The sequence below is a fragment of the Myxine glutinosa genome, chromosome 5 (genome assembly GCF_964187855.1).
Source record: "Myxine glutinosa chromosome 5, kmMyxGlut1.1, whole genome shotgun sequence".
NCBI lineage: Eukaryota > Metazoa > Chordata > Myxini > Myxiniformes > Myxinidae > Myxine > Myxine glutinosa.
Genome location: NC_136265.1, coordinates 45,762,433 through 45,834,521, shown reverse-complemented (window position 1 = coordinate 45,834,521; position 72,089 = coordinate 45,762,433). Strand labels below are relative to the sequence as shown.

General features: G+C 46.3%; 2 protein-coding genes across 3 annotated transcripts in view; both read left to right on the top strand.

Annotated features, from left to right (window-relative positions):
- Positions 1 to 37,512, top strand: part of LOC144892260 (protein sidekick-2-like) — a 71,506-nt gene extending 33,994 nt beyond the window's left edge. Inside the window, exons 5-6 of the mRNA XM_078778007.1 lie at positions 7,582 to 7,720; positions 33,278 to 37,512. Of these exons, the coding sequence (XP_078634133.1) occupies positions 7,582 to 7,720; positions 33,278 to 33,577 (439 nt within the window). The 3' untranslated portion in view covers positions 33,578 to 37,512. The remainder of the gene's footprint in view (positions 1 to 7,581; positions 7,721 to 33,277) is intronic.
- Positions 37,513 to 46,483: 8,971 nt separating this feature from the next.
- On the top strand, positions 46,484 to 71,463 carry LOC137427566 (cdc42 effector protein 4). 2 transcript variants are annotated; one of them, XM_078778008.1, is made up of 3 exons: positions 46,484 to 46,674; positions 58,105 to 58,219; positions 69,548 to 71,463. In XM_078778008.1, exon 3 carries the CDS (start codon positions 69,761 to 69,763, stop codon positions 70,715 to 70,717), a length of 957 nt encoding a protein of 318 aa, XP_078634134.1. In that variant the 5' UTR covers positions 46,484 to 46,674; positions 58,105 to 58,219; positions 69,548 to 69,760; the 3' UTR covers positions 70,718 to 71,463. The 2 variants fall into 2 exon arrangements, with proteins under 2 accessions (XP_078634134.1, XP_067973257.2); XM_068117156.2 differs by lacking the exon at positions 58,105 to 58,219.
- Positions 71,464 to 72,089: the final 626 nt, after the last annotated feature.

Here is a 72,089-nt window from a genome sequence, read left to right as displayed (position 1 = left end):
TGCAGGTATTTACAAATGCAAGCCTGTCCTTTGTACTCAAAACTAAACTTGATGAAAACAACAGCTCAAAAAAATGTAAGATGCATTAATTATTGTTATCCATATTCGCATAACAAAGGCTTGTTGAAAATTTGATGACAAGAGCTGAAATGGTACAAATAAAAAATAGGGGCAATACCCCTGGGGGCTCACCTGGTACAATAAAGCAGTGTACTACACCAACTAAAGGTATTTTAAACAGTATCACGGTATTTTAAACCAATTTTAATGGCTGCTAGATAGACAGGACAGTATGTACAATCATACTAAATCATACAATTTCAATGCACCCCCCTTCTCCCAGTAGACTGGTCCCCCGGGTAGATTTTCTTAATGCAATGGACAAACTTTGGTACATCACGGGTGATTAAGGTTGTGATCAAATTTCATCGAAATCGTTTGTGTAGTTTCAGAGCAGAAAGCAAATACCCATTTTGCGGGGTCAAACCTGGATCCACTTTGACCCACGGTAGATGCCCATAGTCCCCGATTTTTTTTTCATGCCGTAAACAAACTTGAGTTGCAACATCCCACATATCATTTGAGCCAAGTGTGGTCACAATCCCATCAGCGGTTTCGGAGAAGAAGTTGCAAGTGTTTACGGACTGACGGCGCACCATCCCACCATCCTATAAGCTCTCCGGAACTACGTAGTGTGTTCAAAAAGTATCCGACCTTTATTTTTCGTGCGTAAAAAAAAAGAAGCTAGGGAGGCGTTGATTGGTGCACGTATGTAGGCGATCCAAATGCACACGCGTGAATTTTTTCCCACCTGCAGAAGCTGTCATTCGACGGCAGACCGCCGATGAGTGAGGACATGTAAGTGAGCGCCGTCGGATTTTCGTTCTTGACAAAATGACGGAAAAATTTGAACAACGCTACTGCATCAAATTTTGTGTTTTTTGGCCTCGGGGATGTTGGATGCTTCCATTGTGATGACTGCAACTTGGTTTCTGGGTCGTACTCATAAACCCAGGACTCATCGCCAGTGATCACTGTGTTGAGGAAGCTGGGATCGCTGTTCACAGTCTCCAGCATGTCCTGTGCGATCTCCAAACGGAGTTGCTTCTGCTCAATCGTTAGCAGCTTTGGTACGAACTTCGCTGAGATTCTCCTGAAGCCCAAATCCTCCTTCATAATGGAATGAATGGTGTTGAATCTTGCGGATCGTTTCCACTTGGGAATCGCCAAGCTTTACACAAAATTTGATGCAGTAGCGTTGTTCAAGTTTTTCCGTCATTTTATCAAAAACGAAAATCCGACGGCGCTCACTTACATGTCCTCACTCATCGGCGGTCTGCCGTCGAATGACAGCTTCTGCAGGTGGGAAAAAATTCACGCGTGTGCATTAGGATCGCCTACATACATGCACCAATCAACGCCTCCCTAGCTTCTTTTTTTTTACGCACGAAAAATAAAGGTCGGATACTTTTTGAACACAGTAGTATGTTCCAGTTCAGCTAAAAAGAAGGTTATAACACACACACACACACACATGGAGATAACATATGGAGATACCCAAACACACACGCACACACGCACATGACGGGTGGCGAGAGGAAGGAGGCGTGCTCTGCCTTCTCCCTCTCGCCTGGGATGGAAAAGGCAGAGCGTCGAATACAACTGTTTCGAAGACAGTGAAGGCCGAACTGCAAAGGGCAGCCTCAACGGGAACGAGGAGCGCACAGGGGGCACACCGTATCACGCCGTTCGACATGCATTTGCAACACAGCCCCTGCAGCTTGGCGTTTTTTGTCAACCCCAGGCTGCCGGGAGCAAAGGCCCAAGCTTTGATGATTCCCTCTTGCTGAGTTCTGTCCACTGAGGACGAGAGAGGCAGAGATTCGTGGGATTGAGGACCGTGCCAAATTCAACATCTTCAATGAGCCGAAAAGCTTCATTCAACAGCTTCAGCTTCAAGGAGCAAAGACCCGAGGTTTGATGATTCCCTCTTGCTGAGTTCTGTCCACTGAAGACGAGAGAGGCAGAGATTCGTGGGATTGAGGACCGCGCCAAATTCAACATCTTCAATGAGCCGAAAAGCTTCATTCAACAGCTTCAGCTTCAAGGAGCAAAGACCCGAGCTTTGATGATTCCCTCTTGCCGAGTTCTGTCCACTGAGGATGAGAGAGGCAGAGATTTGTGGGATTGAGGACCACGCCAAATTCAACATCTTCAATGAGCCGAAAAGCTTCAAGCTTCGAAAAGCTTCATTCAACAGCTTCAGCTTCAAGGAGCAAAGACCGAGCTGAAAACGGCAGCTTCGGTGGGACCACATGTGAAGATGGCAACCGGTGAAGGGGGTTGATGTTGGACCATGTGTGCCCTGCAGAAACCTGGGGAGAACAAAGCACAGAAATAACAGAGGGTGTAAGACCACAAAGGAGGCGGTAGAACAGAGAGAGTCCGCCGATCTGTCTGCAATAGCAAAGAGACAGGCCCATAGACTCAGCTTCATCACGGGAGATTCTGATGATCTTGAAGGCCTTGGTTTCCACAGCATCAACCAGACGATGGTATGAGGCAGGGGAGCCAGTCCAGAGGGGAGAGCAGTACTCCATCAAGCTGCTGATGAAGGCTTTGTCGGTGGATCAGAGCTCACATGTGCCAAAGAAGGACTTTGTTGTACGAAGGGGAATGACCAGTCGGGGCTGGCTTTGGAGGCCAACTGAAATGTGGTTTTCCCAAGAGAAATCATGGTTGATAGTGAGACCCAGGAGTTTGAGTGATTGAACTTCCGAAAGAGGATTGTTAAGAAAGTGGATCTGAGGGTTTGCCATACAGTCTTGTCGGAGAGAGAGAGAGAGTGAGAATGTGGGATTTGTCAGGATTGAAAGACGTATTCCAAATTTTTTACCAGCTTGTGATTTTGTCAAGGTGTGAAGAGAGGGAAGAGCCTGCAGCATTTCTTTCTAAAGGATGAGGAATGTCATGGCACAGTGTGGAGTCATCAGCAAGTAGATAAAGAGGATTTTCCAGAGAGTCAGAGAGATCGTTTATGAAGATCAGGAATAGGACTAGGACCAGAATACTGCATTGGTGCACTCTAGCCTTGACAGGGAGGAGATATGAAAGGATTCTGTTGAGAGCCACACGTTAGCTACGAGAGTAGAGGAAGACAGTAAGCCATGTGGCCGAGTTAACATCAGGGGCGGTAGATATGGGAGACCGGTCCCGAAGTCCCAATCTTGAGTGAAATGCCAGACTCACCGGCTTTGAGGCAGCTCTCTGAAAATAGTCAGAGAGGTATTGACTCTCACACACATACAGTTCGATCGGAGTACCTTTTTTATACACTGCTCCTTTCCTATTCCATCTCCAGGTGCTGCATGATGTCATCGCTGGGCACCGAAGGGGGCTTGGCGATGACGTGTGCCAAAAGGGAGTACTCAGTTTTCATTCCATTTATTTGTCTGTTTGTTTCCTTTCTTGTTTTCTTGTTTGTCTGGGTGATATCTAAGCCATCCTTTGAGCTAGGAAGCTGATGTTTGTACATTATAGTGACCAAGTGATTTGGCTGTAAGGGATATTTTTGATTTATTGATATATTGATTAATCGATTAATTATTTAATTATTCGATTAATTACTTAATTCATTCATTTTCAAAAAGTTACAGATTTGGATGAAACACTGGTGGTTTACGTATGATATTAGCCAATTGATTAATAAATTAATTATTTTACAATCATTATTTATTTATTTTACTTCTTAATAATTTATTTATTTTCTTGCTCATCTGGGCAATATCTCAGGCACCTTTTGAGCTAGGAAGCTGATATTTGGACACGACAATGACCAAGTGATTTGGCTGTCAAGGCTATTTTTGATTTATTAATTAATTGATTGAGCCATTAATTATTCGATTTATTACTTAATTAATTAATTTTTTATGGTTACAGATTCGGATGAAACCGTGGTGGTTTAGGTATTCTATTAGCAAATTGATTAATTATTTTATGATTATTATTATTATTTTTCATTATTAATCACTTGTTTATTTTCTTGCTCATCTGGCCAATATCTCAGGCACCTCTTGAGCGAGGAAGCTGATATTTGGACACGACAATGACCAAGTGATTTGGCTGTCAAGGCTATTTTTGATTTATTAATTAATTGATTAAGCCATTAATTATTCGATTTATTACTTAATTAATTAATTTTTATGGTTACAGATTCGGATGAAACCGTGGTGGTTTAGGTATTCTATTAGCAAATTGATTAATTATTTTATGATAATTATTATTATTATTTTTCATTATTAATCACTTATTTATTTTCTTGCTCATCTGGGCAATATCTCAGGCACCTTTTGAGCTAGGAAGCTGATATTTGGACACAATAGTGACCAAGTGATGTGGCTATAAAGGATATTTTTGATTTATTGATTAATCGGTTGATCCATAAAATAATTTATTGATTAATCAATTAATCGATTAATTATTTAATTTTGCCAATTGATTAATTCTTTAATTAATTCTCAGAAAGTTACAGCTTCTGATGAAACACTGGTGGTTTAGGTATGCTATTAGTCAATTGATTAATAAATTTATTATTTTATGATTATTATTTATTTATTTTAATTATGAAATTAATCAATCAATTATTGTACATTTCTCCCTCCCAATACCGTCTCCATGTGCTGCACGGTGGCATCGCCGGGCACCGAAGGCGCCCCGGCGATGCCGCGTACTGGAGGATATGTTAATTATTTATTTATTTGGCATTGGGCTGGTGTACTTTGAATGTATCTGTACTTGTTTTTTTTTGTCTTTTTTTTAAGGGTTGTTGGCCACCACATTGTTTCTAGTACGAATTGTTAAACATAGCTTCAACTTCAACAAGGTTAAATCTGGAAATTCATCGCTGTCTTGCAGCAGTATTTGGTAATGATGAGCTATCATGGCAAGATGTCTACCCCTGATGAGCATCTCAAAGCAATTTGTGAAAGTGTAGACCTTGATGGAAATCTTCGTGCCACGACAGCAAAGGAATATCCACGAACATGGAGGAGGTGAATGCCCATCTCCTTCACATTGTCACATTACCGATGGCACATTTTACTGAAGAATTGTCCATTAGAATTGGGAGCACGTGAGCAATATTCCACCAGCACCTCAGTTGCCATCAATTGTGTAAAAGTAAGTTTCACTCGAGCCGTCCTAATCATTATGCATCGTTCTTCATTAATATATAATGCCGTCCGGAAACTTTCCATCCAAATCCGAGGTGAGCGAGCAAAGCCAAAAGCCATCTTTCCAGTGGAATTGTATCGACGTAAAGTAATAAACTGAGACTGCAGCACCCAGTCATTCCTCCCTCACTGATGCTTTCCAGCTCTCATTGGCTATCCCTTGGGGCCCGTTTCCCGGCCAGCCAATGAACACAAAGCAAGTGAAGGTCCAGTAATCTGAGAAGAGTGATGACAAGTCTGAGGTCTGATTATGCTTACTTCTTGTAACTTATACGAATGCAAACAGAGTGTCATTGTAGAAGGGTGTATGTGTGTGTGTTTTATTGGTAATGCAAGTTTTTTTTATGTACTGTCAGTTCATGAAATGTGCGATACGCATCATGAATCTTAATAACTAGTAAAAAGCCCGTCAAAAAATGACGGGTTGGAACAGTTTATTCGACGGTGCAGTCACGTGAGTGTGCCAAAGTCTGAAGCCTCGGCCTAGTGTCAGGTGTGCTTGTATATCTTCTTTATTTATTTGACATCCTGCGGACATAAATGAACACTCGTTTTACTCACATGTTCAGCTAATTTCACCTCCCTGCGCCTTGTATTTATTGGTATTTAAAAAAACGCTTCTGTACACCGCCCTTGAGGCTCGGTTTGCAAGCCACCGTCTACAGTTCCAATAGAAGAGACATAATTACTCTTTTATGGAAAATGTTTTTCGAGTTTGTTTTATCCTCAAAAATAGACCATGGTGAACGCACATTCGTGTTAAAAGATTGGCCTTCAAAACCTAACCTGATGAATGGGGACAGACATCTGTACAACACACACACAAACTGACATTGTGTTTTATATGGTAGATAATAGGCTTGTTTGTGTGTCTGTCCATCTGTAACATTCCGTTCCACCCATTGGTTGGACAGTTTGCCTGACTCCACCCACAATTTCCACTTTAAAAAAAATCATACAGTTGCCATGTTTAGGCTTGCTGCTATGCAAAGTCAGACATCTTTGGATCTGTCATATTCACAATCGTCATGCCCTCCCTATAACTTTTCCCTTCATTGTAAAATGACCAATGCGATAGTTAAACGGACGTCGATAGGCATCATGAGCCTTGTGACGATAGGCCTCAATGATGATAGAGGCAGCGGTCTGTTACCTTACGCACCGCTCAAATAACTATGTGGTATTCTTTCAAGCAGGGCTTAAACCCGTCATTATATATTTTCCGCATATCTTGCGGGATTGGGCACTTGATAGGCAACCATGGTGGGCCATATCCTGGTCACGATCACATATCCTATCCTCATATCTCGCAGGATTATGAGTTGGACAAGCAACCATGACGGGCCATAACCTCCTCATGGTGACACATCTTTTCCGCATATCTTGTGGGATTGTGAGTTGGACAGGTGACCGTGACAGGAGGGGAGGGGGTTTGAAGGCTTGAAGTGGGGAGGTGATTGATGCCTGAGGGTTGGGAGGGAGAGTCATGGGGTATTGAGGTTAGGGGAGAGAGCAAAGATGGGACAGAGTTGGGGGGGGGGGAGAGGTTGAGGCTTTGAGGGTGCAGGGAGGGAGAGGGGTCAGGTCAACGACTTCCAGAAGGGGGTGGATTGAGGAATCGTGGTGGGGGATGGGTGAAAGCTTGGAGTAGATAAGGGATTGAGGCCTTGGGGCTGGGAGGGGGGTTGTGGAGTTGTGGTGTTTTTGAATATTTGGAGAAGGAAGGGGATCAATGTCTTAGGGTTGGGAGGGGGAGGGTGAGGACTTGGGGTTTGTGAATGGCTGTGGGGGAGCGCAAAATGAATCCGTCAAAATGACTTGCGTTAGGGGAACGAGCGGAGTAGTGGGCATGAGAAAAGTGTGGCAAGTTCAGGGATACCACAAGGGGGCTAAATTTAAAATGGGAAAATTTGTTTGTTTCACAAAACCCTCTCACACACACAGCACACTCAGCAAAGATGTACACAGTCATCCATCTGTACTCAAGCTACCTAGATGTCCTGCCAAAATCTCTGGACCCCTCGATCTCCCGAGCTGCTATAGGTACCAATCTAATTACAATTTAAACCTATCTACTGTTTCTGCTGCCACTACCTTACCAAGGAGACCATTCCATGCATTAACTACTCTTCCGTACTACTGTCTTAACTCTCGTCTTCTTTATTATATATGTCTAGCTAGGCCCAGAATCAATCTAGTAGCCCAATGCTGAACCCTGTCCATGACAACTCTCTTTCCTGGGATTTAGCAATCACCGTTAAGGTTCAATGAATGATTCTAATTGTTGCATGGAACAGTTTTATGAAAACCATGGTTTGTGTGCTGTGCGCGTATTTTACCTCCTTTACAGATCTCCTCCCAGGCCAAGTCCAGGAAGCTTGCATTACTCAGATGAGGACATCCCATCCAAGTACTCGAGCCTGGAAAAGACTGAGACAAACGGAAGCATCAGCCACAAAGACAAGCTGTCAGACATCCCTGAGGGTCCGGTGTGTATTGCTTTATCCATCACTCCGAAAGACAATGCATCATATTATGTACACAGACAAGCAAGAGGCAAATTTAAATAAATAAAAAACAAGGACAGCCCCCCCATCCTAAACCCTAACGGCACATTAAAAATACGTGTAGATTTTGCATTAAAAATACGTGTAGATTTTGCATTAAAAATACGTGTAGATTTTGCATTAAAAATACGTGTAGATTTTGCATTAAAAATACGTGTAGATTTTGCATTAAAAATACGTGTAGATTTTGCATTAAAAATACGTGTAGATTTTGCATTAAAAATACGTGTAGATTTTGCATTAAAAATACGTGTAGATTTTGCATTAAAAATACGTAAATATAAGTGATGTGCTGGGAGTGGGGATGGTGACGTGAATCATGATACTAAAATACGCAATCGTTGTCTGTCTGTCTGTGTGTATTTTTGACCACGATGGATTCAGTCGTTACTTATCCAATCTCAACCAAACTAGACAGGAGGACGAAGAGTCACACGGCACAGGTTGGGGTGACTAAATCCCCCTCCCCCCCCCCCCCCCCACCGTCCCCACCGTCCCCACCCCACCCGCACCCTTCCCAACGGAGTATTCCGCCTTCGGTGAAATCCGTGTTAATGTGTATATCCGTGTTAATATAGCTGATCATGCAATTTAATAGCAAAAGTAAAAACTAGAAAGCATCTGAAAATTCAAAGCCCATCCGTGTCTGTTTGTATTCAGACGTTTTCTTCTTCCTCTTCTTCTTCCATATGCTAAAAGTATTGAAAACAGTTTTTAAAAAATACAAAATGAAAATTGATGATTTATGGAGCCTTGACCTTTAGATCTAAAAAAAAAAAAAATCAGCTTCGAGCTTTTGATTGGTGAACCTATTCTGTGACCCAATATGCAAATTCTTTTTTTTTTTACTTCAGGTGAATTGGACAAAAATTGATGATTTTATGCAACCTTGACCTTTGACCTTTTGATCTAAAAAAAAACAATTGACTCCTACCTTTTGATTAGTGAACCAATTAAGTGACCCAATATGCAAATTCTTAAAATTTCAGGTCAATCAGATGAAAATTGATTTTATGTGATGCTGACCTTTTGACCTTTTGAGAAAATTATTAATATGACTTCTCTATATTATCATAATAAAGCTTTGGTGAAAATTTGATGACAAAACTCAAACGGTAAAAAAGGTTACAGCCCAGACAGCTACATACACACACACACACACACACACACACACACACACACACACACACACACACACACACACAAACCCAGAAAAACAGACACACACAAACACAGAAAAAGAGACACACACACACACACACACACACACACACACACACACACACACACACACACAAACACAGAAAAACAGACACACACACACACACACACAAACACAGAAAAACAGACACACACAAACACAGAAAAACATACACGCATGCACGCACGCACACACACACACACAAACACACAGACACACACCCAGACAGACACAGACAGACACCCAGAAGTGATTGCAAAACCCCATCTCCTGCTGTGCACGAGACGGGCTAACAACACTTGTGATAATATCATAATATTAATGTTATTACAAAACAATATTTATACTAATAATATCCCTCTTAGTGTAGGCTGCTATGTCTTAAAAATGGCTGTCGTGTTTTTTTTTTGTTAAAAGCAAAATCCACTTGATTCCTTGTCTTTGGGGTGTCACATGTTCGAAAAAATAGGTTGTTAATTTTTTTAAACGGATTAAGGGTGTCAAATCCAAGATGGCCGCCAAAATATATAAATTCCATTAAAACTGGTATTCTGAACACAGTATGAGGTCCAAATTAATGATAATACCCATAATTTCAATACCAAGGAGTTCAAAAACAATTAATTTCAATATGGCAGTCAAATTCAAATTCAATTTCAATATGGCAGAAGGAAGCGGCATTGACCAGGCTTGGGTCGAAGCTGGACTATATTCTCCAACAACCGTAACGCAAATCCTAAATGGAAAACATCTCTACAGGTCCCTAGAAGCACATACTGTAACATTGCTTGCTCTATACCATCTCTTCTTTGACAGGTTCCTAACAAAAGCACCAGAAGAGAAAGTGTTCCTAAGTGAAGCGTCCATTGATTTGGAAAAAGCATATCAGAAAGATATCAGCATGAACACAGGCAACCGTCAAAACCTCAGAGATGCCGTCAGAGAAACCATGACCATGTTCGAATCTAGAGATATCCTCACAAAGTTGGGACAGTTTGAAAGCAATCCAGCACCAATTCAACACTACATCCGTAACTACTTGAGGCAGTTTGAAACTATCCTTCAGTATATTAGAGCTACCAGACAACGGGACCTGCTGCTGCATATGGAAAGCACTGAAGCTCTTATCAAGTACTTCTTTGCTCACGACCACCTGAACTACGCACGTTTGCTCCCTTTGTACCTGTCAACAATGCAGCAAACAGAACAAGTTTTTCCAGATGTCTGGGCAGAACTCCTGAAAGGAAATTTCTGTGTGACGAAGGGGATTGCTGCATTCACTTCAATAGGTCCAGATCACGGAATTGAGCAGAAGAACCGCAAACTCAAGGTCATTGGAGGCATTACTGGAATAACCCAAATTGAGAGAGCTCTAGACCGTTTCTTCCTGATTGCACCTGACTTGTCTAATCTAGTAGAGGAGTTTCAAAGAGAATATGGCATGGAAGGTGCTGATACCAGAGACCAACACCACGAGATCACAGGGGGAAAGTCCACCCGAGTAATGAGAAATTCCGCTAGATTGACAGAGGTATTTGTTGTTCATGGAGACCCATTCGTAACCGATGAGAGTGACCTGTGTAACCTTGTTACCAAGAAAGTAATTGATGAAAAGGTAACAAAGGACATAGTAGACCGCGATGCCATCGGACAACAGTTGTTCCAGACATTTGTCAAAGAACGCCTTACAGAAGGAAAACTTTCAGTGTGGGATCCAATGAAGAGAAAGAACATAGGCACTTTCAAAAGTGCCAACACAGTGAAGAAAGTGAAAGCAGGTGACAAACTCATTAAAGTCAAAGAAGAACGAGGACTCCTACAGAGGTTTATAGTAGCATCAAGAAGCCGTCCAGACCTTGATCTAAAGGACTGTATTGGGAAGTATGAATTTGGAATTGTTCCACGTGCCCTTTTCGCTTCGGATGGGTCACTTCTCCTAGCATATGACAAGGCTAAGGTCCTTCATCATCTTGAAGCGCTAGTTACCAAGGAGCAACCTAGCCCAACAGAAGCCACAAGCGATCCAGCTAATGCCATACCGAGTGTTTCTGGCGACCAAGTATTGAGTGAAAACTCCCAAACTGAAGTACCACCCCAAGCCGAGGCGCCTGAAGTACAAGAAGCGCAGCCTGAGCAAGAAGCTTCAACTGACATGTCCGACATGTCTGAGAAATTTAAAGTTGTAGTCATAGATGGCATGGCCCTCGTTAACTCCATCTCCAAGACAGACAAAATGAAAACATGCAGTGGTTTTGCCATGTCATTTCTTGAAAAGCTTATCAGGATTGCAGCTAACTACGACGAAGTAAGACTGGTATTTGACAGATACGTCGAAAGTTCTCTGAAAGAGCAAATGAGAAAAAAGAGAACAAAGGGAAACTCGACCTACTATCACATCCAAGATAGTACACTGATCCAGAATATTTCCTTGAAGGACTTCCTTTCAAGTGTCAAAACCAAGGCAGAACTTGTAGAGTATTTAGCTGCAAAGACTCTGGATCACAGCAACAGCTCTGCCAACAAATTGAAGAAGTTCATGGTAACCTTCGGCACTGAGACAAAAGGCAATGTAAGTGTGCCTGATGAATTGGTAAAACACGGTCATGAAGAAGCGGATACGTTACTCTTGCTCCATGCCCTAACAGTTAACGGCGATGTAGAACTTGTAATAGACTCTCCAGATACCGATGTCTTCTTGCTGATGATCCACATGTATCCACAGCTACCTGCTGAGACATATTTCCTTACCGGAAAAGGAAAACTGAATAGGAAAATTGCAGTCAAACCTATCTTTGAAAAGTTAGGAGTTAACCGCGCCTCAGCTATTCTCGGGTTTCATTCTTTCACAGGATCAGATATGTGTGGCAGGTTCGCCGGCAGGACAAAGGACTGGTGTATGAAGGTGTTCATGTCCTGCGATGATATGATACTGGATTCACTTGCTTCACTTGGCAAATCTGCTGCTACACCCTCTCCAAACGCAATTGACCAACTGGAAAGGTTCGTTTGCTTGTTGTACAGATCCAAAACACACACCAAAGTAAATGCACTACTATGGTTCTTGTACTCAAATCGACAGGCCGAGGGAGAGAGTCTGCCTCCAACCTCTGGATCATTGACACCACACATTCTGCGAGCACATTATATTGCAATGATATGGATGCAGGCATGCGAAAGTCAACCGTCCCTTCCTTCTCCCACTGACTACGGATGGAAGTCAGAGGAAAATAGATTTCTTCCGGTGATGTGTTTGAACCCTCCAGCACCAGAGGCCGTGACTAAGCTGGTAAAATGTGGCTGCAAATCAGGATGCAAAGGAAACTCCTGTAGTTGCCGCAGCAATAAACTCCCATGCACAGAGGTCTGTAGCTGTTTGAACTACGGCTGTAGCAACAATGAACAATCAGCTCAGAACATTGTGGGAGATGAACACGAGGACTTGTAAGGTAAAACGGATGATTGTGAGACAGGAATATTTAAATATGGTCAAACAGGAAATTACATTACGCTATCATTGTTATAGCAATGTGGACCTTTGTGTAAAACAGTGGTAGCCATATTGGATTTTCTCACTATTTCTCACTATGGCTGGCATCCACCGATTTCAACGAATCAGTAACATGTTTCCCCAACGGCCTAGCATTACTTATGTGGGCATTACCACCAAAATGGACCTATTTCATCATTCACAATTTGTGTTATCAAGAACATTAAGTTTTTGTACTGTGGTTATTTAAGAAGTGGCGGCCATCTTGGATTTTGATTTTGAACTCCTTGGTATTGAAATTATGGGTACTAGGGCGTGCCCGTACTATATATATATCTAAAATTATATCCCCCCCCTCCATTTACATGAAATGGTTTGGTCCATTCGCAAAGCCAAAGCGAACGGCTTGCGAGTACGGTAGAACCCCTCCCCTCTATTTACATGAAATGGTTTGGTCCATTCGCAAAGCCAAAGCGAACGGCTTGCGAGTACGGTGACCATACCTTGGGAACCACTTGTCCGATTAATTTCAAACCTTGAAAAGGCACATCCTCGGGTCCCCAGCAATATACCTGGCAAGTTTCAATTAGATCGGACCCGTGGTTGTCGAGAAACAGCGGTCACAGACAAACACACAGACACACAGAGATTACTGGAATTATAGATAGACTAGGGCATGCCCGTACGTGGGTGCAATGCCCGTACGTGGGTACGTGGGTACGTGGGTGCGAGTACGGTGACAATCCCCCCCCCTCTATTTACATGAAATGGTTTGGTCCATGAAATGTTTTGGTCCATTCGCAACGCCAAAGCGAACGGCGAACGGCTTGCGAGTACAGTGACAATCCCCCCCCTCTATTTACATGAAATGGTTTGGTCCATTCGCAACGACCACAGAACCCCCCCCCCCCCCCCCCTCTATTTACATGAAATGGTTTGGTCCATTCGCAACGGCCAAAGCGAACGGCGAACGGCTAAATCGCCATAGCTCGGTAACTACTTGTCCGATTAATATGAAACCTTGAAAAGGCACATCCTCGGGTCCCCAGCAATATACCTGGCAAGTTTAAAGTATATCGGACCCGTGGTTGTCGAGAAACAGCGGTCACAAACAAACATACACACACACAGAGATTAGTGGAATTATAGATAGATTATCATTAATTTGGACCTCATACTGTGTTCAGAATACCAGTTTTAATGGAATTTATATATTTTGGCGGCCATCTTGGATTTGACACCCTTAATCCGTTTAAAAAAATTAACAACCTATTTTTTCGAACATGTGACACCCCAAAGACAAGGAATCAAGTGGAATTTTGCTTTTAACAAAAAAAAACACGAAATGACATACCAGCCTACACTATCTCCCCAAGGGGTTTTTCAACTTCGTGCAAACGCGGTGTTAACATGTATAAATAGCTTATTGTGGCATTTTGTGGGGCAAGTCTACAATAAATAAATAAAATTATAAACCACAAACACGTATGATTTCCTTTTTAAACAGTCGCTACTGCTGTTTAACACTAAACTGAAAGAAGTCTGGAGGAATCCCAGCATCGTTGAGCCATTCAATGCTTTTTGCATCCACCACAGACTAATGGACCTGAGCCTAGATCTACTATAATCTATATATCCAAGACAGGATAATAACATAACCCTTCCTGCCACTCCCATAAGGAGTAGGTGTACTAGTATAAATTAATCAACAAGGATTGAGGGTGGTAGAGTAGGTAGTGGAGATAGTAAAGTGTATCAAAATAAATAAATAATTCAAGGTGGTATGTTAGTTGCATGGATGGTGGTGTATATTGTATAAATACATAATTCAAAGTTACATGTGGCAGTGAAGATGGTAAACTTGTATAAATAAATAATGGCTCCTGCAAGCAAATACCATCCTGTACTATTCTCTCCCATCAAATGTTTTTTTTTTTAATTTGCCCAAATTCTAAGTTGGCTCCAATCCCAAAAACATTTGATTGCCTCATCCCCCAGCACTGTTGCATAAACATGTCGAATATGAAACAAATGCATCCATTCATTTTCGAGTCGAGGCTGCGGACAGACGCACGGACAGATATGATGCATAATGTAAGCTTACAGCCCGCCCGACGCCCATTTGGGGCCTACAAAGGCAGGCACAAACACTCAGAGCCAGCAATGGGAGGGTAACTGAGAAGTATAATGCCATGGAAATGCAGACACATTTAACCGCATACATCACATTCATCGAACTCCCTCCGACACTTTTTCCCTCCAAGTCTGCCATTTGTTGACTCAGCAACCTCGGTGCATTGCCATGAAAGTCACACTTTTAAGATTCCTCTTGCTGGCACTGGTTTAGCCTATCGACCATGTGTGTAGCCGACTTCTCACAAAGAGGCTGAGTGCGGAGCCGTACAAATACTGTACGGGGCACTGCGGCGTGCAGGTGAGGAATCAAGGTAGAAAAATGTAAAACAATATTGATAGAATAACTCAGTGGTTGTTTGTACTCTTCTCGGTTTTCCAGGTTGGCTGCCTTCCCTTGTGGAATTACATCAAACTAAATGTCAATCAAAGTGTTTTGCGTGGTGTTGCGTCACGAGGTTATGATGGCTGCCCTATCTTGAAAGCAGACTGTGGGCATTAGATATCCCAAAGATAGTGAAATTTGTGCTTTCCGAAGAACCACCATTTTCATCATTAGTCTCCTCTCAGATCAATGTAAATTGTAAAGGAGACTTTAGTGGATCCTGTTTTAACTTTGGTTGGTCTGAAATGAGTCACAACATTGAATTGTAATGCTGAAACAAGAGTTTCCTGGGGTGGTTTAAACAATTTAAATAAAAAAAACATAGGGGCAATACCCCTGGCGCTCACCTGGTAGAATAAACAGTATACTGCACTGACTAAAGGTATTTTCAACCAATTTTAATGGTTGCTAGAAGACAGGGCAGCATGTAGAATCATACTAACATAAACATGACTTTAAACAAACAAAAAAATACCTATTTGGGGGGGGCAACCCCCCCCCCCCCCCCTAACCCTGCATACCTCCTCAGACCCCAATTTTTCTAATGCCTTGAACAAACATTGGTACATCACGGGTGATGAAGGTTGTGGTGAAGTTTCATCGGAATTGCATGTGTAGTTTCTGAGAAGAAAGCAAATACCTATTTCGGGGGGGGGGGGAGGGGCGTGGGGTCAAACCTGGACCCACTTTGACCCACTTTGACCCCCCTTGGCCCCATTTTGATTTTCTTAGCGCCGTGAACAAACTTCGGTACATTACGGGTGATGAAGGTTGTGGTCACGTTTCATCGAAATATTGTGTGTAGTTTCAGAGGAAAAAGCAAATACCTATTTGGGGGGGGGGGGGGTTGGGGTCAACCCTGGATCCACTTTGACCCCCTGGTAAACCCCCTTAGACCCCAACATTTTAAAATGCTGTGAACAAACTTTAGTCACAACAACAAATATCATTTATGCCAAGTTTGGTCACAATCCCTTCAGCGGTTTCGGAGAAGAAGTTGCAAGTGTTTACGGACTGATGGACGGACCGACGGACGGACGACGTGCCATCGCATAAGCTTCCCTGAACTTCGTTCCAGGTGAGCTAACAAGACCGATAGTCTAACGACAGCGTAGCCAGGCTTGTTTGACACTTCATTTGAAGAGAATAGTATGATCTGGGTTGGGTTACAAGTTAACAAATAATGAAAGTATCAAAAAATTTTGACCAGGCATGGACAGCTGGTTCGTGAATGGCTTGGGTAAAAAAAGGCGAATGGCAAACGATGTACCAATAAATTCCACATTCCTGTTCCACCTTCAATCGAACGTCAGGCATTGACAGCTGGTTCGTGAATGACTTGGACAAAAAAACGTACCCCGTCTGAATGTTGCTATATCCAGTTCATGGTAAAACTGCAATGGGGAATCCGCGAATGTCACGGATGAAAACCCTTACGTCATTTCCTCATTCTGTTTTAAACTCAATATCTCTATATTTTCATTCCAAACAGCATCATTCATCATTCCAATCACAAATTAATACTATGGTACTAATGTATCAAAATATAATGTTAAATCACGATTGTATTGGGATATTTATCAAACCAGCGAACTGTTGTCATCTGTTCACTTCCGGGTTTGGGAAAGAGGTTCGTGTCGATCACATTTCAAAATCGTAATTGTATTGAGGAATTTCTGAAACCTCCTACCTACCTTACAACACCTGCTGGGACACCAAAAAGTTCCACAGAAGGTTATTAGCCCCCCATTGAACTTAGTCCGAAACAGGGGCTTATGGATTTGGTCTCGTCCGTCCATATGTCCGTGCCTCCGCAACCATATCTCGGAGATGTATGGACCGATTTTGGCCATACTAGGCAGAAAGACAACACATGATGGTATACATATGCACATCATTTTGTTTCGCGATGCAATCAAAGATGGCCGACTGGCGGCTATTTTACTTGTAAAAAAAACCCCGATGTTGAACACATCCTCAAACATTTATTGGAAATACATTTGCTGATATTGTTTAAACCTGGCACACAGTTAACAAATTATGGCTTACATAAGCACGTCATTTTTTTTACGAGATTAGATCCAAGATGGCCGACTGACGGCTATTTTGTTACTTAAACATGTCCCCAACTATTTATTGAACCTGTATGGTCAGATTTTGTTCAAACTTGGCATAAGCAGTGTAGATGATGGCATACACATATACCTCACTTTATTTTGCTATCTGATTAGAGATGGTCGACTGGTAGACTGGCAGCCATTTTAGTTGTAAAACTAGAACAATGTTGCTGCTCCTGGACTCTGTGTCCTTTCCTCCTGACAAGGTGGAAAAGTTTCTGTCAACCCTCGACTCTGATTCTGCAACTGGTCCTGACGGCATCAGCCCACGGGTCCTAAAATCATGTGCTTCCGCTCTTTCACTCCCTCTTTCTGTTCTCTTCACCCTCTCTTTTGCTCAAGGTCATCTGCCATCTGCTTGGAAATCAGCCAACATCACCGCTTTGCACAAAAAAGGTGCAAAAACAGATCCCAGCAACTACAGACCAATCAGCCTTCTCCCAATTATCAGCAAAGTCATGGAATCCATCATTGCTTCAGATATGAAATCTTTCCTCTTCTCCAATGGCTTGATCTCTGATCATCAATTTGGTTTCAGACCTGGTCACTCTACTCTGGACATGCTGCTTCTGCTTTCTCAACAATGGATGGAGGTCCTCAACGCCAAACAGGAAATTAGAGCCGTCTCCCTTGACATTTCACGTGCCTTCGATACGGTCTGGCACCCTGCTCTGCTCACCAAACCCTCCTCCTTTGGTATCCATGGAAATCTCCACGCATGGCTGGCGGACTTCCTCTCTGGTCGTAGTCAACGTGTGGCCCTGAATGGGTTTCTCTCATCTCCTCTTCCTGTTCAGGCTGGAGTTCCCCAAGGTAGTGTTCTGGGCCCTGTGCTTTTTCTGGTCTTCATCAATGATCTCTCTGACTCTCTTGAAAATCCTCTCTATCTCTTTGCTGACGACTCTACTCTCTGTCGCTCCATTCCTCATCCCTCAGATCGGCAGTCTGCAGCCTCCTCACTCTCTGCAGACCTGGACAAAATCACAGACTGGGCAAACAAATGGAACATGTCTTTCAATCCTGATAAATCTCACACTCTTACGATGTCTCTCCGAAAAGACCGACTGGAAAACCCTCCCATCCACTTTCTGAATAATCCTCTCCAAGAAGTTCTGTCACTCAAGCTTTTGGGTCTCACTATTTGCCATGATCTTTCCTGGGAAAACCACATTTCAAATCTGGCCTCCAAAGCCAGTCGCCGACTGGGCATCCTCCGTCGTGCGAAGTCCTTCCTTGGCACACCTGAGCTCCTCACCACATACAAGGCTTTCATCCGCAGCTCTATGGAATACTGCTCTCCCCTCTGGTCTGGTGCTCCTGCCTCACACCTATCCCATCTTCACGCTGTTGAAACCAAAGCGTTCAGAATCATTGGAATCTCCCGCGATGAAGCTAACTCCAAGGGCCTTTCACTCACTCACCGCAGGCAGGTTGGTGGTCTTTCCGTCTTCTACCGACTCCTCTCTGGCCTTGCCCCCCCAGCCCTCTCTGGGCTCTGTCCCCCAAATATTCCTACAGGTCGCACAAGATCTGCCTGCAACCCTCTTATGGTTAAACTGCCAAAATCAAGACTTTCTGCTCACCTTCACTCCTTCATTCCTCTTTTCTCCTGCCTCTGGAACAAACTCCCTCACTCTCTTCAATCCCACTCCACCCTCCAGGTCTTTAAAACAGCTGTTCACCACCATCTCTTATCCTCCCCCATCCAAAACCTTGATCTTTTCTACCCCCGCTAATTTCGGTCCCCTTGTGTTTTATACTTCTCCCACCCCCCCCCTCCCCCCCTTTCCAACGCCTCCTGCCCCCAAGCCCTCTCCCTCCCACACTTCTCCCTGCTCTCAAATGTTGTGGTTGTGTGCTTCCCCTTCTCTCCCCATATTGTCTTCCGCTCCCTCTTTTTGTATATTTTGTTTGTCTGGTTGATTTGTTTGTGAAATAAATGTTAGCTCTTTCACGAGCCTCGATTCAGTATACAAAAAAAAGAAGAAAAAAAAAAAAAAAAAGGTTTGAAACAAAATGATTTCATTGTGAAAGAATGAACGAAACAAGTAAACATAATGTGATGTGAGCTATTGAGAGCCGGCTTACCTTCGAGCAGCTGAGCACCTTTGCTTGGCTCCATGGGTGGAGAATCACACGGTTCCTGCTTCACATGGACATTGCTCAAATAATCCTTGCATGTCTGAAGAAGGTTGTGTTGAAAAGTTTCTGACTTCACCACTTGAGCTTCACCTGCAAACCATGTGACAACAGTTCATCACAATAAAGGTAGAGATAAACAAGCAAATTGAAACCAAAACAATCATTCTAAGTAGTGGGGGGAAACGCACGGGGTCTCCAACAGAAAAACACATTTTCCGACTTCACCAAAGAGGTCAACAACGGAGGGGTTATGGAAAAAAAACTCGTGAATCTGTAAAGGGCAGAGCGGTCGGGACATAGAGGAAGTGCATGATGAAATGACAATTTGGTGTTCTCACTGATGCAGAATAGCTGTGTGCATTCCATTGCCTTATGAAGATAATTCTCTGAACTCTTAATTAGTGCCCTGGGATTATCATCTTCGCCTCACTCCGTGCCTTGGCTAAAAATCAAAGTCTCAAGCATTAACCACGGCCTGGTTAAACAAGGGGCCACTTTAGATCATCACCTTTTTACTGCTCCTACTTCTGCAGGTGGTTCCACATCTCAAACCCACTCTATAACCAGACTTATGCTCTTCGACCACTCCTGCATTATAGCCCTTGTCATCAGATTTCACAAGAGAGATTTCTTTCCTGGAAGTCCTTGGTGTCCTTGCGTTTTATACCTATCCTACCTCCCCCCAGGCCCTCTCCCTCCCACACATCTCCCGATGTCCCTGCTCCCTGTGTTTGTGTGCTTCCTCCCCTTCTCTCCCCATCTTGTCGACCGCTCCCCTTTTTGTATACTTTGTTTGCTTGTTTGTTTGATTTGTTTGTTTGATAAATGTTAGCTCTTTCACGAGCCTCGAATCTGTATACAAAAAAAAAAAAAAAAAAAAATGTGACTGTCGCCAATATGCCTCCGCATGGTCCCACAACGGGTAGATGCCATCACTGCATATGTATGGGTAGGGGATCACGTTTGTGAAGTTTCATGTTGATTGGATAAGGTTCGTTTTTCTGTCCAAGATGGCTGCCAAACCACGTGATCTATGACATCATCATTTTCAAACTACATGCAACAGTGCTGTTGGATGATATTTGTAAAATTTCGCATCGATAGGGTTAGCGGTTTCAGAGATATAATTATTTAAGATTTTCCTTCAATCCAATCTGGCCTGCCAAATCACCATGTGACCTATGATGTCATAAATTTAATATTTCAATACAAATGGGTCATAGATTTCAATACAAATGGGAATCCGCTTCCGGTCCGGTCTGAAGAGGACGCAGGCGTCACATGCTCGCCGCTTCTTCGACCGGGCCACTGTCTGTGGCTTGTTTTTTGGTGGTCGTGCGGATTTTTTGGCCATTGAGTCTGCCCTCCGCATAGTCCCGGCTCTGCTCCCTGCTTCGCCTGCCCGGCTCCTTCGCCTGCTCGCTGTTTCCTCGGGCACGCTCTCGTGGGTTGTGTCCTTCGCAGCGGTGTGGCGGCGGTTTTCCCGCCGTGATCTTGATTTGTAGCGGCGGCGGTTGATTGCCGCTGCATTTCCCGCTTTGCCGTGATCAACCTTGGCCTCGTGATCGTCTCTTTGCTCCTGTCTGCCCTCTGCTTGGTCCCGACTCTGCTCCTGGCTTCACCTACCTGGCTCCTTCGTCTCCTTCGTTTCCTCGGGCCCGCTCCCGTGGGTTGGGACCATTGTTTCACCTCCTCAACCTTGGCCTCGTGCTCGTCTCTCCGCTCCTGCCTGGCATGGCTCTGCGGTACTCCGCCGCAAGGCTCCTTCTGCTCAATACCCGCTCCACCCCATCATGCATCTCTGCCATCAAATCAAATGGACTCCTCCGACGACCCAGGTACATTCACCTTGGCTCCGGTCGTAAGTTTGTATATGTACAATCAGGTCACTCCATCCCCGTCCTCTGGTCGGCTCAGCGCACTCTCACTCATCGTCCCAGCGCACCTAGTCACGGCAACGCACAAAATCGCACCTCCTGCCTGCGAACCATGGCTAAATCACCTGAATTCATCCCCGCTGTTCAAAACAACATCAAGCTCACCCTGTTCAACACCCGGTCCCTCAACAACAAAAGCCTCATCCTCAACGACTACATCCTGGATAACAAACTGGACTTTCTCTGTCTCACCGAAACCTGGCAACAACCACTGGACGACTACACGCTCAACCTCACCACACCCAATGGATATTCCTACGTCAATAAACCACGCTCGGAGGGCCGAGGTGGTGGAATTGCCGTTATCCACCGTCAAGACATCAGGACCAGCCTCATCCCCATCGCCTCATCCTCATCCTTTGAACACCTGGCTTTTAAACTCTCTGGTCGCACGCAGTCAGTCATGGCTGTCGTCTACCGCCCTCCCAAACCACACCCATTATTCCTGTCTGACTTCTCCTACTTTCTGACCCAGCTATGTTCCCTCTCCCCCTCAATCCTCCTCCTTGGTGATTTCAATATCCACATGGACTCCACTGACTCCACAATAACCACTGACTTCACTGATTTACTCACCTGCTTTAACCTCACTCAACATGTCAACTTTCCTACGCATATCCGTGGTCACATTTTGGACCTTGTCTGCTCCACTGGATTAATTTTGCACCATCTCTCTGGCTCCGACCTCACCCTCTCTGACCACTTAGCCATCACTATGACCATCAACATCCCCACCCCAACACCAAGACATTATCGCACTATCAACTTCCGTAAGCTAAACGCTCTTTCACCTACCTCATTCTCATCCACCCTCTCTGAAAAAATGTCCACTTCTCCCTTCATTGACCTCCACACCCCTTCCGACCTCACTGACTACTACAACCACACTCTCTCCTCCTGCCTTGACCAGCTTGCACCTGTAAAAACCAAAACAGTTTCTTTCACCCATTCTGCTCCCTGGTTTACCCCTGAACTCCGCCTGATGAAAACTCGTGCTCACCAACTTGAAAGACTCCGCAATAAAACAGGTCTCACAGTTCACTCCCAAGCCTACAAGGACCACCTACAACACTACAAAGATGCCCTCTCCCACGCCCGCTCCGCCTACTACTCTCAAATTATCCACTCTGGCTCCGGAAACCCAAAAGCACTCTTCTCGACAATAAACAAACTCCTCAGCCCCCTGGACACCACCACCCAGTCATTCACAGTAGACAACTGCATCTCCTTCCTTTCTTTCTTCCAATGCAAAATTGACAACATCTACAACAGCTTGACCACCGCCGCACCCGCTCCCCCTCCAACCACCTGCCCCCCCTTATCCTGCCTTCCCCTGTCTCAATTCTCCCCGGTCTCCCCTACTGACCTCTCTGAACTCCTCATAGGAATGAAAACTGCCACCTGCACTCTTGACCCCATCCCCTCCAGCTTTGTCAAGGCCTCCCTCCCTGCTCTCTCTCCACTTATCATTGCAACAATAAACTCCTCCCTGTCTACAGGCATCGTCCCACCATCCCTCAAAATTGCTGCTGTTACCCCCATTCTTAAAAAACCTGGTCTAAACCCTGACACCCTAAATAACTTCAGACCCATCTCCAACCTACCCTTTCTGTCAAAAGTTTTGGAACGCGCTGTAGCCGCTCAACTCAAACATCACCTCTCTGCCAATAACCTGTATGAAACATTCCAATCCGGATTCCGCTCCAACCACAGTACTGAAACTGCTCTCCTCAAAATCACCAACGACCTTCTCCTCTCCTCTGACGCTGGCAACCTCAACATTCTCGTCCTCCTCGACCTCAGCGCTGCCTTCGACACCATCGATCACACCATCCTCCTCACCCGACTTGAATCCACCTTTAACATTACCAGCACTGCCCTCTCTTGGATTAAATCATACCTCTCTGACAGACGCCAGTTCATCTCCATCAATAACTGCAAATCCCCCACTGCTCCCCTCCCCCAAGGTGTCCCCCAAGGTTCAGTTCTTGGCCCCCTCCTCTTCATCCTTTACCTGTCCCCCCTCGGTCACTTAATCCGCCGTCATGGTCTCCAATTCCACTGCTTCGCCGATGACATCCAGCTTTTCATCTCCACCAAGTCCGTCTCCACCGACACCCACTCTATCCTGACAAACTGCATCTCTGAAATAAAATCCTGGCTTCAAATCAACTTCCTCAAACTTAACTGTGATAAATCTGAAATAATCATCATTGGCCCAAAAACGCTCACAAAATCCACCCATAACTTTGCCCTCAACATCAACGGTATCCCAGTATCCACCTCCCCTCTCATCCGGAATCTTGGCGTCATCTTTGACCAAACCCTCTCCTTCGACAAATACACTAAACAGATCACAAAGACAGCCTTCTTTCACCTGAAAAACATCGCCGGTCTCCGCTCATCCCTCTCCTCCACGGCTGCAGAAACCCTCATCCACGCCTTCATCACCTCCCGTCTGGACTACTGCAATAGCCTCCTCTATGGTTCACCCTCAACAATCACCAATAAACTCCAATACATTCAGAACTCCGCTGCCCGTCTACTCACCCATTCCCGGACCCGTGACCACATCACCCCCGTCCTTTACAAGCTTCACTGGCTCCCCATCTCCCAGAGAATCCAGTACAAAATCCTCCTCTTGACCTACAAAGCCCTCCATAACCTGGCCCCATCCTACCTGGCTGACCTCCTCTCCAGACACACTCCCACCCACAACCTCCGCTCTGCTGGTACCAACCTCCTGACCCCCCCCCCCGCCCCCCCCATCCGGACCAAATTCAGATCCTGGGGGGACAGGGCCTTCTCCATCGCTGCTCCCACCCTCTGGAACTCACTACCTCACACCATCAGAGACTCCTCCTCACTCACCACATTCAAAACATCACTCAAGACCCACTTGTTCAGCACTGCATTCAACATTCAACCCACAGCATTTAACCCCTGACTATCACTTCTCCTTCTCCCTCCTTTTGCTTTAAATATTTCCCTATTGATTCGTCTTTTTGCAATTGTTACGTGGTCCCCTCGGTGAATACCTGGTCTCGGTGACCCCCGGACCGTGAGAGGAACTTCGCCAGAAAGTTATATTATATATGCGCTTTCGCCACGCAATCTATATGAATTCCACCCAAGAGACAACTGAAGTTCAAGGATATATTTCAATGGTAATGATACCATACAATTTCAATGATACCACCACGGAGATTTTCCCCGAGCAATCAACAATAAACAACCATCAACAATTCCCCATCCACAATCAATTCCCTATGATTAAGATGGCCATCTTATATGTGTGTGTCCCCGTGAGTACTCACGACCCCCTTTTGGTCTCGGTCCCGCACAATGTCTCTGGGCCCCTCCTGACCAAGATGATGGTCGGCATCGCCGCACTCGGGCGGTTGAACGAACCCCGGGTGGACGTGTTTCCACCGGGCAGGTATCGTACCCGACACCCCGGCTGCAGCCCCTCGTGGCCACGCGAAGCGGGTACGGGAAAGCCAGCCAAAAGCCCCACGCCGCTTGCAAGGCGTGTTAGGCCCCAACGGGCGACCCGTACGCGTCTTTTTAGACGGTGTCGCGAACGGTGCCAAACGCTGGGTCGGTGCACGGCCACACGACAGTTTGACGTCCACCGGGCAGGTATCCGTCCCGGTAACTCCTCTCGCCAGACGGGCTCGGGAACGCCGCTTTTCCACACGGCTCAATCAATCCCACCTTTCGTCGGAGCGGGGCGAGGAAAAAAGAAGAAGACCCGTCCCTTTTCTTCCTCGTGTCCCTTCCTCTTCCGTTTCCGGTCACTTCCGTTTCCGGCCACTCTTCAGAAGGGCTCCTGACCCTCCAACCACAACAACCCTTAATAGACTACACACGGATAAGCAAAGACCTGAATGGTAATTCACATACATTCACATAAATATGTAACACTCCCCCCCTTCAAGAAAGAAAGTTTGAACCCAGCGAAAACTTTCTTTGCCGGCCAATTTGGAGAAACAAACCAGATAACTCAACCCCCCCCCCCCCCCCCCCCCTAGATTAACTCAATCTGGACAAAGCGTCCGCCACGACATTGTCCCGGCCCCGTACATGTTCAATTTCCAAGTTGAACCCCTGCAAAGCCAAACTCCATCTCATCAACCTCTGATTTTTATTTTTCATTCTTTGAATGAAGGTTAAGGGGTTGTGATCCGTAAAGACCTTTATGGGAAAGGACGTGATTCCTAAATACACCTCATAATGTTGAAGCCCTAGCAGGAGAGCCAGGGTCTCTTTCTCCACGGTGGCATAATTTGCCTGATGTTTATTGAACTTTTTGGAGTAGTAGCACACGGGGTGGTCCACCCCATCCTCATCTTCCTGTAACAAGACCGCTCCAGCCCCCACATCGCTTGCATCTACGGCCAACTTGAAAGGTGCCTGAAAGTCCGGAGCGGTTAGGACCGGAGAGCTCATTAGTATCGCTTTGACATGGGCAAAGGCCGCCTGACATTTGCCATCCCAAACGAATGGGGTCTCCTTTCTCAACAAACTCGTTAAAGGGCTACCACATCCGAAAAATTCTTACAGAACCGCCGGTACCACCCCGCCATACCTAAGAATCTCATCAGCTCTTTCTTCCCCTTTGGGACTTGGAAGCGATCGATAGCTTCTACCTTGGCGGTCACTGGTTGTACTTGACCCTGCCCTACTACATGGCCGAGGAACACTACCTGTGCTCTTACAAATTCACTCTTGGCTAAGTTGATGGTCAGACCTGCCTCGGACATCGTCTGAAAAAATGCATGGATTTGCTTAATGTGGTCTTCCATGGTCATGGTGTGGATGATTACATCATCCAGATATGCCTCCACCCCCTCCAGGTCTGCAATGAGCCTATTAATCAGTCGTTGAAATGTAGCCGGCCCGTTCTTCAACCCAAAAGGGAGGACCTTGTACTGATATAACCCATTCGGAGTGACCAAAGCTGAGATTTCTTTGGCTCTATCGGTAAGAGGGATCTGCCAATACCCTTTCAGCAAGTCAAATTTGGTAACAAATTTAGCTGGGCCTATTCGATCAATACAGTCGTCAATCCTCGGGAGCGGATAGGAGTCGGTCTTGGTCACTGCATTCACCCGTTTTAAATCTGTACAACACCGGAAGCTGCCATCGGGTTTCGGAACCAACACACATGGGGAGCTCCATTCACTGTTGCTTGGTTCGATGATGTCATTGTCCAACATATATTGCATCTCCTTCCGAAGATACTCCATCTTCACCGGGTTCATCCGATAGGGGTGTTGTTTCACTGGAGTGGCCTCCCCCACCTCGATATCATGATATACTAAGTCCGTACGACCAGGTACATCTGTGAACCAATGTTTAAATTCGAACATTAGGCTGGACAGTTGTCCTTGCTGTTCCCTTGTTAAATGACCTAACTTCTCATCCAAATGACTCAACACTTCGGTGTTCGTCAATTTGGGGCAGGCCTGGTCATCCAAGTTATCAAACTTCACACCGGCGTTTCCGTCCATTTTCACCGGTACGACCGGTGAGACAGGAACTACGTCTTCCACCGGTTCCCTCTCATGATATTTCTTCAGTCGGTTGACATGACACAACTGTCGCTTTTTTCGTCGGTCGGGAGTGGTCACCACGTAGTCTGTCTCATTCACCCTCTCCTCCACTGCATAAGGACCGAAATATCTAGCCTGGAGGGGCTGACCTGGAACGGGCAGCAATACTAACACCCGGTCCTGAGGACTGAAATTCCTTATCTGCGAGGTCTTGTCATGTCTCTCCTTCATTTTCCCCTGGGCCCTTCTCAAGTTCCGTCGTGCCACCTCACACGCCTTTGCCAATCGGTTTTTTACTGTGGACACATACTCCACCATCGGTGTCCGAGACTCCTGTAGTAACCACTGTTCTTTCACCAATTTCAACGGTCCCCGCACGGCGTGTCCAAACACCAGTTCAAACGGACTGAATCCCAAGGAATCCTGCACGGACTCCCTCGCCGCAAACAACAATAGGGGTATCCCTTCATCCCAATCCTTGGCACATTCAAAACAATACGTTCGGATCATATTCTTTAAAGTCTGGTGAAACCTTTCCAGGGCCCCTTGGCTCTCAGGATGGTAGGCGCTGGATCTTACTTGTTCCACCCCCAACAGGTGTACCACTTGCTGGAACAGTGTGGACATGAAATTGGACCCCTGATCCGATTGGATGATCTTAGGTAGACCAACCCAAGTGAAAAATTTAATCAAGGCCTTTGCAATAACTGCCGCCGTTATTTTCCTCAGAGGCACTGCCTCGGGGAACCTGGTGGACGCGCACATGATGGTCAGTAAGTATTGATGTCCAGCTTTGGTTTTGGGTAAAGGGCCCACACAGTCCACAATGACTCGGCTGAATGGCTCTTCAAAAGCTGGAATTGGCTTTAACGGGGCGGGTGGGATTTTTTGATTCGGCTTTCCCACCAGCTGACAAGAATGGCAGGACTTGCAGAACTCCGCCACATCCCGTCGCAGTCCCGGCCAGAAAAAATGTACCAATATCCTGTCACAGGTCTTGTTCACTCCCAGGTGCCCGGCCCAAGGGGTCTCATGTGCCAAACTCAAGATCTCCTTCCGGTACAGCGGTGGCACCACAATCTGATAGTGAACTTTCCACTCATCGTCTGCGGGCACCTCCGGGGGCCTCCATTTCCTCATTAGGGTTTCCCCCTTCATGAAATACCCCACAGGTATCTTCGTAGCCTCTTCTTCCGTAACGGCTTTCTCAATTAACCTCTGGATCTCCGAGTCTTCGTGTTGTTCTTCCACTAGTCTCCTTCGGACCAGCGCGGTTTGCTCCACTTCGTTCTCCGCGGTCTCCGACGGACACTCCACGTCCCCTTGCGTTCCAGACGCTACCATTTCTCGAAATTCCTGGGAATCCCTCCCCTGGTTATTTCCCTTTTCCGAGTTGTCTTCCCCTACCTCTAAGGGTTCCAACTCCCCCTCTCTTTCTTCCTCCTTCTCTTCCGCGTGCTTTCTACCCATAGCCCGAGTCACTGCACAGGATGGAAAGATACCCGGAATCTCCATCTCTAACCGAGTGGTGTTATTTTCCTTACTGGGCTTGTCCACCATTATTGGATTACCCGAAACTCGCCCCCCGGCCAAATCATTCCCGATAATAAAAGAGATTCCCTCCACAGGAAGGGTGGCTTGTAAGCCTACGGTGACCGGCCCGGATACCAACTCAGAACTCAACTGGATGACATGAAGCGGAGCTTTAACATAGCCCCCGACCCCCTGTAAAAGCACACTAACCCCAGTTGCCGTCTTCTCCGACAATGGCAAAATGCCCTCCAGCATCAACGATTGGTGGGCTCCTGTGTCCCTCAATACCCTAACTGGCTTCTGGTTACTCGGGTCGCCATCCAGCGACACGAACCCCTCTGAAATGAAATGTTTGTAGCCCTCCTGAACAAGGTTCTCCCGGGACGCCGTACCTTTGACAGGGGAATCTTCCCCCCGCTCTGCTCTCCAAGAATGATTTCTCACACTTGCCAGTGCATTCGGAGTCGCACTAGACTGATTCCGTTCCGGGTTCTCCCTTTTCCGGAGGTAACATTGGGACATCAAGTGTCCAGTTTTATGGCAAAAAGCACAAGTAGGCCCGGGGGAGAACCTCGGGGTCGGCCTTGAGCCCCCCGAAAAATAAGTTTGTCTTGGGCCCGTAGCCCTCGGATTTCTAACTGTTGGGGTATCATAGTTGTCCCCATAATCATCTCGAGGCCGCCGCCATGTAAGGTCGTTCTCCGCACCGGGTGTTCCATAACTCCCCTGCTGAAGTCTAGGCGAGGAGTTAGGTTTGTGGACCCCTATTCGGTGGGTTAAGGCATAATCATCTGCCATGGTGGCTGCGTCCCACAACTTTGGTACTTTCTTTTCCTGCAGGTACACTTTGATGTCCTCGTGGACACACTGCTGGAATTCCTCCACCAGGATCAAGTCCCGCAATGTTTCGAAGTCTTTGCCGACTCCTTTTGACTCACACCACCGATCAAACATGTTTTCTTTCACTCTGGCAAACTCCACATGGGTCTCACTCTCCCTCTTCCTGGCATTCCTGAATTTTTGCCTGTAAGCTTCCGGAACCAACTCATAGGCTTTGAGGATGTGCGTCTTCAGTACCTCATAATCTGCACATTGGTCCATTGGTAGCGCCGAATAAATTTCCTGAGCTTTCCCCACCAGCACACTTTGCACGAGTATGGTCCAGGCCTCCTCCGGCCAGTTTAATTGTCGAGCCACTTTCTCAAAGTGTGGAAAAAATTTCGCGACTTCCTTTTCACTGAACGGTGGAACCAGCCTCACATGTCTGCCCACATCCCAGGTTCTCTGGTTAGGTGTCGACCCCGTCAGCAAGGGTGGTGCCTCTCCCCGTTCTCTCATTAACTCCAGCTCCTTGAATTTGATTTCTTGCTGAAGCTCCATGTCACGTTCCTTTAATTCCCTTTCCGCTTTTCTCTCCTCTGCTTCGAGGTCCCTTGCAGCTCTCCTCTCCTCTGCTTTTCTCCCTTCTAACCTTTCCTGGAGTTCTCGTTCCCCTCTCCTTTCCTCTGCTTGTTTCTCTTCTCTCCTCGCTTCTGCTTTCCTTTCTTCTTCTTTTAACCTTTCCTGGAGTTCTCGGTCCACTCTCCTTTCCTCTGCTTGTTTCTCTTCTCTCCTCGCTTCTGCTTTCCTTTCCTCTTCTGATCTTTCCTTTTCTGCTTTCCTTTCTTCTTCTGCTCTTTCCTTTTCTGCTTTCCTTTCTTCTTCTGCTCTTTCCTTTTCTGCTTTCCTTTCTTCTTCTGCTCTTTCCTTTTCTGCTTTCCTTTCTTCTTCTGCTCTTTCCTTTTCTGCTTTCCTTTCTTCTTCTTTAATCCGTTCCTGGCTCCGTAATTGCAACTCCAGTTTCCGGAGCTCAACATCTTCTGGTTCTTCGGGTAGCCACTCCCAGGCTAACTCGTCCCATGTTCCTAATCCCACCATATATTGTATCACCGTGGCCTGCAACTCTGCCTTCCTCAAATTAGTTCGGACCTCCAAGTTAAAATGTTTGGCCAATTTCAAGAGGTCCGACTTTAGCAACGCTCGGAACTGTGCCTCACTCGGGGTTACCACAAAGTTCTGTGCCACAAACGCCATGGTGCCTATCGTTAACACCTGTTAACCTTCACCCAAGACTTTACCCCAATTTCTCAAAAAAAATTTACCAATTAATAATTAATTAATAAATTTTAATTAATAAAAAACTATTATTTTATTATGTTATACAATTTTAAATCCCGGACGAGCCCCCAATTCTGTTACGTGGTCCCCTCGGTGAATACCTGGTCTCGGTGACCCCCGGACCGTGAGAGGAACTTCGCCAGAAAGTTATATTATATATGCGCTTTCGCCACGCAATCTATATGAATTCCACCCAAGAGACAACTGAAGTTCAAGGATATATTTCAATGGTAATGATACCATACAATTTCAATGATACCACCACGGAGATTTTCCCCGAGCAATCAACAATAAACAACCATCAACAATTCCCCATCCACAATCAATTCCCTATGATTAAGATGGCCATCTTACATGTGTGTGTCCCCGTGAGTACTCACGACCCCCTTTTGGTCTCGGTCCCGCACAATGTCTCTGGGCCCCTCCTGACCAAGATGATGGTCGGCGTCGCCGCACTCGGGCGGTTGAACGAACCCCAGGTGGACGTGTTTCCACCGGGCAGGTATCGTACCCGACACCCCGGCTGCAGCCCCTCGTGGCCACGCGAAGCGGGTACGGGAAAGCCAGCCAAAAGCCCCACGCCGCTTGCAAGGCGTGTTAGGCCCCAACGGGCGACCCGTACGCGTCTTTTTAGACGGTGTCGCGAACGGTGCCAAACGCTGGGTCGGTGCACGGCCACACGACAGTTTGACGTCCACCGGGCAGGTATCCGTCCCGGTAACTCCTCTCGCCAGACGGGCTCGGGAACGCCGCTTTTCCACACGGCTCAATCAATCCCACCTTTCGTCGGAGCGGGGCGAGGAAAAAAGAAGAAGACCCGTCCCTTTTCTTCCTCGTGTCCCTTCCTCTTCCGTTTCCGGTCACTTCCGTTTCCGGCCACTTTTCAGAAGGGCTCCTGACCCTCCAACCACAACAACCCTTAATAGACTACACACGGATAAGCAAAGACCTGAATGGTAATTCACATACATTCACATAAATATGTAACACAATTGTTGTTTTCATGTTTTGTTATGCATTATGTTTTGCACTCTGTCAAAGCACCTTTGGGCTTCATGAAAAGCGCTATACAAAATAAATGAATTATTATTATTATTATTATAGATCATGTGCATGCAATTTCAGATTTTTAGGATAAAGAATTCGATTGAAACATTTTTGGCTGGTATACCACTTCACCTATGATGTCATCATTATCTTGCTTTTGTTCCCCATTGGGAGTACTTGACAATGCGCGAAGTTTCAAATTTTTCCATTCAGCAGTTTCTGAGAAAGAATTTTTTAATTATTTGCTTTTAATCCAAGATGGCTGCCATACCATGTAACCTATGACGTCACAATTGTCATTAAAACATTCTGCATGGGTGTCACTACTACGCTGAAAGTTTTGTCTCAATCGGACATATGGTGCTGAGAAAAACGAGGTTTAGCCCGTACGGACGGACAACCCGAAAACATAATGCCCCTGGCGACTTTGTCAGTGGATGCATAAAAAACGATATTGACCACTTTCTCAAACTTTCCTCGGACATGCATTTACCGATCTTGTTGATCTTGGCACAGAGATCAGGGGCGGATCCAGAAAATTTTTATGGGGAGTTCACTTGATGTTGAGATGTTCACAGATCACAAAATCTACCACCAAGCCTTATTCAACTCAATGTATTTGTCTTATTTTTCAGTTGACAATATTTAGCAAAAAGAGATCTTTTCCTGAATAGTATGTAAGCTTGTGCCTGCCGGAGTCAGGTTAGTTTCCTATTTGTACATTGTTAGCTCTTGTAGTCGACTAGCTCTACACTAAAGGATGTCCAGAAGCTCCATTCTTCGTCGATTTCACCATGTAAAGTCATCAATGATGACATAGAACACAGCAGATGACATTCAATGATGACATACAATGATGACAATGTCACGTAGATGACATTGAGCTAGTCATGTTTGATAATACAATTGTTATTTTAAATTTACCTTTATTATTTTATACACAAAGAATTAAGTTAAGCACCCCCCCCCCCCCCCCCCGTTTTTTTACAACCTCGCACATTACAAGTTTGTTGTCATCAAAACAGTGTAATATACCCATGATATTGCTATATTTTCTGGAGAAGTGATATTATGGTCACATAAAAACATAACAATCATGCCGTTTTCAATATTTTATTCTGAATAATTTAAGGTGAAATTTTTTGGGAATTTTAGGCATATTTTCACCTCAATTTAAGTATGGAGCTATAGGTCCATCACGGACAGTGTGGATGACGTTTATGGTTTCTAACGTACAGTCATTGTTCTGAGAAGACCTCTAGCGATCTTTGCGTCAATAACGTGTGTAGGACCCACGTGATCGGATCACTGACTCAACCAATCACTTTTTTTCACTTTGATCACTCAATTTCATCAATGGATAATTGCTAATGTCATACCGATCATTATTTGATCTCACATACCTTAGAATATATGCCAATGTATACATATACACAAAGAATATATATTAGGGGGTGCTTACCTTAATTCGTTGTGTAGGGGTGCTTAACTTAATTCTTTGTGTATACATATCCATTAAGGACGTTGAGCCGGAGGGGTCGTCTGTCGGCACTGGTCGTAGGTGGATGCCAAAGATCCCACGGTGTAGTTCACAAATATTAGGCGAGTTGGCACTGTCACCCTGAACAAATTCTAAATTTCTGCCCTGACCAATTGCAATGGCTACCAGCATAACTTGCCAAGAGACACCTTCAGCAACACCAACACTCTGAGAGTATGGTACATCAACGATGATGATGATGAATGCTAACTTAGATTCCCCTGTCATTCTTGTTCTTCCAGGCAGTACATGTCCCTGAGCCAGAGCCAGATGTGCCGAGTGAAACCGACTCTTCACACTCTTTTGTGAACCACTACATCAGTGAACCAAGCTACTTCAGCTCATGGCGCCGACAGCGACGAGACATCCATGCTTGCTGTGGCCCAGTTTCTGAGAGAGGTGAAGCAGAAGGTGCCAATCCTGGAGGCAAGCCACCACCATACCCGGCAACCGAGGGCTTTGGGCCCAGGTCTGGCATGACTGCAGGGTTGCGGCCTGCACTTAGGCCGGCTGCAATGACAGGTTTTTCATCTTTCGTATGAAGTCCTGCACATGTAAGAGATGCAGAACGAAGGAAGAACTTGGAGTTGATTGGGAGAAGGAAGTGAAAAGTGATGGAAGGGTCTGATCTGCTAAGCCATTCTGCCCTCTGAGAAGGCAACGAATGCAGATACTGGGCCCACTTGCTGCTGCGACCAGCTGAGCATGTCAAGTAGTAAGGCGGTCGTGCCACACCAAGGAAAAACAGAATCCAACTGTGTTAAGACTTTACATTCCAGCTCGCAAATCTACTGATACAATCACCACGAACACAGCAGATGTGCAGAAATGATGTGATGTGGGTTCCCAGAAGGGAAGACAAAAGGATTTCGAAGGACAAGGTGGGTAGGGAAAGAGCAACGAGCAGTTACTCAAATAAAATGGTGGTTCGATTGTCCACCAACTAAAATTGCACCAATTGTCGTCACAACACGGACAATGATGCGACAACACAAAACCAACATGGGTGGGGGTTTTTTAAATCACCAACAAAAGGTCAAACGACTCGATGCAATGTGTGAACTAAGCTGTGCTGTTTCAAGGTAGCTCTGGAGCTGTATGGATTTTACCATAGTTGTCGCTCAGATAGACAAGATGGCAGACCCCGATTTGTGAAGCAGCAAGCACATTCTTGACCTCGGCCCAGGTACTTCCTTAGTGTCCCCGGCGGGACACCAAAAGGATTCCGTATTGAAAAACGTTTGCTGTTGTTCATGGATTTGTATACGTGGTGAAGATTTCACAGCCTCTGCCAACATTCCTCTTTATCGGTGTCGGAAGCCATATTTGCTAGAGCCGCACTGGTCTGGAGTAGTCCCTGCACACACTACAAAGACCCTAAACGCACGGTGGAGAAAAGGAATGCACATGAACCCTGTCTCGGTGCTGTGATCATTTTTTGTAATAAGCAGGAGCAAGGCTAAGATTTTTTTCCTTCTTCGTGTAATTGTGATGGTGTTTTAACCGGTCACCAACTTCCCTACATATGACCCCACCCAGCTTTGATAGAACATCACAAATGTGACTGCTGCTTCATCCATTCATTCGTTTTCTAACGACTTCCGAGCTATAACTGCCACCTGCCTCCTTCCTCTGTGAAGTGCTCACAATAGGTATAGGCAAAGCAGACGGCACTTTTCGGAATGCTTCAACTCTGCCCGAAGATCAAGTCATGCAAAGACTTCATGTTCATCTTCATCACATGAATTGGTTACCCCCCAGCTGTCAATCATGTGCTTTCGGATAGTACTCGAGCCAACCAGGGTATTTTGCAAGGCGTTGAGCTGGTCGGATTGCTATCGTCTTGAACCGTTCTCTGCTGGCATCGTATGAAGTAGGGTGGCTTTGGACGTGCGGTAAAGGAACAACCACCTGAAGGTGGGAAGTTATTTTGTGAATTTATGATTTAATGAGCGTAAATGGTGGCATCCTACTTTTCCAAGCACGGTAACCTACTGACTGCTTTCACGTTACTCTTGTAGTGAAACTCCAATACACCGTGCGGTACAAAGTGAATGCCTGATTAAACATCAGGTGACGTGTTTAACGGTTATTGACAATTGCCGCAGAGTTTGGAAGGGTTAATGAACGGAATCTGAAACAGGGAACATTAGATCACACAGAGATTGCGGCCCAGACAAATGAAACAGGATGACATTAGATCACACAGAGATTGTGGCTCAGACACCTGAAGCACGGAGACATTAGATCACACAGATCGTGGCCCAGACAACTGAAACACAGAGACATTAGATCACACAGAGATTGCGGCCCAGACAACTGAAACAGGGAGACATTAGATCACACAGAGATTGCGGCCCAGACAAATGAAACAGGGAGACATAAGATCACACAGAGATTGCGACCCATACAACTGAAACAGGGAGACATTAGATCACAGAGACTGTGACCCAGACAACAGAAACAGGGAGACATTAGATCATACAGAGATTGTGACCCAGACAAATGAAACGGAGACATTAGATCACAGAGATTGCGGCCCAGACAAATGAAATAGGGAGACAGATCACACAGAGATTGCGACCCAGACAAATGAAACAGGGAGACATGAGATCACACAGAGATTGTGGCCCAGACAAATGAAACGGAGACATTAGATCACAGAGATTGTGGCCCAGACAAATGAAACAGGGAGACATTAGATCACACAGAGATTGTAGCCCAGACAAATGAAACAGAGACATTCGATCACAGAGACATTAGATCACACAGATATTGCGACCCAGACAACTGAAACAGGGAGACATTAGATTACACAGAGATTGCGACCCAGACAACTGAAACACGGAAACATTACATCACACAGAGATTGCAGCCCAGACAACTGAAACACGGAAACATTACATCACACAGAGATTGCGGCCCAGACAACTGAAACAGGGAGACATTAGATTACACAGAGATTGCGGCCCAGACAAATGAAACAGGGAAACATTACATCACACAGAGATTGCAGCCCAGACAAATGAAACAGGGAGACATTAGATCACAGAGATTGCGGCCCAGACAAATGAAACAGGGAGACATTAGATCACAGAGATTGCGACCCAGACAAATGAAACAGGGAGACATTAGATCACACAGAGATGGTGACCCAGACAACTCAAAGCGCAATCTGTGCTCCATGCCAAGCACAAAGTGGGTGCCTCGAGCGCACAAAGTGCTGCTACGTTGGTTATGACATTAACTAGCCAAGAGCGCAATTTCCACTGCAACGTGTCCCGTTTTGTTCCATTATTCCAGAGTTTATTGTAACACACCAGTCCACCACAACCATGCACCCTCGAGAATCACTGTTGTCATGCCGAGGCCAAGATGCAGGACTTCAAAGTTCCAGTGTGGTCAGCATTAAAATTGCTAAAAAGGAACCTCAGCTATTGTTAATAAAGTTTAACTATGACCCTGACGTTCTATTGCTGCCGCCACGTTGCATTTCGCACCCAGGATGGAAAAGTTTTGCATTCGTGAAGAGAAAGCTCTTCCCTCAGGAAGACTAAAACAGCTTGAGATGGAGGTCATCATGAAAGATCACCAAGGTGTACAAAACAATGATGGGATTCTGCACGCAGAACAACATTGCAGTGGAATTGTGTCTCTCTTGTGGCATGAGCGGTGCCAACCACACGCCAAACCAAAACAAAGATACCATGGCCTAGATATTTTGAAGCCACTTCGAGCTTTGTGTTTGAAACGTCTTCGCATCACATCCGTCACCAAATCGATATGAGGCGTCCAGTCGAGGACAAATCACCTGTTTCATTTAAGGTGGTGGACGCAAGCGTTGGCTTATGGTTCCTGAGCGGGTCAATGTGTCGGACAATGCAAACTAAACCGGATCGCAACCACAGGTACTTATTCAACTTATTCAAGTAATCGCACTTGCCTCCCCTACTTGCTCATAATCTTCCCATGCTCATGTCCCCTTCATTATGCACTTATTAGCTCCTCCTTGCAACGGTGGGGCCAACGTATCAAAGTACAACCGCAGATACAACTTGTAATATCCCTCCTCGGTGGGTTGCTCCTATAATGAAATCTACTGAAAGAACCCATGTTATGCAAGTCAAAGCACCCCGTGGAGTTTGATTATACTGTATGAGAAAAACTGTGATTTTTTGTTTTTGTTTTAATATACACTGACTTTTTTAGGCCACTGGTTTTAGCTGATACTCCCACCGTTGCATTGTGAGGGCCTTGTGGGCTCAGCCTATTGCTTGAGGTTCTTTATGTGCTCTCTGAGTAAGCCATGTGTTTACCTGCTTCTACTGCTTTGACTGATGGTCCGGGTTTTAAACGATGCTGTAAAATACAGGGAGAGGGTAACGAAGGGGCACTAGTACGATTATATTTGTCTATTTAAACATTACACAGCGCTTTTGAAAGCATGCCAAACCAAACCCTTTTTTTTTTTTTTTTAAACATGTACATAATAAAATGTTGCCATTTTAGAAGCACAACTCGTTTCCATATTGCTTTTCACACATGTGTTTTGTACAAACATACACACACAGGCCTGTATGTACTCTGTACATACAGTACAGACATGTGGGTTGTACACACAAACATATATATGTATATATATATACGTACATACATACACATACATACATACACACATACAGTGCATTCAGAAAGTATTCAGACCCCTTCACTTTTTTCACATTTTGTTATGTTGCAGCCTTATGCTGAAATCGTTTAAATTCATTTTTTCCCTCATCAATCTGCACTCAATACCCCATAATGACAGAGAGAAAACAGGATTTTAGAAAGTTTTGCAAATTTATTAAAAAGAAAAAACTGAAATATCACATTTACATAAGTATTCAGACCCTTTGCTATGACACTTGAAATTTAGCTCAGGTGCCTCCCATTTCTCTTGATCATCTTTGAGATGTTTCTACACCTTGATTGGAGTCCACCTGTGGTAAATTCAATTGATTGGACATGATTTGGAAAGGCACACACCTGTCTATATAAGGTCTCACAGCTGACAATGCATATCAGAGCAAAAACCAAGCCGTGAGGTCGAAGGAACTGCCTGCAGAGCTCAGACAGGATTGTGTCGAGGCACAGATTTGGGGAAGCCTACAAAAAAATTTCTGCTGCATTGAAGGTTCCCAAGAGCACAGTGGCCTCCATAATTCTTAAATGGAAGAAGTTTGGAACAACCAGGACACTCCCTAGAGCTGGCCGCCCGGCCAAACTGAGCAATCGGGGGAGAAGGGCCTTGGTAAGAGAGGTGAACAAGAACCCGATGGTCACTCTGGCTGAGCTCCAGAGATCCTGTGTGGAGATGGGAGAAACCTACAGAAGGACAAACATCACTGCAACACTCCACCGATCTGGGCTTTATGGCAGAGTGGCCAGAGGGAAGCCAAACAGTTCAATCTTCGTTTGATCAGACCACAGAATCTTGTTTCTCACAGTCTGAGTCCTTTCGGTGCTTTTTTGCAAACTCCAAGCGAGCTTTCACGTGTCTTTCCAATCAAGGTGGAGAAACATCTCAAAGATGATCAAGAGAAATGGGAGGCACCTGAGCTAAATTTCAAGTGTCATAGCAAAGCATATGAATACTTATGTAAATGTGATATTTCAGTTTTTTCTTTTTAATAAATTTGCAAAACTTTCTAAAATCCTGTTTTCTCTTTGTCGTTATGGGGTATTGAGTGCAGATTGATGAGGGAAAAAATGAATTTAAACGATTTCAGCATAAGGCTGCGACATAACAAAATGTGAAAAAAGTGAAGGGGTCTGAATACTTTCTGAATGCACTGTACATACATACATACATACATACATACATACACATACATACATACACACATACATATATACATATGCTGGCTTACCCAATCAACATTGGATTATTTAGACTGAAGTAATTAACTATCAAGAAGATTTATGTTGAAAGCTGTTGCAAAAATTAACGTGAGAGTGCACCACAGTAATGATGGGCCAAATGTCCTCATTTCCTTATTTGAGGTAAGTTCCTCCTCGGTTTATATGATTTTCAGACGTACAAACGCACATATATAGAATTGCCTTGCAGGAAGGGGGCGGGGGGGTTGTGTTTATTTGGCCTGGCTCTGGGTAACCCCAGCACGTATGCAAAATTTGGTAGAGATTCGACCAGGGGTATAAAATTGCATAGAAATCAAAGAAAAGGCTTCACACACCTACACTTTTAGACCTGGTAGTCTCTCCGTTCCATCTCCTAATAGAACAGAGAATAGAAATATATATAAAATACTTAAATATATATATATACAGTCACGTGAAAAAGTAAGTACACCCCATGTAAAGTTTTGACTTTTTCAACATATTTCAACATACAGCTATTTGATCTTCATTTCAACAATATTGATAGACTAGCCGAAACCCGTGGAACATCCACGGAAGGGAGGATGTGGTGTATGGATAGAGTGTACCATTATGGATGGCATAGGGGATTTGCTTGTCCGAGTAAGAGTTAGGAAGAAAGATGAGAATGAAGAGTGCATATATGAACAATGTATTTATTGCAATCTACTTAAATGACAACGCTACGATATACTTTTGAAAAATGAATGGATTCGTAATAGGAATCGGCATCGCACCACTCTGGGATTGTCCACTCAGTGGACGGCTTGCTGTCGCCTTCGACTGTCCAATCAGCGGACGGCTTGCTTCGCCTTCGCCCAGCAGACGCCAATACGATGGCGTCGTAAGATGGCGTCGTATCGGCAGTTAATCGGATGCTTTTGGGCCCCAGCGTCGGCTAATTCAGATTTTTCGAGTATGGCTGTACGTGATAAACAAAGAGCGCGGTTCGTAGATCGTAAATCCATTAGTGCCGTGGGCATCGGGTCACTGGGTGCGGCATAAAAGGGATAACAAAGTCGAGTCCTTACGCTATTATTATATAGATAAAGGTGATATAATACGTATAACAAATATGAAACATTTACATTTTGTAGTCCATTGAATAAACATAAATGCAAATTTCGCATGTGGAAAAAGTATGTACACCCCTACATTTATCACTACTTCAAATACCTAAAATTAGAATCAGGTGCACCAGCTCCAGCAAATGATTCGAACATCGTTAGAGAGGATCTTGGAGGAACCTGTCTTATTTAAACCTCAGACATTTCATTTGGTTTGCTCTTTGTTGTTGAAGTGTGCGGCGTCACCATGCCTAGATCAAAAGAGCTCTCTGAGACCTTCAGTAAGAAGGTTATAGATGCCTACGAGTCTGGGAAGGGATTTAAAAAGATCTCCAAACAATTTGAAATCAATCATTCGACTGTCCGGAAGATCATCTACAAGTGGAGAAGATTCCAAACAACTGCCAACTTGTTCAGGCCAGGCCGCCCCAGCAAGTTCAGCCCCAGGGCAGACCGCAAGATGCTGAAAGAAGTCTCTACGAACCCCAGAATGTCATCACGGGACCTACAGGTTGCTCTTGCCACTGTTGATGTCAAAGTACACGAGTCTACCATTAGAAACAGGCTGCACAAATTTGATCTACATGGGAGGTGTGCCAGGAGGAAACCTTTGCTGTCCAGAAAGAACATCAAGGCAAGACTAAAGTTTGCCAATGAACACCGAGGAAAAGACCAGCACTTCTGGAACAATGTGCTCTAGACAGATGAGTGAAAGGTAGAGCTATTTGGCCACAGTACCAGAAGACATGTTTGGCGAAAACCAAACACAGCATTTGACCACAAGAACCTGATACCAACTGTAAAGCATGGTGGTGGAAATATTATGGTTTGGGGCAGCTTTGCTGCATCAGGGCCTGGGCAGCTCACCATCATAGAATCCACTATGAATTCTTCATTGTACCAGAGGGTGCTTGAGGATAATGTGAGGCCATCTGTCGGAAAGTTGAAGCTCAACCGAAGGTGGACCTTGCGACATGACAATGACCCTAAACATACCAGTAAATCCACCAAGGAATGGTTGAAAAGAAAGAAATGGAGGGTTCTGGAATGGCCAAGTCAAAGCCCGGATCGAAATCCCATCGAGATGTTATGGGGGGATTTGAAACGAGCTGTGCAACAATTTTTTGTTGAATAAATTATTGCAAATTCAATTTGTCATTGTTTTTTCTTCAATTAGATCACCTTTATCTATAGATACTGTTTAAATGAAGATCAAATATTGATATGTCCACATATGTTAAAAAGATTTTAAAAACATTTCATGGGGTGTACTTACTTTTTCCACATGCGAAATTTGCATTTATGTTTATTATATCCGTATATATATATGTATATATATATATATATATATATATATATATATATATATATATATATATATATATATATATATATATATATATATATATATCCGTATACACACATATGTACAAGTTGTCATATTCATGTTAAACACATGCACACATGTACAAATAATATGCACAGACAGACACGTATACATGTTGACATTATGCTCACACGGATATACACACACACACACACACACACACACACACACACACACACACACACACACACACACACACACACACACACACACACACACACACACACACACACACACATGTTCCCACTGCATATTACGGGTCGAAGTACAAATCTCCATAAAGCATAATCAATGTTTATTGGAGTCCATCCCTATGATCTGGATTGCATTACCCTTAAGCCTCGAATTGCACACCTGCATGGTTGCTTTCATTACACATACGTGTCCTCGAGGTTCAAGGTTTACCTACATCACCTGTTTGAGAACCTACAATATACAGATTCTCCCTGGCAACCACAGGTGTAAACCATTGTTTTGTGTGACGTCACATGGGCTAGGACTTGATTTGAGGAACACAGTTTCAACATGGAGTTCAGAGTGAATAGCTTGAGGCGTAGAGGGGGAGTTTATAATATTCGTTTAGGGTAACTTCTGAAAACCTCAAGAGGCCGTTATGGACCCAAGTGACAGTCAACCCCCTGCTCGGTCGATCTCAATATCCTGGTTGGGGAACTGGTCCAAAGGCCGACACTTGCAATGATACCCAATGTTTGGAAAGCCAGCACCATCAAAATGAAATCTCCATCTTTGGAGAAAAAAGGTATTTCAGACTGGAAGTGTACTCGACAGGAAGTGCAGCGGACCATGAAAAATTTGTGATTTGGGATTTCAAAACATCCGTTCTCAGATCTCCGAAAATATCATTACAAAAGCGTTCTGCAGAGTTGGGTGTTTTATATTCATTGTTACGTCACACAATGAGACAAGACCTTCACATGAAACCGCATAAATCAACTGTCATTTGTGAATTCAGATGCAGATCATGAAAACAGGATGTCATCTTGTGACAGACTCCTGCAGGACTTCGATACAATTCCTAAAAGGTCAAAGGTTACGTTTAATGATGAGTGTGCCGTTTACATCAGTTCATCTCCACACAGTGCTCAGTTTTGGAGTGATGTTAATGCACATTATGTTGAAGAAGTGCACGACCATCCACCACATGTTATGGTTTGGGCGGCGTTATCTGCCCATCACCTCATTGGTCCTCACTTTTTTGATGCGTCAATCAACCAGCAGTCATGTCTGCATATGTCGGAGAATTACCTCATACCTGAACTTGAACGACGTTGACTAACCCATGAGATTTATTTCCAGCTGGATGGGGCACCTGCACATCATGCATATGTGGTACGAAATTACCTCAATCAAAATTTTCCCAACCGTTGGATTGGCAGGTCTTCACCAACACTTCTGTGACCGACGCGAAGTCCTGACCTGACCACTTGTGACAATGCTCTGTGAGGGTAAAATCTAAGGTTGGAGAACATCACATGGCATCTGTTGATGAACTGAAACAACGCATTCAGGAAGCATTTGGCACCATAACATGGTATTTTGGTGCATAACACATGGTATTTTGGTTAACACATGGGATGTGGACACCATAACACATGGTATTTTGGCACCATAACGCATGGTATTTTGGTACATAACAATTGGTATTTTGGTACATAACACATGGTATTTGGGTACATAACATGGTATTTGGGTACATAACACATGGTATTTTGGCACAATAACATGGGATTTGGGTAGATAACACATGGTATTTTGGTACATAACACATGGTATTTTGGCACCATAACAATTGGTATTTTGGCACCATAACACATGGGATTTGGGTTCATAATACATGGGATTTGGGTACATAACACATGGGATTTTGTTGCATAACACATGGTATTTTGGTTAACACATGGGATGTGGACACCATAACACATGGTATTTTGGCACCATAACGCATGGTATTTTGGTACATAACACATGGTATTTTGGCACCATAACACATGGTATTTTGGTACCATAACGAATGGTATTTTGGCACCATAACGAATGGTATTTTGGCACAATAACACATGGTATTTTGGCACCATAACAATTGGTATTTTGGTACCATAACACATGGTATTTTGGTACATAACACATGGTATTTTGGTACATAACATGGTATTTTGGTACATAACACATGGTATTTTGGCACCATAACACATGGTATTTTGGCACCTTAGCACATGGTATTTTGGTACATAATACATTAATACATGGTATTTTGCGTCGGTTTTCACACCACACGTCGGTGGGGAAAAATTATCTTGTGCCGTGACAATAGCAGACGTCATACGGATGCACAAGATGTGGAAGGAGTTATTAGTCCCCTACCGGTGTGCACCGGAGGGGACTATAGGTCCGTCCGTCAGTCCGTCACGCAAAGAACAGTTTTCCGAACTTTTTTTCTAAACTCTTAACGCTAATGATTTCAAACTTGGTACATGGTTTCCTCATGATGAGTTACAGATCAAGTTCGAACGTCACGACGTTTCGATCATTTTTAACAAAGTTATGGCACTTTGAACTTTGGGAATTCTGATAATTCTGATGATCCTTAACTCAGTGCCATTTTAAGTTTTAATTTCCTTTAAAAACCAATTTCTCTGCAATAATAGGACCGATTGAGATCAAATTTTCACCATATGATGGACTCGGTCTGTAGAATATTTTAATGGTAATTATGACGTCACAGGTCACGTGGTTCGGCCGCCATATTGTTTTTCGTCCATTTTTCTCTGCAACGGCTGAACAGATCGAGGCCAAATTTTGCAGGCAGAATCGCATACCCATGACGAACAAAAAAGTCAGCGAGCATGACGTCATGCGTCACATGGTTTCAGAGTTATGACGTTTTTAAGCATGAACCTTTAAAACCGAGCCCCTCCCTCATTTTTGATCCAATCGAGGGGAAACTTCACAGATCTGTTCAGCATGTCAGTCTACTAAAATGTCCTTTTGGAATTTGCGATAGGGCACGTGGTTTGGCAGATATCGTTAATTAAACGAAAACATTTTTTTTTAAATGGATATCTCTTGAATCGCCAGTACCTCAGACCGTGAGTTGGTAATAATTTATATAATTCACACAGTGCAATACGTGCAGGCTGCTCCACGGAGCGACCTTGTGGGCTTATCAACGAGGCGAGGTGTGACACACGTGTCTCAGCATACCTCAGATCAAGTTTGAAAACCAGCATCAACCGTGCATAAATTTGCATATTCGATCATTTTTGACAAAGTTATGGCACTTTGAACTTTGGTAGGGGACATGTATTGCAGCGCAATACTCAGAATGCTTGTGGGATGTATGACTCACCCTGTACATGTCGAGCCTGCGTTTTGGTAAACGTCTTTAGCTCTGCAGAGAATGTTGACACAATGGAGAAACTTATCGTTGCATCGCCTGTACCAACGATCCACGTGGGTCTGGGTCCGAAGGGTATGACACTTGCAAACATGTTCTATGTTTGTGCAAAGTGATTTCCACCACGACTTTCTCCTATCATGTTTATGCTTAGATTTCGAGTTGTTAAGCGTTCACACGGGATTGAAAGAGTATGTCACAGCCAGGTAACCACACAGGTAATATGGGTCACATCACCTGCATTCAGTGGAAATGGCTCGAGGATGAGAGGAACATCATAAAAACAAACACCAACACACCAGCAGCAACACCAACAGCAGCCTCAATACCAACACCAACAGCACCACCAATAGCACCAGTAGCACCAATGCCACCAGCAGCACCAACATCAGCAGCACCAACACCAGTAGCAGCCACACCAGCAGCAGCCACACCAGCAGCAGCAGCAGCACCAACACCTTCACCAGCAGCAGCACCAACACCTTCACCACCAGCAACACCACCACCAGCAGCAGCAGCAGCAACACCAATAACACCACCAGCAGCAACAACAACAACAACAACAACAACAACAACAACAACAACAACAACAACAACACCAGCAGCAGCAGCAACACCAGCATCTTCAACAGCAGCAACACCAGCAGCAACAACAACACAACACCATCAGCAGCAGCAGCAACAACACCAGCAGCAACAACACCAACAGCAACAGCAACACCAGCAGCAACAGCAGCACCAACACCTTCACCACCAGCAACACCACCACCAGCAGCAGCAGCAGCAACACCAACAGCAACAACAGCAGCAACAACAACACCAGCAGCAGCAACACCAGCAACACCACAAGCAACAACACCACCACCAACATCACCACCAGCACCAACAACACCACCAGCAGCAGCACCAACATCAGCAACACCAACATCAGCAACACCACCAGCAGCAGCAACAGCACCAGCAGCAGCACCAACAACACGAGCAACATAAATACCACCAGCAGCAGCAGCAGCAGCAGCAGCACCCTCAACAACAGCAGCACCCTCAACAACAGCAGCACCCTCAACAGCAGCACCATCAGCAGCACCATGTTTAACCAAATTGGTTCCTCCCGTCTTGTCTTCCTTATCGATCGGTTTCACTCAACCTCCTCTACCTTGTTGCACTCAAATAATAACCCTGCACAAGCTCGAGTGCTGCATCTGGAGTACGCTATTGTTGACAATGCAATTAAGCCGGCGGTCTCGCTGCTTGCGTTTGCATTTTATGGAATCGAATATCCCAAGGTATCTTGGTGAAATAAAGCCTCTGATCGATCGATCGATGAACCTGCGAAGCCGCTTGGTTCTTTTCCGATCAGAAAAGCCAAAGGATGTTCCTACGGACCACGACGACCCCAAAAGCAAATGTTTAATGTTAATCACTTAACAATGAGTTACGTCATGTGACCGCGATTAATAATTAATTATAGTGAATAATCTTCATGACTCTCATCATCACCCTCCCACAATCTTCTTCCACGTTGAGCCGTTTACATCATCACTTCCGTTCCGTTTGTGCTTTTCCTCTTTATCTGTCCTTGCTCCGCCCTCGTCCACGCCCATCCATCGCTGGCCACGCCCATTCTTTGCTCGGCCCTCCCAAAGCAACTTTCAGCGTCAGAGCAGCGCCTTTTTCGAAGCTCACTGGCCACGCTCATCCAGCGTTCGCCACGCCCATCCAGCGTTCGCCACGCCTTAGACGCCTATCGAGTGCTCGCCCCGCCTTCCCGCGCTTTACAGACACTTTCCGAGTCTTTTCAGCAATCGAGTGTTCGAGCAGCGCCTTCTGAGCTCACCGTGAGCACGTGACGTGAGTACACCATTATGGCCTTTTGTCTCGTCCATGTCCCTTCGTTACGCCTTATGTACACCAGTCGGACGGAAAACTTTATTAATAACTTAAAGCCACCATCCGAACCCGTGCTCCCCCCTGGACCCCTAAACCCGGTGTAGGTGAGGATGTATCCTCAACTTGAACTCCAACTGCCTCCACCCTTAATCCTTATTGCACCTGAACCATAACCGTTTACAAAGGCCCCACCCTCATGGGCTTCGCTTTCTGAGACTGCGTGGCGTCAACCAAACGGTTTGGTTTTCGTTTGAAGTTACAGAAGGGTCGGGGGGGGGGGGGGAGGAGTTTGGGGGTCTTGAAAGGTAAAAGAGGGCTGGGGTGTCGGAGGGGGGGGGGGGTCTAATGAGCCGCGCTACCCAAAATGTCACGTGATATTTTAAAATTGGACAGACTAGTGACGGACACGGTTGTTCAGAAACACAATGACGGTTCCGGTGATTTGATTGGATTAGGAAGGGGAAGGACGTGCACAGGTGAGCAGATAGGGAAAGGAATACAGACACGAAACTGCGAGACGGAGCGATTTGGCGTCATGGCAGAAGGAGAGTCCGTTTGTCCCTGATGAAACATCTCGGAGGGAGAAGGAGAGGGGGATGGGCAGGAGGGGGGAGACGGCCTCCTGTTGCTTGGCAGCCGTTGGCAGTGAAGGCAACGATGGGAGGAGAGGAGACAATGTGTCCATAAACGTTTTACGCATAACAAGCGCTTGGACCAGGTCCGATCCGCTCCTACCTGGTGTGACGTGGAAGTGGGATAAATAATTAAATGCAAAACCATGACGTCACAGCCAACTCGTGAATTTGTTTTTAATCTCTGAAAACAAAGGCACCAGATTTATATTTCAGCTCACTGGGTGGAGGGTCTACATGTGGAGGGTCTACATGTGGAGGGTCTACATGTGGAGGGGCGACAATGTGGAGGGTCTACATGTGGAGGGGCGACAATGTGGAGGTTCCACATGTGGAGGGGCGACAATGCCCATGGGGGGTCTACATGTAGAGGGGCGACAATGCCCATGGGGGTTTACATGTAGAGGGTCTACATGTGGAGGTGTGACAATGTGGAGGGTTTGCATGTAGAGGGGCGACAATGTGGAGGGTCTACATGTGGAGAGGCGACAATGCCCATGGGGATCTACATGTGGAGGGTTTACATGTGGAGGGTCGACAATGTGAAGGGTCTACATGTGATGGGGTGAAAATGCCCATGGGGGTCTACATGTGGAGGGTCTACATGTGGAAGGGTGACAATGCCTATGGGGGTCTACATGTGGAGGGGCGACAATGCCAATGGGGGGCGTGGGGGGGAGGAGGGGTATACCCAATGGGGTATATGGGGGGTAATGCCCAACGGGGGGTATTCATGTGGAGGAGGGATAATGCCCAATGGGGGTACACATGTGGAGGGGGGATAATGCTCATGGGGGTATATATGTGGAGGAGGGATAATGCTCATGGGGGTATACATGTGGAGGAGGGATAATGTCCATGGGGGTATTCATGTGGATGAGGGATAATGCTCATGGGGGTATACATGTGGAGGAGGGGTAATGCTCATGGGGGTATACATGTGGAGGAGGGATAATGCTCACGGGGGTATACATGTGGAGGAGGGATAATGCTCATGGGGGGTATACATATGGAGGGGGGACAATGCCCATGGGGGTATACATGCAGAGGAGGGCCATTATCCATGGGGTTATACATGTGCAGTTGAGACATTTCCCATGGGGGGTATACATGTGGAGGGGGCATAATCTCTATGAGGGTATACATGTGGAGGGGGGATAATGTCCATGGGGGTATACATGTGGAGGAGGGATAATGCTCATGGGGGTATGCATGTGGAGGAGGGATAATGTCCATGGGGGTATACATGTGGAGGAGGGATAATGCTCATGGGGGTATGCATGTGGAGGAGGGATAATGCTCATGGGGTATGCATGTGGAGGAGGGATAATGCTCATGGGGTATGCATGTGGAGGAGAGATAATGCTCATGGGGGTATGCATGTGGAGGAGGGATAATGCTCATGGGGTATACATGTGGAGGAGGGATAATGCTCATGGGGTATGCATGTGGAGGAGGGATAATGCTCATGGGGTATGCATGTGGAGGAGGGATAATGCTCATGGGGGTATGCATGTGGAGGAGGGATAATGCTCATGGGGGTATGCATGTGGAGGAGGGATAATGCTCATGGGGTATGCATGTGGAGGAGGGATAATGTCCATGGGGGTATACATGCAGAGGAGGGATAATGCTCATGGGGGTATACATGTGGAGGAGGTATAATGTCCATGGGGGTATACATGTGGAGGAGGGATAATGCTCATGGGGGTATGCATGTGGAGGAGGGATAATGCTCATGGGGGTATACATCTGGAGGGGGGATAATCTCCATGAGGGTATACATGTGGAGGGGGGATAATGTCCATGGGCGTATACATGTGGAGGACGGATAATGCTCATGGGGGTATGCATGTGGAGGAGGGATAATGTCCATGGGGGTATACATGTGGAGGAGGGATAATGCTCATGGGGTATGCATGTGGAGGAGGGATAATCCTCATGGGGGTATACATGTGGAGGAGGATAATGCTCATGGGGGTATACATGTGGAGGAGGGATAATGCTCATGGGGGTATACATGTGGAGGAGGGATAATGCTCATGGGGGGTATACATATGGAGGGGGGGACAATGCCCATGGGGGTATACATGTGGAGGGGGGACAATGCCCATGGGGGTATTCATGTGCAGTTGAGACATTTACCATGGGGGGTATACATGTGGAGGGGGGATAATGTCCATGGGGGGGTATACATGTGGAGGGGGGATAATGTCCATGGGGGTATACATGTGGAGGAGGGATAATGCTCATGGGGGTATGCATGTGGAGGAGGGATAATGTCTATGGGGGTATACATGTCGAGGGGGGGGATAATGTCCATGGGGGTATGCATGTGGAGGAGGGATAATGCTCATGGGGTATGCATGTGGAGGAGGGATAATGTCCATGGGGGTATGCATGTGGAGGAGGGATAATGTCCATGGGGGTATACATGTGGAGGAGGGATAATGTCCATGGGGGTATGCATGTGGAGGAGGGATAATGCTCATGGGGTATGCATGTGGAGGAGGGATAATGCTCATGGGGTATGCATGTGGAGGAGGGATAATGTCCATGGGGGTATACATGTGGAGGAGGGATAATGTCCATGGGGGTATACATGTCGAGGGGGGGATAATGTCCATGGGGGTATGCATGTGGAGGAGGGATAATGCTCATGGGGTATGCATGTGGAGGAGGGATAATGTCCATGGGGGTATACATGTGGAGGAGGGATAATGTCCATGGGGGTATGCATGTGGAGGAGGGATAATGCTCATGGGTGTATACATGTGGAGGAGGAATAATGCCCATGGGGGTATACATGTGGAGGAGGGATAATGTTCATGGGAGTATGCATGTGGAGGAGGGATAATGCTCATGAGGGGTATACATATGGAGGGGGGACAATGCCCATGGGGGGTATACATGCAGAGGAGGGCCATTATCCATGGGGGTTTACATGTGCAGTTGAGACATTTCCCATGGGGGGTATACATGTGGAGGGGAGATAATCTCCATGAGGGTATACATGTGGAGGGGGGATAATGTCCATGGGGGTATACATGTGGAGGAGGGATAATGCTCATGGGGGTATGCATGTGGAGGAGGGATAATGCTCATGGGAGTATGCATGTGGAGGAGGGATAATGCTCATGGGGTATGCATGTGGAGGAGGGATAATGTCCATGGGGGTATACATGTGGAGGAGGGATAATGTCCATTGGGGTATACATGTGGAGGAGGTATAATGCTCATGGGGTATGCATGTGGAGGAGGTATAATCCTCATGGGGGTATACATGTGGAGGAGGATAATGCTCATGGGGGTATACATGTGGAGGAGGGATAATGCTCATGGGGGTATACATGTGGAGGAGGGATAATGCTCATGGGGCTATACATGTGGAGGAGGGATAATGCTCATCGGGGTATACATGTGTAGGAGGGATAATGTCTCTGGGGGTATACATGTGGAGGAGGGATAATGCTCATGGGGGTATACATGTGGAGGAGGGATAATGCTCATGGGGGGTATACATGTGGAGGGGGGATAATGTCCATGGGGGGGTATACATGTGGAGGGGGGATAATCTCCATGAGGGTATACATGTGGAGGGGGGATAATGTCCATGGGGGTATACATGTGGAGGAGGGATAATGCTCATGGGAGTATGCATGTGGCGGAGGGATAATGTCCATGGGGGTATACATGTGGAGGAGGGATAATGCTCATGGGGTATGCATGTGGAGGAGGGATAATGCTCATGGGGGTATACATGTGGAGGAGGGATAATGCTCATGGGGGTATACATGTGGAGGAGGGATAATGCTCATCGGGGTATACATGTGTAGGAGGGATAATGTCTATGGGGGTATACATGTGGAGGAGGGATAATGCTCATGGGGGTATACATGTGGAGGAGGGATAATGCTCATGGGGGGTATACATATATGGAGGGGGGGACAATGCCCATGGGGGTATACATGTGGAGGGGGGGACAATGCCCATGGGGGTATACATGTGGAGGGGGGGACAATGCCTATGGGGGTATTCATGTGCAGTTGAGACATTTCCCATGGGGGGTATACATGTGGAGGGGGGATAATGTCCATGTGGGGGTATACATGTGGAGGGGGGATAATGTCCATGGAGAGGGGACTCTCATAGTGTCGCCCAGGTGCCCTGTGTTCGTTGAAATGGCTGCAGGTGATGCTGTTTGTACTGCAAACCAGTTGGTTTCCTGTGGGTGTCTAATTCGTCCTGTTTATATAGCACAGCCATGTTTATAAAACACCTGGCTGGGGAATGAAAACATAATTGTTAATTTCCAGAACTATGGAGCGTTTGAAGTTTGCACGATAATGATGTACTGTAATATAAAAATGCAGCTGAAGAGTCACTGTACTACCTGGTTATGCTCATATTCCGCATTGTGGTAAATAGTCTCAGCCATCCCCCGATCGTAACCGGAGAGCTTGATGAACCGATAACCACATCCATCAACCACCCTTTCCCCACACGTAATAAAGGTCTCCGCAGTGCTCCTTCAAACCTTCAAATAAAGGTCACTGTCCATAAAACAGGTCTCCGCAGTGCTCCAAGTGCTCTCGAGGCACGAGCAATCCTGTTCTCTATCTCCTTCAAGATGTCTCCACGTGATGAGGAATGGGAGGGGAGGATGCATGGGGTGGACAAGATGGATACAGAAGGAAACTACAAGGAGGGAGAAATCTAGAAATTTGGAAGGAGGGGGAAGTGGGGTGTGGTTTGGGTGAGATGAATTGGGATGAGTTGGTGGTGAACAGCTGTCTTGAAAACCTGGAGGGAAGATTGAGATTGAAGAGAATGCAGAAGATGGTTCCACAGGTCGGGGGGGGGGAAGAGGAACAGGTGAGGAGATCATTTCACCAGAAGAGGCTTGTTGGTGGATTGTGTGTGCCCTGGAGAAACCTCGGGTAGAGAGAGGGGATAAAGTAGGGAAATTGCAGAGGGTGCAAGACCAGAAAGGAGGTGGTAGAAGACAGAGAGACCACCGGCCTGTCTCCAATGGGAAAGTGATAGGCCCATAGACTCGGCTTCATCACTGGAGATTCCAATAATCCTGAAGGCCTTGGTTTCCACAGCGTCAAGCTGAGCAAGATGTGAGGCAGGAGAGCAGTATTCCGTCAAGCTGCGGATGAAGTCCTTGTAGGACGTAGGTGGATAAGAGTTTCGGGTCGCCAAGGAAGGACTTTGTGTGACGGAGGATGCCCAGTTGGTGACTATACTCAACAGACTGGCAAACTATGACTGGCAGGATAGCCGAGGTCTCAGGTACGTGCATACTCATCTCTGAGAGGTCGAGCCATGGTTTGAATCGTGGCCCAGCTGTAAACTGTCGTCCTGTTGTTTCTCAGGCAGGGCCATGTATCGGTATGTGCTTGAGGGACGTTAAGCTGGAGGACTCATCTGCCAGCACTAACCTTTGGAGATCAACGCAAGGTTGAAAAGATTCCTATGAATTCGTTTTCGAAGTAAATACGATAATTTATATTTCGTCAAGTTCGACCTGAGATCCGACGTAGGACGAAGAAGAAGAATATTTCGTACTCATTCGCACCCACGACCCAATGCAAGCACTTTGCAGGAGAGCAGGCCAGAACTGTGACTGGTGAGCAAAATGGCAGAAACCCAGTAGTTTGTTTCACGCTGTGCATTGTGGGCTTTGGTCGAGGATTTCGAGTGCATAAACATCTTGAATCGAAGAGCAATATTCCGCTTGTTTGGATGTTTATGGGATTGTAACCAGACCGAATTGGACTAACAACTAGCAATCTGACCAAAGTTGATTTCCTCAATGATGGCCTTTGGTGTGCTTTGGAATCTTGTTGTTGTTGTTTCTTATGCAGTCTGTGGCTCCTGGTTGCATCATTTTTCTGGAAGTGCAGCTGCACCGCATGTTAGCAGTGCTCATTTTGCCATCCTCGGAAGGATGCCGGGCTGAGTCTACCCACCTGGTGTTGTTTATCGGAGCGACAGGGGCTCGAACTCAAGACCCTGGAATCTCAAGTCAGCCGCATTAACAGTTAGGCCAACACAAGGCCTGGAATCCTATCAATCCTCTTAGTCATGTGAATGTTTAGATAGAATGCTGATTGTGCTAAGATCGAAATAACTTCCCACGTTTCTGAATTGTCGTGGATGTGGCAACGCTTTTGGCCCTAAATCCCAATATTTTTTGCACCGTAGAGCTAATGGCGGAACTGGGACGTTTGAATAAGATTCTAACCTTGTGATTTTTTCATTTATTTTTATTTTTGGGATGCCGGCACATCCATCGCCAAACTTCATACAGATGGGGTTCTTGAATGAATTATTCCACATTCCACATTAAGTCACATGACATTTCATGGGACTGTTGCAGCGGTTGAACTGTCTGCAATGGGGGGCATTTTTTTTGACCTGATCTTATTTTAAAAAACAAAGGAAAAAAAAACATGCCTGCCAAGAAATGCTTCAGAATTCAGAATTGATTAAACTAGCATCAGTACTCGCCCTACGGGCGGGGCTTCAATTGGGAGGCCCAAATGAAAAGGCAAAATATCAGAAATTGAAGGGTTTTTTTTATTTTAAACGATTTATATAAACATCCGTTAAATCATATCACACGCAAATCATCAAAATCTAAACAGTATTTGTAGAATTTCAATAAAAGCCACATCACTGTTCATATCGGTAAATATTATTCAATCGTGTTTGGAAAAACTGGAAAATTGGAAAAATTGGAAAATTGGAAAAACAATATGGCCTATTTTACTCCAGGCGGTCCCAGGATTACGCACCCAAAATTTCGTTGCGATCGGTTCAGCCGTTTTTGCGGTACCTGGGAACGGACGGACACTCGGACAGACAGACATTTGGTGAATTATAGTAAGATTAAATATTTGGAACTACCCAGCTAAGGGCTCACTTAATTCCCTTGGGATGGGGAACGCGAGGTCAGGACAGGAATTTGTGATTTGGCCATGATGTCGGTGATGGCTCGCGTACTCTTCGCCAAGGACACCGTGGGATCTTCAACATCCACCAACGAATGTCTGCAGACGGCACACACATTGACGAATGGCCCGGCCTGTGAAACACCAGTAAGACAGTTTATACCTGGCTCAGGAACCCAAAGTACTTGGAACTTGGAACTTGGAACCCAAAGTGCGTTTCGGTCGGTGTGTTTTCAAAACTACAATGACGCCCAAAAAAAAACATCCTCACTCCTCCGGCCCTCCCATCTCCCCAAACCGTGGGTCTCGTACAAAGCCCGATAGCAGACGTTCCTGTTTAATACTTCATACCGTGATGTGGATCTCTCTCGCCCCACCATCTTGGAGGGGTGTGAGACTGTGAGAGTTATGGTGGGGGATTGAGGCTTTTTTTTTTTTATCCCTCCTCCACATGTATATTGTATACCGTCATGAGCATTATCCCTCCTCCACATGTATACCCCCATGAGCATGTGAGTGTTGCCCCCACGTTGAGCAAATTGAGTTTTTACTTTATGCCACCACTCGGGCCCACTCGCTTGCACTGCAAATGGGGCGCACTCCTTGTGTTCAATCAAACCGCGTCCATTCTTGCATTCCACTTTCTCCCGTGGCATTGACCTTTCCCGATCATCTTGGAGACCAGTTCCGCGCCTCATTTGGCAGACACTTGAGACAGATGAGTCGTTTTTAAAGTTCCTTAAGAGCGAGCAACTCCATCAGCCTTAAATATCTGCTTTGTTTTATTTTTTTGACAAAATTGCCAAATATTTGCTGACATCCCGGAGTACCTCATAGTGTATCATTTTCCTTAAAGCTTTTTGTCCTCCGACAATGTTGGAGACAGGGGACATTAAAATGGGTTCCGTCCGACCGACCGATCATCCGTCCGTGTACTTTTGTGTTCACGATATTTCAAACACCGTTGAACATTTAGCTTTTATATTGCAGATATCTATTCCTCATACCACTCAAAAGGGGGGGGGGGGGGCTCCTAGCTCCTAGAATATCAACTCCTTGCTTTTTTTAAATTAAAATTTAAAAAAATTGTAAATCTATTAAATAAATAAATAATTAATTATTTGAAAGAAAAACCTTTTTATTTTTTTTAAATCGGCAATTACTTCTTTTTAGCCTCGCTTGAAAGGCGTGCGTGTGTGCACGCAGGTGAACTTTCATATAGGGCCCCCTTGGTGGTCGGTGAAGTAAGTTGGTGAAGACAGAAGGGAATGTTTCCATATTATGTATGCAAGATGGAGGGGTCTGGGAGATGGAGAGGAGAGAGAAAGGAAAGAATTGTCTAGCTCTTCAGTGGTTGTGCTTGGCAGTCACGTTGGTGCACCGGTGATCAGACAGCACCAGCAGGGTGACCAAGCACCCAATATTATTTTGAGCTAAAGAAATGGATTCGGGTTCATCTGCTATTTTTAGTGTTGTCTCAAGAACAAAATGTCCTCCGTTGTACTGACACCACTACCTACATATATCACTGATTCAACCACCACCCAGTGTCTAAACTCAAATCTCTAATAAACGTCTTGCCTCCGCCACCGAAGGTGGATGGAGATTGTTTTCACCCCTGTTTGTTTGTTTGTTTGTCTGTCTGTTTGTGAACAAGATATCTCAAAAGCTTGTGGACGGATTCCGACGTAATTTGGCAGGGAGGTCGTGTATGTGACACGGACGAAATGATTAGATTTTGGTGAAGATCCGAATTCGGATCCGGCTACTAGAATTTCTTATGCGATTCTTTACCATTGGGAGATCGGGCCACAAAGGATATACAGCAAGATGTCTCAAAAAGTTGTGGACGGATTTGGATGAAACTTGGTGAAGTTGTATGTGTGTGACAAGGAAGAATTTATTCAATTTTGGTGAAGATTCTAATCTGGATCCACATCAGAGAATTTTTAAGTGATTCTTCACCATCAAGTGATCGGCCTAAAACCGATACATATCGCAATATCTCAAAATGTTATGGACGGATTTGGATGAAACTTGGTGGAGAAGTTGTATGTGTGTGACAAGGAAGAATTGATTCAATTTTGGTGAAGATTCTAATCTGGATCCACATCAGAGAATTTTTAAGTGATTCTTCACCATCAAGTGATCGGCCTAAAACCGATACATATCGCAATATCTCAAAATGTTATGGACGGATTTGGATGAAACTTGGTGGAGAAGTTGTATGTGTGTGACAAGGAAGAATTGATTCAATTTTGGTGAAGATTCTAATCTGGATCCACAGAGAATTTTTAAGTGATTCTTCACCATCGAGTGATCGGCCTAAAACCGATACATATCGCAATATCTCAAAATGTTATGGACGGATTTGGATGAAACTTGGTGAAGTTGTATGTGTGTGACAAGGAAGAATTGATTCAATTTTGGTGAAGATTCTAATCTGGATCCACATCAGAGAATTTTTAAGTGATTCTTCACCATCGAGTGATCGGCCTAAAACCGATACATATCGCAATATCTCAAAATGTTATGGACGGATTTGGATGAAACTTGGTGGAGAAGTTGTATGTGTGTGACAAGGAAGAATTGATTCAATTTTGGTGAAGATTCTAATCTGGATCCACAGAGAATTTTTAAGTGATTCTTCACCATCGAGTGATCGGCCTAAAACCGATACATATCGCAATATCTCAAAATGTTATGGACGGATTTGGATGAAACTTGGTGGAGAAGTTGTGTGTGTGTGACAAGGAAGAATTGATTCAATTTTGGTGAAGATTCTAATCTGGATCCACATCAGAGAATTTTTAAGTGATTCTTCACCATCGAGTGATCGGCCTAAAACCGATACATATCGCAATATCTCAAAATGTTATGGACGGATTTGGATGAAACTTGGTGGAGAAGTTGTATGTGTGTGACAAGGAAGAATTGATTCAATTTTGGTGAAGATTCTAATCTGGATCCACATCAGAGAATTTTTAAGCGATTCTTCACCATCGAGTGATCGGCCTAAAACCGATACATATCGCAATATCTCAAAATGTTATGGACGGATTTGGATGAAACTTGGTGGAGAAGTTGTATGTGTGTGACAAGGAAGAATTGATTCAATTTTGGTGAAGATTCTAATCTGGATCCACATCAGAGAATTTTTAAGTGATTCTTCACCATGGAGTGATCGGCCTAAAACCGATACATATCGCAATATCTCAAAATGTTATAGACGGATTTGGATGAAACTTGGTGGAGAAGTTGTATGTGTGTGACAAGGAAGAATTGATTCAATTTTGGTGAAGATTCTAATCTGGATCCACATCAGAGAATTTTTAAGTGATTCTTCACCATCGAGTGATCGGCCTAAAACCGATACATATCGCAATATCTCAAAATGTTATGGACGGATTTGGATGAAACTTGGTGGACAGGTGTGGTGTGTGACAAGGACGAAGTTGTTCGATTTTGGTGAATATCGGAATATGGATTCGGATACGATAATTATTTAATTTTTTAAGTGATTCTTTACCATTGAGAGATCGGGCCAAAAACGAAATATAGCAGGATATTTAAAAAAATTATGGTCCGGTTATGACAAAACTTGGTGGACGAGTTGGTCAGGTGACGAGAACAAGCCAATTTGATTTTGGTGCAGGTCCGAATCCAGATCAGGCCTATTAGTGGGATACAAAACATAAACTGTTCAGCCTGGCGGAGGTATGCGCTGTACCGAGTGCCGTTCTAGTTTTCAAATCTACATTTGAAATTCACGAATTTTTCTTTTGTATCCCTGGCAGTTTTGGTGACCCGATTGCCGCAAGTTTGACGAGCATCGAAGTACTTCTGGACCAAAATCTAGATTCTAGAGTATAGAGGATGGGGTCAAACATGGAGCTGCTGAGGTCAAAATCGGTAATCTTTCTCGTCGTCACGTTAAGCAAATTGTGTTTATGTCGGTGTGAGACCAATCAACACTTTACCCGCGATAACTGTATCGGTGTTCAATACCGCCAGCATGTGAAACCCATGTAGACTCTCCATGTGAAAATAAGTGGTAAGTGAATGCTTAAGGGATATCTATTTATAACACATGTGCAAAGATGGCGGAATTTTGCCCTCCCCCTCGTACCCCTTTCGCCCCCATGATCCATGCAAGTCCATTCCTTTCCCTCCCTTTAGCTGTAATCTCAACTTCTCTTCTTTCTCTCCCAACTCCGCTCCCCTACCCCCTGCCATATCTCTCCTGTCACTTTCACATCTCTTCATTTTCTCAATTCTCATTTTCGCCGCAAACACCCGATCCCCTATCCGCACAGCACCCATTCACACATGCACGTTTATAAACGGATGCTCCCGACTGCGAAGCAGCAGTTTATTAGATTTTATTTATTTATTTCAAGTCCGGTTTTGTGTCTCTGGATTATGTAAAGACCTAAACTTTGGTTATCAATGGTTATTTTAGACGATTCGTTCTTTAATGTTGCCCCGCACAAGGTCAGAGACTTCACCTAAGTTCACTGCTAAAACTGATTGTGTTTCATACTTCTCCCACCCCCTGCCCCCTCCCTTCCCACACCTACTCCCCCCAAGCCCTCTCCCTCCCACACTTCTCCCTGCTCTCAAATGTTGTGGTTGTGTGCTTCCCCTTCTCTCCCCATCTTGTCTTCCGCTCCCTCTTTTTATATATTTTGTTTGTCTGGTTGATTTGTTTGTGAAACAAATGTTAGCTCTTTCACGAGCCTCGATTCAGTATACAAAAAAAAGAAGAAAAAAAAGAATGGCTTCGCAACAAATTTCGGGCCCGTCGCAGTGTCGCCGCACTTCTTGCAAGTTTATGTCAACATGGCAAGGGTCAACCAACCATGGCAGACATTTTCTTCATCCTCAAGGTGAAACTCGATCTGCGACATCACTCCTCACCGAACATGTCGTTGTGTTGTGGCCAGATTACTCACTAAAATTGTCCGCGGATTTACAAACCCTCATTGTGTATCCGATTAGGGGACATCTTGAGCAAACGTTGGCAGCGTCCGCTGGTGATGTCATCTCGGCCATTTGAATCAGTTTGTACATAAATCGCCCTGATGTAGCAGACGTTTCCATGGCCGTGGTGAGATGTCGCTAGGGTGCGTTAGACGATGGCATTTGTTTTGTTGATTTACTCGGGTGAAAGACAAAAAACTTTCTCTCCAAAAAATGTTCAAATTGGAACTTTTTCTGAATTTTTTTTAACGGATCTTGACTCACCAACCTTTATTTCCTGTTCAATAACCAGAAGCATTTTTTTTTAATCGGCTTTTTGCAGGATGGCCCATCTAGGTGTGCTCGCTCGGCTCCAAAATTGCCACCAAAACTCCAAATGCCTCCAAAACTCCAAATGTGCATGCCACCCATCTGAAGGACCTTAAGCCGGAAGACGTGTCTGCCAGCACTGGTCATTGGTGGAAGTTAAATATCCTAAAGGTGTGTTTTGCGAAGAGTAGGCGAGCTATCGCCGGCAACCCGAACGCATCACAATTTCCTGACATGGTCGAACGTTTGGCCTGGCCAAACTGTTTGAACGTCTGGCCTGGCCAAGCGGTTCCAGAAAGGCCAGAATTGTTCCCCTCGGGCAACCTGACAACGTACAAATAATTGAGGCCGTTACTGAAGAAGAGAAAAAGCAGAACCATATTGATTTTATTGTTGGGCCTAATGGGACAGACGTAATTAATCGCCACCAAATGGACAATTTATACGATTGTTGCGTCAAAATTTGTCGATATTCTGATTTTGTTATTTTTCTGACACCGTAACAAGATTGATGCAACCTTTTTATACTTGAAATGCAATTCACTGGAATCACCAATGTGGAAACCTTTGTACTTTCTTCTTTTTTTCCTATCAATGAAGAGATTTATTTATTTATTTACTTATTTTTTGCTTTCTTCAATCCTCTTAGTCTGGTGTATTCATGTATTGTACTTTAAGGTATAACTTCCTTCAGTAACATTCGGCGAGTTATCATCAACTCCATGAGCAAATTACAATTTCCTGCCTGAAGTGAAGTGAACTGAAATAATGTCCATGTCACGTGTGATTGAATCCGTCCACATGTTTGTTGCACTTGAGACTTGAGAAATTGTTGGTTTTAGGCCATTTTTGGGGTTGGAGAATGAATCTTCTTCTTCTTTCTTGTGCAGCAGACCACGGGGTAGTATCATTGGCTGAGGGCACGGCTGTGCCCTTTTCTGATTAGCACAGGAATCTGTAATTTGTTCAGGGTACCAGCGATGGCTCGCCAACTCTCCGCGCAGGATACAATGACATCTTTAACGTCCACCAACTAATGTTTATAGACGGGACGGGCAGTTTGACATCCGTTTTGGGGACGACACACAATGATGAATCGCCTGTGAAACACCGGGATGACAGTTTATAGCTGGGTCGGGATTTGAACCCAGGCGAGGCAGCTTCGAGGCCGTCCTGCCAGCCCTGTGGAATGAATTGATGGATGAGAGGAAAGACGGAGGGGATCCTTGATTGTAACTTGTTGATTGTAACTCTCATCGTCGTCTCCTTTTTATTCCACCGTGGAATGCTTCTCTGTCCAGAATGATGGGAGGTGGAAACTGGAAAGTAAGAATTTCAAAGTGTATTTAATGACAGGAAGTGGCAAATAAAGGCAATAAAAGCAATGAGACCATCCACTAGAGTTGAACAGAGCTGTAGGGTTTGGGTCCTCAAAGTAAAAGGATTCAAAATATGAAAAAAAAACAACTAATAACTACTCTCATGTATTAAACAATCCAAACCACAAAAGGCAGGTGAATAAACACGTCAACAGGGATCTTTCACTCAGAGTAGGTAGTGCATGGAAGGTGTACCTGGAAAGGTAGTGGCAACAGAAATGGCAGATAGGTTTTCATTTGAGATAGATGGGTACCTATAAGTATTGGGAATGAAGGGTTGCATGGATATTGGCAGGAATAGTAGGTAGCTTAGGTATGGAGCGGTGATTGGTTGCCTGTGTACCGATTGTGACGTGCCTTATCAAAAGGTGAATATGTTGTCGGTGTTTGTTCATTCTTTCCACACAACCCTCCTGATCTCTTCCTTCACCTCCTCCGCTACTCTCCCCAAAACCCTGGTGATGTCCCTGGGCCTAGCCCAGTTCTCCATGCCTCTCCACCCTCCATTTTTCCAAGCGAAGTAGATAAACTTATGGTTTGGATTATTGTGTTGTCGGAGTGCAGGAATACTGGGCCAAATTGCCTAGACTTACTATATCCAAGGTCTTTGTGTACAGTATCATTATATATGACAATAAAAATTTTCCATTCCGTATCCTGATGCGGAAAACCATCGCTGTTAGGTGGATTTGCCAATAACCCCCATGGTGGAAAGCACAGCGCGGATCTGATTGGCAGGGAAATGCGCAATTTTCGGCGTGGTTTTCACAACTAAAAATCGAAATGTTTGTCGAATATTTTGAAGCTTTTCCGGGAGTAAAACTTCCTGGTAGATCTTGCCCCGAATAGGTTCTTTATAACACCCGTAGTTCGAAACTTTGGAGCTCTCATGATTTTGTTTCTTCAATTTGTTCCGCCCAACCTCCCTGGCAGTCTCATGATGATCCGGTCCCGGCCATTCCTGCATGATGAATCCTTGTGATTTCCTAACCACCATTGTTGTCCCCAGCCTCTCCGACAAGGCCGGACATTCAAATGAGTTCTGTCCGACCAACGGATCACCCGACCACTTCGGTCTCACCTTATTTCAACTCTTCCCTGGACATACAGGCCACGGTATTGTTCTCGACATATTTGATTGCAGAAGGGCCTGCCTGTTTCACATTTCTTCAAAATGGATGCCTCCTCTTTCGGACATGGCATCCCCTGCAGCAAAGCTTTTCCTTTCGTCAGGTACGATTCGAAAAGGAAATCAAATCCAGAGCCCATGTCCCTGTTTTTCCTTTTTCTTCCTTTCGCTCAGTTAAGAGGGTCCCAGGAAACATTCAACTTGCCACAAACTCTCTCCGATGTTGGTTTTGAGTTTTATCTCAGTCATTTCGCTTTGGACTTGCATCTCAGGAATGGCATCTCTATCGGAGCACAAACAACTAGAACGGCACTTGGTAGGGCACAAACCTCCACCAGGCTGAACAGTTTATGTTTTGTATCGCACTGGGAGGCCGGATCTGCATCCAGACTTGTTCTTGTCACCGACTCAACTCATCCACCTAATTTTGTCACAACTCATCCACAAACTTTTGAAATACCAAGCTATATGTCGTTTTTGGACTCGTCTCAATGGTGAAGAATCACCCCAAAAAAATGTTTTATTATCATCTCCATTCGGATCTTCACCAAAATCGAATCGATTCGTCCTTGTTGTCACAAGTCCCACCTGTCCACCAGGTTTCGGTCGAATCCGTCCGCAACTTTTTGAGATATCCTGTTCACAGACAGACAAACAGACACACAGGTGAAAACAACCTCCATCCACCTTCGGTGGCGGAGGTATGAAGTAAACGTCTTCCTGTATAACGCTTACCCAGTGTGTACCACGTTTACATTACGATGGACTGCTGAGCTGACTATGATGGGTTGAATGGGTTGCTGAGGTTGTTATCTAAGAGTATTCTCGTTGATTTGAATTTCCCATTGAATACGGACGGTGGGATACATTCCTCAATTCGTTTAGGAGTGTCTTTCAACAAAGTTGTCCTTTGCAGTCGGTTTATTTCGAAACGAGCTCTAGGGTTGTCCCAGAGACTGCAAGGAGGATGGCATCATCCGATTCACAAGGGGATACAATGGTACGTCGGAGGTACGTCGAGACATATCCAGAAATGCCAGATTGTCCCAGAGACTCCCCTTGGGCGTCACATGACCACAAGCTCCCAGAGGCAATAGGAAAACGATTTCAATTATCACAACCACCAGAGGGTGGTGCAGCGTAAGGAATGAAATGAATAACTGTGAATACAGAACACTTAACCTGACATCTTTAAGGATAAGGACATCACCATCTCCACAACAACCTCGAACAATAATAAATTAACAACTTTCAACTTTGTCTCTGATATTTAATTTGTCCATAAGACATAAAAAGTACTGTCTCGGAAATGCATATGACGAAGATCTTCACTGTCCCTTCTCTTACCACTCTGCCCGAGATTTTGCAGACCTTCTCATCGCTTCTGGGAATTGTTTGAGAGAGAGAATCGGAGGGAGGGAGAGATAGTCGGAGGGAGAGAGAGAGGGCGAGAGTCGGAGAGAGAGAGGGCGAGAGTCGGAGAGAGAGAGGGCGAGAGTCGGAGAGAGAGAGGGCGAGAGTCGGAGAGAGAGAGGGCGAGAGTCGGAGAGAGAGAGGGCGAGAGTCGGAGAGAGAGAGGGCGAGAGTCGGAGAGAGAGAGGGCGAGAGTCGGAGAGAGAGAGGGCGAGAGTCGGAGAGAGATAGGGCGAGAGTCGGAGAGAGAGAGAGAGGGCGAGAGTCGGAGAGAGAGAGAGGGCGAGAGTCGGAGAGAGAGAGAGGGCGAGAGTCGGAGAGAGGGCGAGAGTCGGAGAGAGAGAGAGAGGGCGAGAGTCGGAGAGAGAGAGGGCGAGAGTCGGAGAGAGAGAGGGCGAGAGTCGGAGAGAGAGAGGGCGAGAGTCGGAGAGAGAGAGGGCGAGAGTCAGAGAGAGAGAGGGCGAGAGTCGGAGAGAGAGAGGGCGAGAGTCGGAGAGAGAGGAGAGGGCGAGAGAGAGGGCGAGAGAGAGGGAGAGAGAGGGCGAGAGTCGGAGAGAGAGAGGGCGAGAGTCGGAGAGAGAGAGGGCGAGAGTCGGAGAGAGAGAGGGCGAGAGTCGGAGAGAGATAGGGCGAGAGTCGGAGAGAGAGAGAGGGCGAGAGTCGGAGAGAGAGAGAGGGCGAGAGTCGGAGAGAGAGAGGGCGAGAGAGAGGGAGAGAGAGAGGGCGAGAGTCGGAGAGAGAGAGGGCGAGAGAGAGAGAGAGGGCGAGAGTCGGAGAGAGGGCGAGAGTCGGAGAGAGGGCGAGAGTCGGAGAGAGGGCGAGAGTCGGAGAGAGAGAGGGCGAGAGAGAGGGAGAGAGAGGGCGAGAGTCGGAGAGAGAGAGAGGGCGAGAGTCGGAGAGAGAGAGGGCGAGAGTCGGAGAGAGAGAGGGCGAGAGTCGGAGAGAGAGAGGGCGAGAGTCGGAGAGAGAGAGGGCGAGAGTCGGAGAGAGAGAGGGCGAGAGTCGGAGAGAGAGAGGGCGAGAGTCGGAGAGAGAGAGGGCGAGAGAGAGGGAGAGAGAGGGCGAGAGTCGGAGAGAGAGAGGGCGAGAGAGAGGGCGAGAGAGAGGGCGAGAGAGAGGGAGAGAGAGGGCGAGAGTCGGAGAGAGAGAGGGCGAGAGTTGGAGAGAGAGAGGGCGAGAGTCGGAGAGAGAGAGGGCGAGAGTCGGAGAGAGAGAGGGCGAGAGTCGGAGAGAGAGAGGGCGAGAGTCGGAGAGAGAGAGGGCGAGAGTCGGAGAGAGAGAGGGCGAGAGTCGGAGAGAGAGAGGGCGAGAGTCGGAGAGAGAGAGGGCGAGAGTCGGAGAGAGAGAGGGCGAGAGTCGGAGAGAGAGAGGGCGAGAGTCGGAGAGGGCGAGAGTCGGAGAGGGCGAGAGTCGGAGAGGGCGAGAGTCGGAGAGGGCGAGAGTCGGAGAGAGAGAGAGAGGGCGAGAGTCGGAGAGAGAGAGAGGGCGAGAGTCGGAGAGAGAGAGAGGGCGAGAGTCGGAGAGAGAGAGAGGGCGAGAGTCGGAGAGAGAGAGCGGGCGAGAGTCGGAGAGAGAGAGCGGGCGAGAGTCGGAGAGAGAGAGAGAGCGGGCGAGAGTCGGAGAGAGAGAGAGAGCGGGCGAGAGTCGGAGAGAGAGAGAGCGGGCGAGAGTCGGAGAGAGAGAGAGAGCGGGCGAGAGTCGGAGAGAGAGAGAGAGCGGGCGAGAGTCGGAGACAGAGGGCGAGAGTCGGAGACAGAGAGGGCGAGAGTCGGAGACAGAGAGGGCGAGAGTCGGAGAGAGAGAGGGCGAGAGTCGGAGAGAGAGAGGGCGAGAGTCGGAGAGAGAGAGGGCGAGAGTCGGAGAGAGAGAGGGCGAGAGTCGGAGAGAGAGAGGGCGAGAGTCGGAGAGAGAGAGGGCGAGAGAGAGAGAGGGCGAGAGTCGGAGAGAGGGCGAGAGTCGGAGAGAGGGCGAGAGTCGGAGAGAGGGCGAGAGTCGGAGAGAGGGCGAGAGTCGGAGAGAGGGCGAGAGTCGGAGAGAGGGCGAGAGTCGGAGAGAGGGCGAGAGTCGGAGAGAGGGCGAGAGTCGGAGAGAGGGAAAGGGCGAGAGTCGGAGAGAGGGAAAGGGCGAGAGTCGGAGAGAGGGAAAGGGCGAGAGTCGGAGAGAGGGAAAGGGCGAGAGTCGGAGAGAGAGAGAGGGCGAGAGTCGGAGAGAGAGAGAGGGCGAGAGTCGGAGAGAGAGAGAGGGCGAGAGTCAGAGAGAGAGAGAGAGAGAGAGGGCGAGAGTCGGAGAGAGAGAGAGGGCGAGAGTCGGAGAGAGAGAGAGGGCGAGAGTCGGAGAGAGAGAGAGGGCGAGAGTCGGAGAGAGAGAGAGGGCGAGAGTCGGAGAGAGAGAGAGGGCGAGAGTCGGAGAGAGAGAGAGGGCGAGAGTCGGAGAGAGAGAGAGGGCGAGAGTCGGAGAGAGAGAGAGGGCGAGAGTCGGAGAGAGAGAGGGCGAGAGTCGGAGAGAGAGAGGGCGAGAGTCGGAGAGACAGAGGGCGAGAGTCGGAGAGACAGAGGGCGAGAGTCGGAGAGACAGAGGGCGAGAGTCGGAGAGACAGAGGGCGAGAGTCGGAGAGACAGAGGGCGAGAGTCGGAGAGACAGAGGGCGAGAGTCGGAGAGACAGAGGGCGAGAGTCGGAGAGACAGAGGGCGAGAGTCGGAGAGACAGAGGGCGAGAGTCGGAGACAGAGGGCGAGAGTCGGAGACAGAGGGCGAGAGTCGGAGAGAGAGCGGGCGAGAGTCGGAGATAGAGCGGGCGAGAGTCTGAGAATCTGAGAGAGAGGGAGGGTGAGAGTCTGAGAAAGAGGGTGAGAGTCTGAGAAAGAGGGTGAGAATCTTAGAAAGAGGGTGAGTCAGAGAGGTAGGGTGAGAGTCGGACAGAGAGAGAGCGGGTGAGAGTCGGAGAGAGAGAGAGCGGGCGAGAGTCGGAGAGAGAGAGAGCGGGCGAGAGTCGGAGAGAGAGGGTGAGAATCTGAGAGGGAGGGTGAGAATCTGAGAGAGAGGGAGGGTGAGAGTCTGAGAAAGAGGGTGAGAGTCTGAGAAAGAGGGTGAGAGTCTGAGAAAGAGGGTGAGAGTCTGAGAAAGAGGGTGAGAGTCGGAGAAAGAGGGTGACAGTCTGAGAGATTGAGAGTCTGAGAGAGGGATGGTGAGAGTCTGAGAGAGGGAGGGTGAGAGTCTGAGAGAGAGGGAGGATGAGAGTCTGAGAGAGAGGAAGGCTGAGAGTCGGAGAGAGAGGGAGGGTGAGAGTCGGAGAGAGAGGGAGGGTGAGTCGGAGAGAGAGAGAAGGTGAGAGTCAGAGAGAGAGAGAGAGAGAGAGAGAGGGTTAGAGTCTGAGAGAGAGAGAGGGTGAGAGTCGGAGAGAGAGAGAGAGATAGAGAGAGATAGAGATAGAGAGAGTCAGTGAGAGTCAGTCGGAGGGAGGGAGAGAGAGAGAGTGAGAGAGTCGGAGGGAGAGAGAGTGAGAGAGTCGGAGGGAGAGAGAGAGAGAGAGTCAGAGAGGGAGGGTGAGAGTCAGAGAGAGAGAGTGAGAGAGTCAGAGAGGGAGGGTGAGAGTCAGAGAGGGAGGGTGAGAATCTGAGAGAGAGGGAGGGTGAGAATCTGAGAGAGAGGGAGGGTGAGAATCTGAGAGAGAGGGAGGGTGAGAATCTGAGAGAGAGGGAGGGTGAGAATCTGAGAGAGAGGGAGGGTGAGAATCTGAGAGAGAGGGAGGGTGAGAATCTGAGAGAGAGGGAGGGTGAGAGTCTGAGAGAGTGGGCGAGAGTCTGAGAGAGAGAGAGTGGGCGAGAGTCAGAGAGAGAGAGAGAGCGGGCGAGAGTCAGAGAGAGAGAGAGAGAGAGAGCGGGCAAAAGTCGGAGAGAGAGTGGGCGAGAGTCGGAGAGAGAGAGAGCGGGCGAGAGTCGGAGAGAGAGAGAGCGGGCGAGAGTCGGAGAGAGAGAGAGCGGGCGAGAGTCGGAGAGAGAGAGGGCGAGAGTCGGAGAGAGAGAGAGAGCGGGCGAGAGTCGGAGAGAGAGAGAGCGGGCGAGAGTCGGAGAGAGAGAGAGAGAGCGGGCGAGAGTCGGAGACAGAGGGCGAGAGTCGGAGACAGAGGGCGAGAGTCGGAGACAGAGGGCGAGAGTCGGAGACAGAGGGCGAGAGTCGGAGACAGAGGGCGAGAGTCGGAGACAGAGGGCGAGAGAGAGAGAGAAAGAGAGCGGGCGAGAGTCGGAGAGAGCGGGGGAGAGTCGGAGAGCGGGGGAGAGTCGGAGAGCGAGAGAGAGTCGGAGAGAGAGAGAGCGGGCGAGAGGGCGAGAGTCGGAGAGAGAGAGCGGGCGAGAGTCGGAGAGAGGGGGTGGGAGTCTGAGAGAGAGGGGGTGAGAGTCTGAGAGAGAGGGAGGGTGAGAGTCGGAGAGAGAGAGGGAGGGTGAGAGTCGGAGAGAGAGAGAGGGAGGGAGACACAGACCGACAGACAGAGACAGAGAAAGACAGACACAGACAGAGAGAGAGAGAGAGACAGAAAGACACAGAGTAAGACAGACAGAGAGAGAGAGAGAGAGAGAGAGAGAGACAGAGGGGTTAAGAGACATTCCATATGCTTGACCAGTTTGAGATTGTTGATCTGATAATCTTCCATCTCTCAGCAGACATACAGGTGGATTCTTCAAGTCCTTATCTAATATGCATGCGCTGAAGTCGAGAACATGAGCATTTTAACAATGCATTCCGACACCGATGTAGGCTCAGAGAACAGCTCAATGACAGGGGATGCAAAATCGAGACTTGCAAAGCAAAGTCAAAAGGAACAGCCATAATGTAAAGTGAGTTTTTACAGGTGTGAGGATAAATACACCACTTCACGCGACCCTCAAGAATGTCTTGATTCTTGCTTGAAAAGTAATGCCTGACTCAACATTTGCAGTCTAATTAGTGCGTATTAAATTTCAAACCTGCTGCTCAAAGGGGGGCGTAGTGGGCGTGTGGAGTAGTGTATGCGTGTGCATGGGGTCCAGAAATTCCCCAATGCATAAGTGAACAACACAGCAATTCTAACAGTGCAGACCCTCCCCAGAGTATTTCTCTCGCCCCTTTCACACAACAGGCCGCCACATAAAACCTCCTAACAGATGAAAAACTCCTCTTTTTCATGCCTCCAACCTCCCATCAAAGGGATGCCTCCTTTTTATGCCTCCAACCTTCCATATGCATCAATGTACATAATGGCCACCCATCAAAGGCCACAGGCCTGAACCACAAAGGGTAGAGGGCAGGGCGACGGTGATGCAAAGTAAAATGAAAAACTTTCCAGGATCTCAAAAAGAAGTGGTAACTAACATAACAGTGGGAAGGGGGGAGGCTGGGTAGAGAGAAGTGCGCCTCGTACTGATGGCGGTGCTGGCGGTAAGTCACGTGGATGAGCGCTCGGCGATCTTGGACATCCATGGTGCTTTGAGGTACAGGCCGGACAAGCACAGCGTTCAAAGAAGCTCGCTTACATGAATACTCTGGCACTGTCATGCACATTGTCCTCGACTTCACTCCAACTACACTGGACTGGCATTCTTTCACTCCTTCCTTACCTCTGGCGCGTCCCCTGGTGTCTCTCTGCACCATTCTTTCTCAGTGCCTCACGAGACATTCAGGCCAATCGGCTCCGAAAGACCGGCCATTTGAGACACGGCAACAGGCGCTAAGGACTTTGGAAGTATAAGTAATTCTAACCAGCAAAAAGGGGACATGTGGTGGGTGAAAATGCAGTTCTGTGGGATTCTGAGACTCCAAGCTAATCGATTTGTATAACATTTGGATTTGTAAGTACGTACGCAGACGTGGCAGTATATACCGCAACACGACTACAGAAATGGACGGGAAGGGGATGTTACCACTCCTTACCATGCATGTTTCAGTGTTCTTATGAATTCTTCATATGATCTCTGGCAGGATGCTTTGTCTTTATTAGGACGTGTCTTTTCCTGTACATGTTTAAATATTTGCTTTTTCTTCTTTTCTTCCACAGACTTCTTCCTGCATTTTGATTCCACGGCAGTGCCAGAGCATGACAGAACAACTTTATGAATCGGCCCGGAGCTAATGACCGAATCCAGTCGGCAATTGTCGCAACAGTGGGGAAAAGAAGTCACAACCTCGTGTCAACACAATCGGCCTTTTCTCCTCATTCACTACCTGTTACCGATCCGCTACTTGGGCTCCGGTGTTTGTTGTCAAAACGATGCCTATCCACAAAGCGTTGATGCCAGCACCGCAAACAAAACGCCACTCTCGACTGGACATAACGCCAGGAATGATCAGTGCACCACTGGGTGATTTCAGGCACACACTGCACGTGGGACGCTGTGGTGAAGCTTTCGGGGACACGACCTTCCTGCGGTACAACAACGGTTCGACGGAGCCGCAGACAGAGACTGAGACCACATCACCTCCGGAAACTTCGTCATCACCGCCGTGCCCACCGGCACGAAAGGAGGGATTCTTGAGCCGCACGCTTCGTGCCAGCAAGCGATCATTCTCGGTGAACCGGCGTAGCGTCCGCGCCTCTTCACCTTCTTATCACGAGTCGTCCTCTGTTGTCAAGTTGGCAGCATCGCTACCGCAACTCTCCGGTGCCCTCCCCACCTTGCTTCCGGCTCGCAGCAGCGATGCTCGGGGATGCACGGCTACCTACAGTGCCGCTTTGGCTGCGGCACGGGCCACAGCAAAAATCACAGCCCCAAGGCACCATAACATGACAACGTGGACCGTGGAAGCAAATCCCGAGCCTACAAGAGCAACAGATAGTTTTGACAATTCTTCGCTAAGTACTATGTGCCGTACTGACTCCCTGCTTTCTTTTCACGTCGACCTGGGCCCGTCCATGATGGATGATGTGCTTGGGGTTATGGAAGACGTTCCCAAAGCACCATTGGCCGAGTGCGATGAAGACGATCCCATCAATTTAGATTATGATCCAAGCTGCAGAGGGAATAGCCTTGCGGTCGACAAATCAGGTTTGCTGTGTGGGAGGGATCCCGGAGTCATGGCCATGTCAGGGTCCAGAGAGGCCGTAGGCCTGGAAGGGAGCTCGGACTCTGATTCCAACATATCTGTGGATTCGGTCCTTAAGTCGCCTGGGGAAAAAGGCCTAAAATGGCACCAATCTGCACAGGAAAATGACGAGGTGCGAGTTTGAGTTTGTGCAAAACCGGCTGGCTGCTTGGTTAGCACAGCAATGCGACCACCATTTTTTGTTAGGAATAATGAAGTGCGACAAAAAAATGTCTCCAAATATAACATGCGTTTTGTAAATTTGATTGGTGCAACTAACTTACTGCTCTATCATCCCAATCCCAATACCGTTTTGAGTGCCATATAGGTTAATTTAGTACTGAAGTTCTGACCGTTGATCCATTCGATTCGAACGACCAACTCTTTGGAGCAAGTGACCTTGGCCAGTTGTTCGGTGGATCTACAACTACCCTGTAGCCTGACACTAAGTTTTGGTTACTGGTCTATAATTTCATTTGTACAACCCTCACAACCCGTTTGTTTCTCACGCGACTAAAGTAGTAAGAATAAATTAGTGTTTTCTGCTTTGAAAGGGTTTGGTCCGTCGGTCAGTTCTTTGATGCCTTTTTGAGGGATTGCCAAAAGATTTGTGCCTTTCTTGAGCTGCTCCTTGGAGACGACTTTTTAACATTGACCCCACAAACGTTGACCAACCCCAAGTGGCCAAATTGACTCGAATGCCAATCTCGCGTGCAATTCCAACTTTAAGTTTACTTGCTGTGTCGCCGAATTTTCACGTAATCCTCTCAAAAATTATTCTAGTATGATCTGCTGTCGGAACAAGTCTATTTTGTAGGCACTCTGCTCGTAACATTTTTGTATTGTTTATTGTGACACCTCTTTATACAATTAAAATCATCTTGGTCTTGACTTTTCAGTGTGTGTGGTTAATTTTATTTTCGCTTCAAAACTCGACCATTTTGGATACCTGAAGCCATATTAGAATGTGGTTTAGTTAAATCGTAAAATTTTGTGGAATTGTAGTTAGAATGTCTATTCCGAGTTGTATAGCCCTGGACAGGTCTTTTGAACAAGCGAATCATGTATCGCACGGAGACAGCCCATCAATCTCCCAGGAACAACCCAGAGATCCCCAGAGATCCCAGGAACAACCCAGAGATCAATAAACAATACAAACATCCGGGATCATGGATGGGCCACGACATGAATCTGGGCAGCAGTGAAGACTCGGGAAGAATTGGCCCACGACTTGTCTGCTGAGTCTGGGAGGTCGATGGTTCGAACCCCGAACAAGTTGTATCAAAGACTTTAAAAATGGTGCTTGACGCTCAGAATTTAGAGGATAGAGCATGGACCAACCCTGTGAGCTGGAATTCCTGGGCGAGGCAAATTTATCCCTTAAATTGCTCCACTGAATGTGGGGAGAAAGTTGCCTCCATAAGATTGCACCGCCAGCATCCAATATATTCCGGGAAGTAACTTTCCTCGAGGTTAACGGTCGTGTCTGTTCGATTTCAAGTCCTGGGGTTGTCTGT

Coding starts and splice junctions, on each gene's coding strand:
- LOC137427566 (XM_068117156.2), top strand. CDS start 69,761: ATGCCTATCCACAAAGCGTTGATGCCAGCACCGCAAACAAAACGCCAC.